At 56.2% G+C, this 67,622-nt stretch overlaps 6 protein-coding genes across 8 annotated transcripts; 4 read left to right on the top strand and 2 right to left on the bottom strand.

Annotated features, from left to right (window-relative positions):
* Positions 1 to 10,360: 10,360 nt before the first annotated feature.
* Positions 10,361 to 11,481, top strand: CDK2AP2 (cyclin dependent kinase 2 associated protein 2; the record flags this gene model as incomplete). Its single annotated transcript, XM_080696104.1, has 4 exons — positions 10,361 to 10,442; positions 10,740 to 10,840; positions 10,916 to 11,048; positions 11,414 to 11,481. The coding sequence occupies 4 exons, from the start codon at positions 10,361 to 10,363 to the stop codon at positions 11,479 to 11,481; spliced, it is 384 nt and encodes a 127-aa protein (XP_080552230.1).
* A 2,451-nt stretch (positions 11,482 to 13,932) lies between these two features.
* On the top strand, positions 13,933 to 25,104 carry PITPNM1 (phosphatidylinositol transfer protein membrane associated 1; the record flags this gene model as incomplete). The annotated part of the gene is made up of 23 exons (XM_080717310.1): positions 13,933 to 14,028; positions 15,211 to 15,425; positions 15,512 to 15,633; positions 15,806 to 16,030; positions 17,663 to 17,989; positions 18,080 to 18,175; positions 18,260 to 18,367; positions 19,374 to 19,435; positions 19,522 to 19,772; positions 20,053 to 20,242; positions 20,359 to 20,466; positions 20,701 to 20,858; positions 20,937 to 21,142; positions 21,537 to 21,707; positions 22,214 to 22,366; positions 22,565 to 22,713; positions 22,805 to 22,915; positions 23,115 to 23,231; positions 23,355 to 23,503; positions 23,580 to 23,729; positions 23,807 to 23,990; positions 24,219 to 24,347; positions 24,844 to 25,104. The coding sequence occupies exons 1-23, from the start codon at positions 13,951 to 13,953 to the stop codon at positions 25,102 to 25,104; spliced, it is 3,720 nt and encodes a 1,239-aa protein (XP_080573436.1). The 5' UTR covers positions 13,933 to 13,950.
* Positions 25,105 to 26,030: 926 nt separating this feature from the next.
* On the bottom strand, positions 26,031 to 34,188 carry AIP (AHR interacting HSP90 co-chaperone). Its single transcript, XM_080716735.1, has 6 exons — positions 34,057 to 34,188; positions 29,925 to 30,104; positions 27,019 to 27,207; positions 26,747 to 26,923; positions 26,533 to 26,674; positions 26,031 to 26,333 (listed from the first exon to the last, which is right to left on the bottom strand). Exons 1-6 carry the CDS (start codon positions 34,153 to 34,155, stop codon positions 26,128 to 26,130), a joined length of 993 nt encoding a protein of 330 aa, XP_080572861.1. The 5' UTR covers positions 34,156 to 34,188; the 3' UTR covers positions 26,031 to 26,127.
* Positions 34,189 to 44,721: 10,533 nt separating this feature from the next.
* TMEM134 (transmembrane protein 134) lies at positions 44,722 to 48,850 on the top strand (the record flags this gene model as incomplete). 3 transcript variants are annotated; one of them, XM_080701490.1, is made up of 7 exons in its annotated part: positions 44,722 to 44,895; positions 45,725 to 45,789; positions 46,268 to 46,327; positions 46,415 to 46,491; positions 48,507 to 48,551; positions 48,645 to 48,698; positions 48,768 to 48,850. In XM_080701490.1, 7 exons carry the CDS (start codon positions 44,722 to 44,724, stop codon positions 48,848 to 48,850), a joined length of 558 nt encoding a protein of 185 aa, XP_080557616.1. The 3 variants fall into 3 exon arrangements, with proteins under 3 accessions (XP_080557616.1, XP_080557614.1, XP_080557615.1); XM_080701488.1 differs by having other exon boundaries at positions 46,241 to 46,327; XM_080701489.1 differs by lacking the exon at positions 48,507 to 48,551 and having other exon boundaries at positions 46,241 to 46,327.
* Positions 48,851 to 53,219: 4,369 nt separating this feature from the next.
* Positions 53,220 to 58,959, bottom strand: LOC308261551 (calcium-binding protein 4-like; the record flags this gene model as incomplete). The annotated part of the gene is made up of 9 exons (XM_080693545.1): positions 53,220 to 53,248; positions 53,341 to 53,488; positions 53,735 to 53,844; positions 56,224 to 56,367; positions 56,451 to 56,481; positions 57,088 to 57,493; positions 57,839 to 58,077; positions 58,166 to 58,363; positions 58,867 to 58,959. The coding sequence occupies 9 exons, from the start codon at positions 58,957 to 58,959 to the stop codon at positions 53,220 to 53,222; spliced, it is 1,398 nt and encodes a 465-aa protein (XP_080549671.1).
* A 2,140-nt stretch (positions 58,960 to 61,099) lies between these two features.
* On the top strand, positions 61,100 to 62,935 carry GPR152 (G protein-coupled receptor 152; the record flags this gene model as incomplete). The annotated part of the gene is made up of 2 exons (XM_080693529.1): positions 61,100 to 62,203; positions 62,324 to 62,935. 2 exons carry the CDS (start codon positions 61,100 to 61,102, stop codon positions 62,933 to 62,935), a joined length of 1,716 nt encoding a protein of 571 aa, XP_080549655.1.
* Positions 62,936 to 67,622: the final 4,687 nt, after the last annotated feature.

The following is a 67,622-nucleotide window of genomic DNA, read 5'->3' as shown; positions in this document are numbered from 1 at the left end:
CTGGCCGCGGTAGCTCCAGCACCACTCGCCTGCAGATCCCAATTAATCCTTAATCCTCAATTAGGTGATTCCTTCCTGCCAAGCTGGCAGCCCGGGGGTGGGGGCTGGTTGTCCTGGCCCAGTGGCTCCTTGGGAAGCGCACAGCTGGTACGATGGCTGCCTGAGAAGCTGTCTCTGCAGGGGTACTGATGGGTGCGCCAGGGCAAGCAGCCTTGCTCCGCTCCCCAGCCCTCAGCCGGGCAGGCCCTGTGTGCGGGGTAGTGCAGGGGCTCTAGACTGTCCTGGTCTGCTAAGGTACGCCCTGCTGCACTACAGGCAGCCTCTCCCACAGGAATCTCACTCCCCCAGGCCCCTGAAGGGCTTTTCCTTTTCATTTTGTTGGGAGGGTGCTGGGAACCCAGAGACACTCTGCCGCCAAGCTACACCCCCAGCTCTTTTATTTATTTGTTTGTTTATTTATTTAGTGGTGCTGGGGATTAAATCCAGGGGCCTTCTACTTCCGGGCTACACTCCCAGACCTATTTTATATTTTATTTGGAAACAGGGTCTCACTAAGTTGCTGAGAGCCTCACTAATTATCTGAGGCTGACTTTGAACCTGTGCCATCCTCCTGTCTCAGCCTCCGAAGTACTGGGATTACAAGCGTGCGCCACCACACCCGGCTTTATTTTTTATTTTGAAACAGTGTCTTGCTCAGTTGCTAGGCTGGCCTCAAACCTGTGATCCTCCTGTCTCCACCTCCTAAGTTCTGGAATAACAGGCGTGCACCTTCATGCCCAGATCCCCTAAAGGGCTTTTAGTCCAGAAGATCCCAGCAGATAACAGGTACAGCATGGGTCAGGGTCAGGCAAGAAATGGCAGGCGGGCTGAGACCCGGGCGAGCCGGGAGCCGCTTCCCACCAATGGCTGCCAGCTGGAGCAGGCCCAGGCTATCAGGCCTTCTTCTTTTCTGAACCCCATACATCCAGTTTTACACGAAATCCACTGTAAGTATTCTGAGTTTAGCATGCATTCGGTAGGTTTATAAACGTTTAGGAGTGCAGCTTAAGCTGGGTGTGGTGGTGCACAACTATAATTCTTGGGAGGCTGAGATAGGAGGATCGCAGGTTTGAAGCAAGCCTGAGCAACTTAGTGAGGCCCTCTGCAGCCTACTGAGACGCTGTTTCTAAATTTTAAAAAATGATACTGGGGAGTCTAATTCAGAAGTAGAATGCCCCTGGGTTCTATCCCCAGCACCATCGAAAAAGCAACAAAGTGCAGCTCAGTAAATTTTTACACGTGTATGGACCCAGGAATAGTATTACATTCAATTATTTTATTTTAGAACAGTTTTGGGCTTGCAGAATTATTGTGAAGATAGTACAAGTTTTTTGTAGACTCCACTTTCAACATTCCCTGTGTTTTAGTCAGAATCCTTTAGAGAAACAGAGCCAATAGGATGGATGGATGGATGGATGGATGGATGGATGGATGGATGGATGGATAGGTGGGTGGGTGGATAGGTAGGTGGGTGGATGGATGGATGGACGGATGGATAGGTGGGTGGGTGGATGAATAGATGGATGGATTGATGGATGGATGGATGGATGGATGAATGGATAGGTAGGTGTGTGGATGGAGAGATGGATGGATGGATGGATGGATGGATGGATGGATGGATGGATATGTAGGTGGGTGGGTGGGTGGATGGATGAATGGATGGATGGATAGGTGGGTGGGTGGATGAATAGATGGATGGATTGATGGATGGATGGATGGATGGATGGATGGATGGATGGATGGATAGGTAGGTGGGTGGATGAATAGATGGATGGATGGATGGATAGATGGATGGATGGATGGATGGATGGATGGATGGATGGATATGTAGGTGGGTGGATAGATGGATGGATGGATGGATGGATGGATGAATGGATAGGTAGGTGTGTGGATGGAGAGATGGATGGATGGATGGATGGATGGATGGATGGATGGATGGATATGTAGGTGGGTGGGTGGATGGATGGATGAATGGATGGATGGATAAATGGATGGATGGATAGATGGATGGATGGATGGATGGATGAATGGATAGATGGATGAATGGATAGATGGGTAAGTGGGTGAATGGATGGATGGATGGATGGATGGCTGGATGGATGGATGGATAGGTGGGTGGATGGATGGATGGATGGATGGATGGATGGGTAGGTGGGTGAATGGGTAGATGGATGGATGGATGGATAGATGGATGGATGGATGGGTAGGTGGGTGGATGGATAGGTGGGTGGATGGATGGATGGATGGATGGATGGGTAGGTGGGTGAATGGGTAGATGGATGGATGGATGGATAGATGGATGGATGGATGGGTAGGTGGGTGAATGGATAGATGGATGGATGGATGGATGGATGGATGGATGGATGGATGGTAGATATGATATATAAATGATAGATAGATGATCAATATCTGGTGGGGAGTGGAGATACAGGGAGATCAGATCCTGGACACCAAACACAGATGGAATAATCTCTGATGTCCGGCAGCTCAGTGGTGCAGCTATAGCTCATGAAAACCTATTACAACCTATCATATAGTCTGCCACAGTCTGGAGAGAGATGCTCAAAGGATCCAAATATAAAGAAATGATCAAGAAGCAGGGCATGGTGGCACATTCCAAATACCTGGAATCCCAGTATCTGGGAGGCTGAGAGAGGAGGTTCAGAGTTCTGAGACCAGCCTCAGAAATTTATCAAGACCTTCTTAAGACCATCTCAAAATTTAAAATAATAATTTTAAAAGGGCTGGGGGCATAGCTCAGAGGTAAAACGCTTCTGGGTTCAATCCTCAGCACTCCCTCCAATTATTAATCCATCTCTTCATCAATTTTTTTGTGGTACCGGTGATGAAACCCAGGGGCATCTACCTCCAAGCTACACTCTCAGCCCTATTTTTTATTCTTTATTTTGAAACAGGGTCTCACTTGTTACCGACTAGCTCAGTTCTGTGGGGGGCAAGTCCACTAGCGGTCGGGGGCCTCAGAAAGATGGGACAAAAGGCAGGCGAAGTCCTGCAGATCCTTATCTGCAGCGGTCCTTTCCCCTCTATGAATTCTTTAAGTTTTTAGTCACGACGCTTTGGAAAAAAGGACCTGAGGTGGACAAAGGCTTCTTGAGCCAATGACACTTTATTATGAAAAACCCAAGAAATTTATACACTTCACCAGTAAAGTTAAGAGAAAGGGGGGCGGGGGTCCTTCAGCTGGCTGTTGGCCTTTGAAGAATTAACTTCTGTTTCTCTCCAAGGTCTTGCAGATAAGCAGTTGCAGGTGGTAGCCTCCCAGAGTAGACAGGAATAGCCAAGGCTTGGAAACTTCTTGGGGGAATCTTCTTTTAACCCTTCCTGGAACTTTCCATCTTTTGGGCTCAGTTCATATAACAAGTGTGAGGAGATTTGGTAATTCAGGTATTGGCATCTTATCTTCTGAATCTGAAAGCTTAAGCATACTCACAACACAGTTTGGCAGACAAAATACCACAAACAACACCACAAGTTTCCCAGTTCCAATTGTCAGATGCATTTCCTTAACTGCTGAGCATTCAACAAGCCTATTAAAAGAATCCACTTATCTTTAATAATTCACTTCCCTGTCACAAACTCTTTGCAACCTGCTTTTAACCTTTTAATTTCTTTCTTTTCCAGTTGGGACTTTCTTATGATAAGCTCTTTTTCATGCAAAAATGCTTTTCTTACTCTTACGGTATTTCCTTTTCTTCATACATATATATATATATTTAGAATGTCTGTCCTTTATTTTGTCATATTCATTTCTAACTATGCGGCCATTTTTTCTGTCTCCTGGAGTGCTCACACTGAGGTAAAAGTTAACAGTCTTTTTCTTTGGGTCTATTGTATTTGGGCAGCTAAGTTGTTTCTTTAAGGTCACACACAAAGTTTTTCTCTGTCTCTGGGCAGGATTTCAAGGGTAAACAAAGTTACCTTAAACTGAGCTACTTTATCGAAGTTAACGGTGAAGGTCGGAGGCCATTTGTGGTTGCTGCAGCTGGGGTGCTTATCACAGTACCCGAATTCTGGCCAGTTTCTCATTATTGTTGAGCAGAGCCAAGGACGCTTGGACAGATTATTAGAGTGTTCATCTTCACTGACTCAGTTTTATAAATCACATCACTGGAGCAATTCATATAGAAAGTTAAAAGGAATAAGAGTGAAGGGTATCTATAAGTTGGGGGGCTTTGGCCAGAGACGATACCTGCCTCTCGGGGCTTTCTTGCCGATTACTATGTGGAGTGGGGGTTCTCAACACATAGATGCCGAGGCAGCAGGATGTCTTGGCACTCACTGAGTTGCAAAGGGCCTCACTCAGTAGCTGAGGCTGTCCACGAACTGTGATCCTCCTGCCTCAGCCTCCCAAGCATGCGCCACCACGCCCGGTTCCCTTCATAAATTTAACAAGACCCTGCTTTAAAATAAAAAGGGGGCCGGGTGTGGTGGCGCACACTTGTAATCCCAGTACTTGGGAGGCTGAGACAGAAGGATTGAAGTTTCGCAGCCAGCCTCCGCAACTTTATGAGGCCCTCTGCAACTTAGTAAGACCCTATTTCAAAATAAAATAATAAAACCGGGCTGGGAGTGTAGCTCCAAGGTAAAAACTCCCAGGATTCCATCCTCAGTACCACACAAATTATCAGCCCGTCAATGGCTACGTCTATGATGAGGCTGAAGCCCTGCTTCAATTATTTCATCTGAACACTTTTTTAAAAAATAGGAACAAAGAGATTGAACCCAGGGGCATCCTCCTCCGAGCTACATATATATATATTATATATATATATATATATATATATATATATATATTTTTTTTTTTTTTAAGGGCACTAGGGAGTGGAATCCAGGGGCTTTCTACCTCCGGGTTACTCCCAGACCTATTTTATATTTTATTTGGAAACAGGGTCTCACTAAGTTGCTGAGAGCCTCACTAAGTAGCTGAGGCTGGCTTTGAACCTGTGCGATCCTCCTGTCTCAGCCTCCCAAGAGCTGGGATCACAAGCGTGTGCCACCACGCCCGGCTTTCCCATTCATATTTTTATTCTTTATTTTGAAATAGAGTCTCACTAAGTTGCAGAGGTCCTCAGTAAGTAGCTGAGGCTGGCCATGAACTTGTGATCCTCCCACCTCAGCCTCCCAAGCGCGGGGATTACAAGGGTGCACCACCACACCCAGCATCTCTGAACATTTTTTTTTTTTTTTTTTTTTGGTGGTACTGGGGTTCCTGGAAGCCCTTCTACCTCCGGGCCACACTCCCAGACCTATTTTTATTTTATTTTATTTTATTTTATTTTATTTTTTGGAAACAGGGTCTCTTAAACCAGCGCGGCTGGCTTCGAACCTGCGCGATCCTCCTGTCTCCGCCTCCCAAGCGCGGGGATTACAAGCGTGCGCCACCACGCCCGGCATCGCTGAACATTTTTGCATTGCCGATACTTGAACTTTTCTGGGAGACGTTCTGGGCGCAAACCATACCAAGTAACAAGCCCTCTAGCTGGTGGAGCGAGGAGACGTGTGTATATGTTTATACGTGTTTCTGTATGTAAGCAACTGGATCGACATTTAGCTGCACACATGTCCATACTGCCACCTCCATACTGGGCATGGTGGATTACACGCTTGTAATCTCAGTACTTGTGAGGCGGAGGCAGGAGGATCACAGGTTTGCGGCCAGCCTCAGTAGGCCGTCGGCAACTTAGTGAGACCCTGTTTCCAAATAAAAGAATGAAAAAGGTCTGGGGATATAGCTCGGAGGTAGAATGCCCCTAGGTTCCATCCCCAGTACCACCAAAAAATAAAAAATAAATAAAGTACTGCCATCTTCGACTCCAGTCCTTCGTGTGGGCCATTCCAGCCTCTCCCCTCGCTTATCTGTAAGGTCTCATCTTATACCAACAGCAAGAAACCTGACTCCCACCTCTACCTTTATTGCTGTGGACTGTTCAACTCCAGCACACAGGCACCGTCTTCAGAATTGCTAGCCCTTACTCACAGACTCCAGCCAGGCTCCAGAGTGAGGGCCAGTTCCTTTGGCCTCCAGTTGCTGAGGCTGGCCTCGAACCTGTGACCCTCTTGTTCCAGCCTCCCAAGTACCAGGATTATAGGCATGCACCAGCACACCCGGCTCTCTTGGCCTTTAGCCTAGAAATTCCACTCATTCTCAGCACCTGTTCCCGACTCCTTTCAGCGAGGTTGCCCCATTATTTGTTATACAGGTAGATTCTTCTGTCACACTTTCCACAGCATCCTGGGATGCACTGACTTTCTAGACGATTGTTTGAAATTTTATAGACATGAAGCCAGGGATGGGGGCTCCCATTATCCCAGTACTTGGGAGACTGAGACAGGAGGAACACAGGGTTGAGGCTAGCACGCAGTAACGTAGTGAGACCCTGCTTCAAGATAAATAAAAAGGAACTCGGCGTGGTGGCGCACGCTTGTAATCCCAGCATTTAGGAGGCTAAGACAGGAGCATCGCAGGTTCGCGGACAGCCTCAGCTACTTAGGCCCTGTTTCCAAATAAAATATAAAAAAATATAGGTCTGGGATTATAGCCCAGAGGTAGAAAGCCCCCAGGTTCCACCCTCAGTACCACAAAAAATAAATAAATAAGAAATAAAAAGAACTGGGAGTGTAGCTCCGAAGTAAAATTCCTAGCACCACAAACAAAAACACAAGGGCTGAGGGTGCATCTCAGAGATAGAAAGCTCCTGGGTTCAATCCTTAGTGTTACAAATACAATTTTCCTTTTTTACGTATAGTTCACTCATTGATGCCGTGTGTGTGTGTGTGTGTGTGTGTGTGTGTGTGTGTGTGTGTGTGTGTTTACTGGGGATTGAATACAGGGGCAGTCTACCTCTGAGCTATGCCCCCACTCTTATTATATTTTCTATTTTGAAGCAGGGTCTCACTCGGTTGCAGTTACAGTAGTTGACAGCTAGCCTGTGATCCTCCTCCAGGGTACTGGAATTACAGGCATCCTCTTTGTTTCTTTCTCTCTTTCTTTCTTTCCTTCCTTCCTTTCTTTCTTTCTTTCTTTCTTTCTTTCTTTCTTTCTTTCTTTCTTTCTTTCTGGTACTAGGGATGGAACCCAAGGGCATTGTACCTCTGAATTACACTCCCAGCCCCACTTTTTTTCTTTTTCTTTTTGAAACAGGGTCTCATTGAGTTGCAAAGGGCCTAAGTAGCTGAGGCTGTCTGCAAACCGCGGTCCTCCGACCCTCCGTTCTCAGCCTCCCAAATGCTGGGAGTACAAGTGTGCGCCACCACGCCCGGTGAAGGTCTTGTTAATTTGCTGAGGCTGGTCTTGAACCTTCAATCCTACTGCCTCAGCATCCCAAGTACCTGGGATCCCAGTACTACTTTTGTGTGGGGGGAGGTTGCTGGGTATTAAATCCAGAGGCATTCTTCCTACAGGCTTCATCTCTTGCCCGATTTTTTAAAAAATTTCTTATTTAGAAACCTCTCACTAGGTTGCCGAGAGCCTCACTAAATTGCTGCGGCTGGCTTCAAACCTGCGATCCTACTGTCTCAGCCTCCTAAGTACTGGGATTATAAGCATGTGCCACCGTGCTTGGCTCAGCGCCTTGCTTATTTGCAGTAGTAATTGGGTTTGACTGTGCATTAGAACTATAGTTTACTGAGCACCTGATTAAATGGCCATTACTGCTTTTCCTTTTATTTGAGTTTTAAGGAAATGAGTTGATTTAGCTGGGTGTGGTGGCGCACACCTGCAATCCTAGTGCTTGGGAGGCTGAGACAAGAGGACTGCAGGTTCCAGGCCAGCCTCAGCAAGTAGGAAGACTCACCGCAGCCTAGTGAGACCCTTTTTTTTTTTTTTTTTTTTTGTGGTACTGGGGTTCCTGGAAGCCCTTCTACCTCCGGGCTACACTCCCAGACCTATTTTTACATTTTTATTTGGAAACAGGGTCTCCTAAGCCAGCGCACGGGGCTAGCTTCGAACCTGCGCGATCCTCCTGTCTCTGCCTCCCAAGCGCGGGGATTACAAGCGTGCGCCACCACGCCCGGCTAGTGAGACCCTTTTTAAAAATAAAAATAGGAGCCAGGCGTGGTGGCGCACGCTTGTAATCCCCGCGCTTGGGAGGTGGAGACAGGAGGAGCGCGCTGGTTCGGAGCCAGCCGCGCTGGCTTAAGAGACCCTGTTTCCAAATGAAATATAAAATAGGTCTGGGAGTGTGACCCGGAAGTAGAAGGGCTTCCAGGAACCCCAGTACCACCAAAATAATAATAATAATAATAATAATAATAATAATAATAATAATAACAAAATAAAAATAAAAATAGGGTTGGGGTGTAACTCAAAGGTAAAATGTCTCTGGCTTCCATCTCTAGCACCACACACACAAAAATGAATTGCTTTAAAGGAAACGTCAGCTAGATAGCAAGACCTTTGAGGTAATGTGAGGAGTAGCAGTCGTGAAATGCTAGGTCCGCAGCTTCTCTGCCTCTACTGCTCTGAGCTTGTCCCTGCTAGCCCTCCAGGGGAAAATGACTCCAGTCCCTGGTGCACAACACTTCCCAGCGTTGCCACCTTCACTGGGAAGATCTGAGTTCCTATGACCCTGGCCAGGCCTCCACTGCGGCCAGCCCGACTGTAATGTATGCTTGTAGTTACTGGGCCCCCATCCTTTACCCTCTGTCCTGGAGGCTCGGAGCTCCAGGAGGGCAGAGGCCATGGCCACTTCATTTCATGGCCACTTCATGTGTCTGGGCTCAGCACATGGTCTGGGATGAAGGAGGGAGCCCGAAACCATCCACAGGATAGCTGGATGATTGCCATCCTGAGGAGGAAGCAGAGCTACACAGCTGTAGGTGAGGAGGAGGCCCAGGAGAGGACTGGGAGAGGAGGATGTCTTGGGGAGGAGCCTGAGTTGGTGGGTGGAGGAGGGTCTAAGACCTGGGCTTGGGAGGAGTAAGGCTTGAGGGGAAGGCACTGGCAGGGGGTAGGAGAGAGAAGAATCAAACAAGCACCTTATGAATATATATATATATATATATATATATATATATATATATATATATATATATATATTGGTACTGGGGATGGAACCCAGGGGCATTCTACCTCTGAGCTACACCCCCAGCCCTATTTTTTTTATTCTTTATTTTGAACCAGGGTCTCACTGAGTTGCAAAGGGCCTAAGTAGCTGTGGCTGTCCTTGAACCGCGATCCTCCTGTCTCAGCCTCCCGAATGCGGGGATTACAAGCGTGCACCACCACGCTCGGCTTTGGTATTCACTTAACCCAAACAGCCACTCCAAGGAGTTATGAGTTTCTCCACTTTACGGATGGAGAAGCCGAGGGACGTGTAGGAAACAAACTTTCCCAGGAAGAAGGTTACTATTGGAGGTGCTGAGATGGAACCCACCCCGCTGGCCTCAGGCGGTGTCCTTGCCCGTGACCCTTTGGGCCCAGGGTCCCGGCACACAGTAGGTGCGCAGTGAAGGTTAACTGCTGTGGTTTTGTCACTATCCGAGATAAAGGCGCGGGCCTTCGGGGTGCAGGTCCAGGGGTCTCTGAAGCCGCCCTTGGACCTAACACTAGCCTAGACCCGAGGACCAGCCAATCCGGAGAAGAGCCGCGGGTGGTGACGTTGGTGAGGGATCCGTTGCCATGGGGACAGTGGAAGGCCCGAGGCGGGCGCATGCGCAGACCGGGGAAAGGGTGTTGAACCGGTGAAAGGTGACGTAAAAGCGCTCGGGTGGGGCGCAGGGCTCCTCACGTCAAAGCCCCGCGTCCGGCGGCACCCGGAGCGGAGGGCCGGCGCGCCGCCGACAGCAGGGACGGCAGCAGACCCAACCGGACCGAGACTGGGCAGCGCGGAGCGGACGCCGGGACCGCGCGAGCGAGGCGAGAGGGCGGCGCCCGCGGCCGAGAAGACCCGTCGGCCCGCGCCGGGCCGCCGGGACCCAGGTCCTGGCTTCCGAGGCCCCGCCTACGGGCCTTGGGACTAATCGGATTGAGAGCGCGCCGGCCTGGGCCGCGAACTCGCCAATTGCGGAGGGCGCCCGTCACCGCCCAATCCGGAGCAGACAGGTGCGAGGTCCGGAAGGCGCAAGCCAATCGGCAGCGATTGCGACCTGCGGGGGCAGGTCTGGCCAATAAGGAGGCTCGAGTGACAGCTTTATGCACCAATCGGGAGTGAGGAAGCTATCTTGCCCGCCCACCCTTCCGGCCAGAGCTCTATTTACCAGGGGCGTGCAACCCGCTTGCCAATCAGAGCGCGGCTGAGCTGCCCGGCAGCCAACCCCCGAGGAGCGGCCGGCCGGCGTCCGCCGCACCTAGGAGTTGGGGATGTCCTACAAACCCATCGCCCCCGCCCCCAGCAGCACCCCCGGCTCCAGCACGCCTGGGCCAGGCACCCCGGTTCCTACAGGTGAGGATCCAGCTCCACCCCTGCTCGAGGTCTTCTCGTGGAGAAGACGGCCTCAGTTCTGCAGTACTGGGCTTGCCGCCTAGCCTCACCCAACCTCAGTTTGCTGGTCTGTGAGGTGGGCGTGGTCACGTAAGGGCTCGTAGGTGGAGCGCAGGGGCAGGGGCGTGTCTCTGAAGTTGATCGGCATGGAATGAAGCATCCCTTTGGAAGGATTCGGGCGAACCTGGTCGGGGGTCTTGGCAACCTGGGACAAGGGGTCCCTGCCCAGCGCTAACCTCTTATTCGTGCCTGTTGCAGCCGGAAGTGTCCCTTCGCCCTCGGGCTCGGTGCCAGGAGCCGCTGCCCCGTTCAGACCACTGTTTAACGACTTTGGGCCGCCCTCCATGGGCTATGTGCAGGTGAGTGTGGCCAAGGGTTTGCTATGCGGGCCCACTCGGGACCTGTGCTCACTGCCCTGTTTTCTTTTGACATAGGCGATGAAGCCACCCGGTGCCCAGGGCTCCCAGAGCACCTACACGGACCTGCTGTCAGTCATTGAGGAAATGGGCAAAGAGATTCGGCCTACCTACGCTGGAAGCAAGAGCGCCATGGAGCGCCTGAAGAGAGGTAAGTGAGGCCAGGCCCCCTGCCTCCAAGGATGGGCACCTGGAGTCAGTGCGGGGCACTTCAGCCAGCCTAGACTAGGGCCAGTGTCACTAACCAGAGAAGAGTTCGAATTGAATTGAAACCGAGTCAATGCCCAGGAAAGTGCCGGGGAAGTTATTTCAACAGGGCGACGCTGAGGATTGGCCAGGCGTCTGCCTAATGTCATCCAGCTCCTGACTGCAGCTTCTTCTGCTCAAGCAAAAGGGGGTGGGTAGAGTGGGATCTAAATCTGGAGGGTGGGAGGGCAGGGTCAGATGCTGGGGCGTGGGGGCTGTGGGGGCTGCTGAGACTCTGTACGCCACATTCCCGCCCTGTCCCCACCCCAGGCATCATCCATGCCCGGGCCCTGGTCAGAGAATGCCTGGCAGAAACAGAGAGAAACGCCCGCACGTAACAGGAAGCACCCTGGCCTCAGCGTCTGGACCTTTCCGGCCACTGCAGAGCACCTGCTTCTCCTTGGCCTGGCCCCGAATTGCACTTCCTTTCCTGGGCTTCCTGTCTCGTGCCCTGGTGGGTGCCCTCTAGGACCCAGGGAGCGGCTTTCACTCGGTGGCAGCACTGCTGGGCCCCTCCCCCGCAAGGGTCCGCAGCCAGGTCACTGTGAGCCCCACCCTGACCTGCCTGCAGTGCTGCCCTAGGGGAGGCCCCCACTACTCTGCACTTAGGACTTGCCTGTCCCGGGCCCCCTCCCAGCGGGGCCCAGAAAGCCTGCCGCCTCCCTGCCTCATCTCGGGCCATAGCCACTCTTTTCTCGGTACGTCTTTTGCTAAATATGCCCTTTTTATAGAAATAAAAAGATGATTTGGAGTCTTTCTCAGCTTTGAGCCTTTCTGGGTCTGGTTGCTCAGCTAAGCCTGGGTGGGCTAGGCAGGAGGAGGACCCGGGACGTGTGGGGAAGAGGAGGCTGAGGACCTGGCTTTGCCTGGCGTCTGCTGTCCACGGCCCTGGGTGGCCCTGCCCCTCTGCCTCCCCAGTTGTGAGGAGTCGAAGGGTCAGGCAGAGCTCTTGTAGCTGAGCGTGGCCTGCCTTTCTGCAGTGCCACCAGGGGGCAGCACAGGGTCCCCCCCGGGCCACAGCTGGAGGCCCTAGCCAGCCCAGACCTAGAGGGCTCTTCCTCTGGATTGGCAGTGATGCCTGGCAGGCTGGAAATGCCAGTTCACTTAAGCCACTCCCTCACACGCCTTCGTGCCCCACCACCACCGTCAACTCAGAATGGGCCCTGAAAGGCTCCCAGCGCAGCCCTGTCTGCAGCCAGGAGCAGAGGCCTGGCTAGGTGCCGTGCCACTGTCCCGCATCTTTCTTCAGGCTGGTGTGGTCTCATGGGCCTCGGTGGGGAAGGCCTGGGGTGCCATTTCAAGGGCTGGCCCAGAGATGTCGAGTAACAAAGGCCTCTGCCCGGGTGTGCAGCTGGAGGCCGGGGCCCTGGCGCCCCAGCCCTAGGCGGAGGCAAGGCAGAGCCACGAGCTCCTGGCCAGGCGTTGCTGGGGGCTGAGGGCGAGCAGAGCCCGACCCCGGGTCCCAGGTTCCGGGACTGCAGCGGGTGCGGAGCCGGGGAGGGCCCCCGGGGCTGGGGCAACCTCAGACTCCACCCTGCGCTGCACACAGTGGGGCGGGCCGCTGGGGGCACCCTGAGAGTCTTTCGGGACCCCATACAGCGCGGGGGGGGAATGAAAGCGCGCCCTCGGGGACGGCCACCTACCCCGCGGTCTCGGGGAGGAAGCCGGGCCTGCCCCCGCCGCGGCGCGGCTGCCGGGACCCCGCGGGGCCGGGGAGGGCCGCCGGGCCCAGGGAAGGGGCGGGGCGGCCGCAGTGACGCGGCGGGGAGGGGCCCAGGGGCGCCGGCGGGCGAACGGGGAAAGGTCGGGGCCATGGGCCGGCGCTTCACCGCCCGAGGGGCCGGCCCCGGCTGGGACGCCGCGCGGGGGCTGGCGGGGCGCCGGGCTCCGACCCGCGGGGCGGCCGCCCGTGGCCGGGCCGGGTGAGGGCGCCCGCCCTATGCCAGAGGTGAGCGCGGAGGCCTCGCCGGGCGCGAGGTGCGGGCGGAAGGGTGTCCGCCGGGAACGCGGCGCGCGTGGGGCCCGGGGCGGCCCGGGGTGCCGATGGGCCGCGCGGGCCCCGGCCCGGGAGGGGTCGGCCGCGGGGAGCGTCCGAGGGGGCTGCACAGACGAGCCGAGAGGCGGTGGGGACCGCGGGTCCGGGAAGATGGGGAGAGGCGGCGAGGGCCCCGCGGGCGGCCGAGGTGGGGAAGGCAGGTCCGGGTCAGAAGGTTTATCTGGCCCGGGAACGAGAGTTGGGGTGCAGGCTGCGGGGTACTGAAGAGATGCTGGGGCGCGCGGGGCCGCTCCGCGGAGAAACACCCGGGGGACCAGGTTCTGGGTGGACCTCCAGGGTGGGGGCCACAGGACCCAGCGCCCTCCGGGAAAGGGGCAGGGGGCGGGTCCCCCAGGGGCCGGCGGCGGGAGGCGGTCCGGAAGGAGGGGTCGGTTCCCAGGGGCGCGGCCCCGCGGGATGCAGGGGGGGGGGCTCGAGGAGCCGGCGCCGTGGAGATGCGGGGCCGGCCCGCGCCCGCCGCTCCGGGGGGCCCGCGTCAGCGCGCGGTTGCCATGGCGACGGGCGGGCGGGGGGCGGGGGCTGCGTGGAAAAGAGGTCAGCGCTCAGCCTCGCTGCGGCGCGGGCCGGGCGGCGCGGGCGGCTGCGCTGGGCTCGCCTCTGCCTCCCGGCGGCTCGCCGGGCATGGGGTCCCGCTCCAGCCCCTCGGCGGGCGCGCAGGGCTCGGGGCCGCGCGCCGTCGCCCCGCACTGACGGCCGCCGTGCCCTGCGCCAGGCGGAGCGGAGGCCGCGCGGCCGGCCCAGCGCCTTCAGGATGCTCATCAAGGAGTACCACATCCTGCTGCCCATGAGCCTGGACGAGTACCAGGTGGCCCAGCTGTACATGATCCAGGTGAGGGCGGCGGGGGCCAGGCTTCACGACGGGGCGGGAGTGCGCAGGCCGCGCCGGGACAGGGGTCCAGCCCAGCTGGATCCCCCCCAGTCCCTGCTCAGGGTCTGGGAAGGGTTCGGAGCCCCGGAGGAGAGCCCCCTCTCCGGATGCAGGCGGGGCAGAGGGGCTAAGGACTACAGGGGAAGGACAGAAGGCCGAGTGGTGCCTCCCACCCGAGTGCCCGGCCTGTCAGCCCACGTATGATCTCCTTTAATCCTCCTCAGAATCTGTAATCCGGGGTGGGGGGGTATGGCGGGGGTGTCTGGGTGGTAGAGAAGGCAGGAGGGGGCCGGGAGAGGACAGGGGCCTGGCAACCCCAGGAGGTCAGGGACAGGGCAGGCAGCTGGGCCGGGACCAGCTCTCACTCAGGGCTGGACAGGTTGGTGCAGGGCCTCAGGGGGTCTGTTCCAGATCTGTTCCCAGCACTGTGGGATCAGGTCAGGGTCTGAGCCAGCCAGAGGGCCAGAACCAGCCTCAGGGGATCGAGCAGGCCAAATTTGAGCTCTAGAGCTATGTAAGGTCAGGATCAGGGGGCTCTCAAGCTATGAGGGGTGTGGCAGGAGCTGGGATTTGGTCGCAGAGAGGGAGGGGACCAGGGTCAGGTCCCCTGCAAAGTGGAGGCCCCTTTTCAGCCGCCTGCCTCCTTGAGCGGTAGAGTGCATTCTGGCCTCTGCGGCTGGCCCTGGCTTCCCCGCTGCCTTGAACACTACACCCCATCCCACGGAGGCTGAGCCCCTCCCTCCCTCCTTAGTCACCATCATGTCAACACCGAAGTCCCCCCCTCTTGACCCCTGGTGCTCTTCCCCAGCCCCTATCACCATCTCATAGGCCACAGGACTCCTCTTTCCGTTTTCTGTCACCCTCCACTACAATGTCCGTCCCACACCAGCAAGGATCTTTGTTCTGTTTGCCTGTCAACCCCACTTAATATGTCCCAAACAATGAATGGCTGGATGGAGTGCGGGGTTGCAGAACCCTCTGGAGGCCTGGCACCTGGCCTGTGACCCAGACCCCGGAGAGCTGCAGGGGGCCAGGTCAGGGGGTCCGGAGTTGAAAAGGCCATGCAGGGGGCCGGGACGAGCTGGGGCTCCCCACCCAGGAGGTGAGCTGGGGCTGAGCTGCTCGCTCTGCCCTGGGCTGCAGAAGAAGAGCCGGGAGGAGTCCAGTGGCGAGGGCAGCGGTGTGGAGATCCTGGCCAACCGGCCCTACACGGATGGGCCTGGAGGCAGCGGGCAGTACACGCACAAGGTGTACCACGTGGGCTCCCATATCCCAGGCTGGTTCCGGGCACTGCTGCCCAAGGCCGCCCTGCAGGTGGAGGAGGAATCCTGGAATGCTTACCCCTACACCCGAACCCGGTGAGTGGGTAAGCTGGGCACAGATGGGGCCATCGGGGAGCAGCCCTGGTGGGCACGTAGTAACCTTCACCCCGGCTTCTGCCCAGGTACACCTGCCCCTTTGTGGAGAAATTCTCCATTGAGATAGAGACCTATTACCTACCTGACGGGGGGCAGCAGCCGAACGTCTTCAACCTGAGTGGGGCGGAGAGGAGACAGCGCATCCTGGGTGAGGCCTGTAGCTATTGGGGCCCCCCGCTGCTCCACAGGCAGCCTCTGTTGGTCTCAGATCTCCCCAGTCCTTGGCTCCCTGTCAAGGCTGTTCTCCCGATCCCTGCCGAGGGCCGAGGGGTGGGGCCTGAAGGAGCTGGCCGCGCTCAGAGCTCCCTGAAATCCCGCAGACACCATCGACATTGTGCGGGACGCAGTGGCCCCCGGCGAGTACAAAGCAGAAGAGGACCCCCGGCTGTACCGCTCAGTCAAAACGGGCCGAGGGCCCTTGGCCGATGACTGGGCGCGGACAGCAGCCCAGACCGGACCCCTCATGTGCGCCTATAAACTGTGCAAGGTGGAGTTCCGCTACTGGGGCATGCAGGCCAAGATTGAGCAGTTCATCCACGATGTCGGTGAGCCCATCCGAGGGAGGTCCTGCTTTCCCAGCATGCACAGGCCCCCTGTTTGGAGCCAGGGATAGTGTCATTTACTGGGATCCTATTTGTTGGGGTTTTTTGTGTGTGTATGTGGCGCTGGGAATGGAACCCAAAGGCTTTCTACCTCCGGGCATTACCCCCAGGCCTATTTTATATTTTTTTGGAAATAGGGTCTCACTAAGTTGCCAAGAGTCTCACTAATTAGCTGAGGCTGGCTTCGAACCTCTGCGGTCCTCCTGTCTGTCCTCCCGAGTACTGGGTTTACAAGCATGCGCCATGACACCCAGCTTAGGAATGCTGTCATTTGCTGGGGACACAGAAGCATGGACCTAGCATTTCCATTTGGGATGGGACCATGTGGGGGGGGGGGTCAGGCAGCACAGGCTAGCCAGGAGTCGGGGGAGCCTGCCTCGAATATCCAGAGTAGGAAGGCAAGAAGCTGGTAACACGATCTCTGGGGTCCACGCTGGTTCTGACATTCAAAGATGCTGCTGCTTTCCTGAAGATTCTGAGGTCCTCCATCATCCTCTTTAAGCTGAGTCAGACTTAGCAAGACCCTCTCAGGAGGGTCGCAGCACTAACAGGCAGCACATGCAGGCTAAGAGGCTGTAACTCCACTGTCATTCTCTTTGGGGTGTCCTCTACCCCCTTATTCCAGAATCCCAGCCCGTGGCCCCGGCACCCAGGAACCCCAGGTCCACACCTCCCTTAATCTCTCCCGGCTCTGGGGTGAGGCACCTGCATACAGGAGGGCCATCACTGGGTAGGGGTCCGGCTGCCTGGGTTCTGCTCTGCTACTGACCCCCCATGGCCACGCTGGCAAGCCAGTGGCCACCTCAGCGCCTTAATTTTTTCCTTCTATAAAAAAGGGTGAGCCAGACAAAACTAATTTACTGCACCATCACAACACCAGATGCCGTGGGTGCATGGTTCCCTTTAACTCCCGTGACCCCTTACAACCCAAGGACTATGGTTTCCGCTTTCCAGATGAGGGTATTGAGCTCAAGATTAATGCAGTCCTGTGCCGTACTTAGAAAAATACCAGAAAGCACAAATAAAATCACTCACATATAACCACTATTAAGGTTCTGATGTATTTCCTCCCAGACGTTTCTAATTCAACCATTATTGTTTTATTTCCTAGATATTTAAGAATTTCTAAGTTTATTCTTCTGCTTAAGATGAAAATATCCCAGAATGGGTATCATCTTTCACTAAAGCCTCCATGGAGTGCCAACACTTCCATTAACTATTAACACCTTCATTAACCATCAACAATTTCATTAACTGTTAACACCTTAATTAACTGTTAACTCCTCAGAAATCAGCAGGAAACCAGCAGAGCGGAAGCATTAGTCTGAGCTGCTGGAGTGATGGGCAGGTGGTCAGCATTCAGAATTAGGGTGTCCAAAGAGAGAGAGATGGACCAGACAGTGGGCAGGAAGACAAATGGCCTGGTTTCCACTCCTGTCCCCTGGATAGCAGGGCCCTACTCTGTGGCTTTTGGTGGGTGGTGCACCCAGGGGAGCTATTGCCCAACCTTAAGGGAGGGGCACGTAGGAAGCCGGGAAGACCAGAGGCACGGTTCTGACGCCTGAGCACTCGTAGGCCTGCGTCGGGTGATGCTGCGAGCCCACCGCCAGGCCTGGTGCTGGCAGGACGAATGGACGGAGCTGAGCATGGCTGACATCCGGGCACTGGAGGAGGAGACTGCCCGCATGCTGGCCCAGCGCATGGCCAAGTGCAGCACAGGCAGCGAAGGACCCGAGGCCCAGCCCCCTGGGAAGCCCAATACAGAGGCCCGGGCTGGGGCCAGCAACGCAGGCACCCCCGATGGTCCTGAGGCCCCCGCTGGCCCCGACGCCTCGCCCGATGCCAGCTTCGGGAAGCAGTGGTCCTCATCCTCCCGTTCCTCCTACTCATCCCAACACGGAGGTCCGGCTGGGACACAGGGACCAGGGATGGGGGATGGGAGCCACCCTGCTCAAGCTGGGCTCCCTGGCTGAGGCCGAGATGGCCCTTCAGGGGGCGTGTCTCCCCAGAGTTTGTCCGAGTGGCGCATGCAGAACATCGCGAGGGACTCCGAGAACAGCTCCGAGGAAGAGTTCTTTGATGCCCATGGTCAGCACTGAGGCCCTGCTGCCTGGGGAGGGGGGTCCCTGAGCAGCCCCTCCCAGCCCATGAAACAGCCCCCTTTCCTTGCAGAAGGTTTCTCGGACAGTGATGAGGTCTTTCCCAAAGAGATGACCAAGTGGAACTCCAATGACTTCATTGATGCCTTTGCCTCCCCAACTGAGGCAGAGGGGACACCAGGTAAAGACCCACCTCTGCGCACCTGCCGCCAAACTTCTATGCAGAGGGCGCTCGCTAATACTCAGCTGCAGAATGAGGTTGGCGGATGGATGGTAGAGGGCTGACAAGGTTCAGATGGCATGATGGGGGATTCACTGTGTGCCAGAAGGCTGCGAGTGGGAGCTGATGTAGACACTGCGTTTTGAAGGACCAGGCCAGCGCCATCCAATAGAACTTTCTGTGATGATGGATGGTTCCAGATCTGAGCTGGCCCAGATGCTAGCCGCTCGCCATAAGGGGCTGTCGAACATATGCGCTGCAACCACTGAGACAGAGGAACTGAAATTTTTCTTAGATTACATTTCAACTCATTTTAATGTGTGTAGCCACATGCGGCTAGTGGATGCCATGTTGGATGGAATTTAATTTTTTCCAGGCAGCCAGGCTTGGTGGCATATGCCTATAATGCTAGGACTTAAGAGACTGAGACAGGAGGATTCCAGGTTCAAGGCCAACCTCAGCAATTTAGTGAGACCCATGGCAATTTAGTCAGACTCTGTTTTTAAAAAATCTTTTTTGTAGTACTGGGGATGGAACCCAGGGACATTCTACCTCCAAGCTACACCCCCGGCCCTATTTTTTTTTTTTTTTTTGAAACAGGGTCTCACTGAGTTGCAGAGGCTGGCTTTGAACCTGCCATCCTCCTGTCTCAGCCTCCCAAGTTAAAAAAATTAATAAAAAATAGGCATGGGGTGTAGCTGAGAGGCAAAATGCCCTGGGTTCCATCGTCAGTAACACACACACACACACACACACACACACACACACACACACGCACACACAGTTTTCTAGACAAACAGGACCAGCATGAGGAAAAATCTGGAATATGAGATGGCCTTGGGGAGTCGGTGAGGGAAGATGGTAGCCACAGGCCTCAAGTCAGTCACCACAAGTAGGGAACCTGCAGGGTTAGATGACGGGGCCTCTGGTCCCTGGTGCCCTTCACTGGCTTCTCCTGTCCTTACAGACTCTGGAGTCGAGCCCGCTAAGGGCATAGAAGATGGAGCCCGAGTGCCCAGGGACTCAGAAGTGAGTACTGCCACCCACAGTGGCGCTCTTCCCAGCCGCTGGCTCAGCGCGGCTCTGACTGCCTGGCACCCCGCTGCATCCCGCAGGGCCCGGATGGAGCCGGGGACCTCGGGGCCGAGGCATGCGCAGTCCACGCCCTCTTCCTCATCCTGCACAGCGGCAACATCCTGGACTCGGGCCCCGGAGACACTAACTCCAAGCAGGCGGACTTGCAGACGCTCAGCTCCGCCTTCGAGGCTGTCACCCGCGTCCACTTCCCCGAGGCCCTGGGCCATGTGGCCCTGAGGCTGGTGCCCTGCCCGCCCATCTGTGCCGCCGCCTATGCCCTTGTCTCCAAGTACTGGCCTGGGGTGGAAGGGAGGGGCACACCCAGGGTCCCCAGGGACAGACAGCCACTGGGGGGGGGGGCAGGGGCAGGGTGGCCCCTCTGGGGGAAGAGACACCTGGGTCAGTCCTGGTCTTGGCTGGACCTGTTTTCCGATCAACAGCTACATCTTGGATGCCTCTTGAGCCTGTCACCCAGGGTGCCAGGACATGCCAGTAGGCCCCCGGGGGCTTGGGTGGCAGTGGTGGGCCCAGGGCCCCCTGCCCACCCCCGACATGCTCTCCTCCTGCAGCCTAAGCCCCTACAGCCACGATGGCGACAGCCTCTCGCGCTCCCAGGACCATATTCCACTGGCTGCCCTGCCGCTGCTGGCCACCTCGTCTTCCCGCTACCAGGGCGCCGTGAGCACCGTCATTGCCCGCACCAACCAGGCCTACGCAGCCTTCCTGCGCTCATCCGAGGGTGCTGGCTTCTGTGGGCAGGTCAGGTTGGGGCCTGTCCTGGGAAAGGAGCTCTCTGCTGCCTTCCGCTACGGTCCTGGTTGTGCCCCAGCCAGGACAGTGACCGGACCGCTCAGCGGGACCATCCTTTCATCCAGGTGGTGCTGATTGGAGATGGCGTTGGTGGCATCCTGGGCTTTGATGCGCTCTGCCACAGTGCCAGCGCGGGCACAGGGAGTCGGGGCAGCAGCCGCCGCGGAAGCATGGTCAGTGTGGCCAAACCCAGCCTCCTCTGGAGGCGGTGTCTCTCTCCGTCTCTAGGTCTGAGACCCCGGGATCTGACCTCTCTGCATGTGGGCAGGTTCCCAGCCGCCTCTTCAGCTTGTGTCTCTTCTGGAACTCTGCCCAACCCAACCCCAAGCCTCTCTCCTCACTTCCAAATTAAGTAGAAATCGGTTAGCCCCAGGCCTAAAGGTGGTTCTGTCCTCTGGTCCATCTAGAACAACGAGCTGCTGTCCCCAGAGGTTGGTCCAGTGCGGGACCCCCTGGCAGATGGGGCAGAGGCCCTGGGTCGAGCCAGCCCAGAACCCTCAGCCCTGCTCGCCCAGCGCACCCCCGGTGACACGGCCAGTACTGAGCCCGAGGGCTCTCAGAACAGGTGACATCCCTGCTGCCCCCCGCCCTGGGTGTGGGCTGGCCCTCAGAGGCAGCAGGGCTGAGCGCCCCTCCCCCACAGCCTGCAGGCCACCCCGGCCACCGCCGCCTCCGGGGAGCCCCGGCGGGCAAGCACAGCCTCCTGCCCACCTGCTGCTGGCCCTGAGGCTCCCGAAGGCCCCACCAGCATGGCCCGCCTGGACTTCAAGGTCTCTGGCTTCTTCCTCTTCGGCTCCCCGCTGGGCCTGGTGCTGGCTTTGCGCAAAACCGTGATGCCAGCCTTGGAGGGTGAGTCCCGGGGTGGGCGCGCCCCATCTTTCACCCACTCTTTCCCCATCGCCTCTGGCCTTGTGTCGTTCCTCCCCGGGCAAACCGCGTGGCCTGGCTAGAGACGGGAGGCCTAGGGACGAGTGAGGCCGTTTCCTCAAAGTGCCTCACAGCCCAGAGGATCCGCATGAGATGGGGTCCGCGGGCCTGAACCACCGCGGGACCTGGAGGCTGTCAGCTTGGCCAAGAGGCCCGTGCCACTTTAAGCCAGACCCTAGGGACTTCACAGGGAGGGCAGTTAGGGAACTGGCGACTCAGGGCTTCACAGCATTTCGGGGTGCCGCTTCCATGCCCCCCACTTCCCCCAGTGCCCAGTTGAACCCCCTCTCCACCTTCTCCATCTCTGGCCATTCAGTGGCCCAGATGCGCCCAGCCTGCGAGCAGATCTACAACCTCTTCCATGCGGCTGACCCCTGCGCCTCCCGCCTGGAGCCCTTGCTGGCCCCCAAGTTCCAGGCGATCGCCCCACTGGCCGTGCCCCGCTACCAGAAGTTCCCCCTGGGAGACGGCTCATCCCTGCTGCTGGGTATGCGCTCCACCAAGATGGGGGGAGGGGAGGCAGTCACAGGGAGAAAGTGGCAGGAGGCTGGGCGTTCTGCCTCGCGGAAACCCCTCCTGGGACCGGGCGCCCTCCCCTGGCCCCTTGTGTGTGTGGGTCCCCAGGACCTTCCGGCCTGTCGGGGGACAGTGGTGGTGGCTAAGCTAGAGAAGGAGGCAGTGGGACCCTGGTGTGCCTGGTGAGGATGGCCGGGGTGTGTGTGGCTTCCTGTGACGTGTATAAGTCAGCGTGCAGCTGGTACCCACGGGCCCCAGGAGACACGTGTAATGGCATGGGGGGCGTGAATGTTTGGGGCTGGGGAGACAGGCACTGTGGCAGGAGTGGGTACCCTAAGAGACAACACTCCCTTCCCACCAGACATGGGACAGTGCAGCCAGAGCGGGGAGGCCCGCCTGGGAACGCGGAGGGCAGTGGTGGGCTGTCCTGGGCGCAGACAGGAGGGCCTGCAGCCTAGGTGTCCCCTCTGCCCCCAGCCGACACCCTGCAGACCCATTCGGGCCTCTTTCTGGAGGAGCTGGAGATGATGGTGCCGTCCACGCCCACCTCGGCCAGTGGTGCCTTCTGGAAGGGCAACGAGCTGAACACAGAGCCCGCGGCCCCCAGCACCACCAGTGAGGTGGTTAAGAGTAAGTGCCGGCCACGTGGGCCCATACGGGAGGCTTTTAAATACCTTTGCCCCTCAGCACTTGCTCTAGACCCCCGCCCCCAGCCTGGGCTTGGCAAAGGGCAAGCTTGGCAGGAAGGAGGGCAGGAGAGCACCCAGGGGCGGGGCAGGTGGCACTGGGCAGCGGGCCCACCCTGACTCACTGCGTGCGGCCGCGCAGTCCTGGATCGCTGGTGGGGGACCAAGCGGATCGACTACTCGCTGTACTGCCCCGAGGCGCTCACCGCCTTCCCCACGGTCACGCTGCCCCACCTCTTCCATGCCAGCTACTGGGAGTCGGCAGATGTGGTGGCCTTCATCCTGCGCCAGGTGAGGGCCGGGGGATGGGAGGTGGTGGTGGGGAGGAGGGGAGCCCAGCCCCTGGGGAGGCTAGCCCGCCTCCGCTCTGCACGCCACGCAGGTCATTGAGAAGGAGCGGCCACAGCTGGCCGAGTGTGAGGAGCCCTCCATCTACAGTCCAGCCTTCCCCAGGGAGAAGTGGCAGCGCAAACGTACACAGGTCAAGATCCGGGTGAGTGCCCCACCCCACATCCTCCCAGCACATGCCCCAGCGGGCTGGCTCTCCTCCGCAGCATCCCAGCTGGGCTAAGCCCCGCCCCTTCCCAGTCCACAGATGTGCCTGGCAGAGGCACACACCCTACCCTGCCTCCCCCCACACCAGCGCCAGCCAGGCTTTCCCGCCACCGGCTCACACCGTCTCCTCCTGCTAGAACGTCACTTCCAACCACCGGGCCAGCGACACGGTGGTGTGCGAAGGCCGCCCTCAGGTGCTCAACGGGCGCTTCATGTACGGGCCGCTGGACGTGGTCACACTCACCGGAGAGAAGGTAGGCCCGGAGGCTCTGGCCCCTGGGGTCTCCGCCCCACCTTCTGTGATGGGGGCAGCCTCCCCTGCGCTCCACCCCAGGTCAGGGGGTCTGCCCACACCTGTCCCACCCCTCGCCCCCCAGGTGGATGTCTACGTCATGACACAGCCTCTGTCAGGCAAGTGGATCCACTTTGGCACGGAGGTCACCAACAGCTCCGGCCGCCTCGCCTTCCCCGTGCCTGCCGAGCGAGCCCTGGGCATCGGCGTGTACCCGGTGCGCATGGTGGTCAGGTGAGCGCCGGGTGGGCGGGCTCTGTGGGAGGCTGCCCGGCCAGGCCCGCACCGCTGACACCTTCCTGTGCCACAGGGGTGACCACACGTACGCCGAGTGCTGCCTGACGGTGGTGGCCCGGGGCACGGAGGCTGTGGTCTTCAGCATCGATGGCTCCTTCACCGCCAGTGTCTCCATCATGGGCAGCGACCCCAAGGTGCGCGCTGGAGCCGTGGACGTGGTCAGGTAGGAGCTGCCGCCCAGCTGTCCGCCAGCACGGACCCCTCACCCAGCCTGCGGAGCTGACCGGGCCCGCCCCGCAGGCACTGGCAGGACGCTGGCTACCTGATCGTGTATGTGACCGGCCGGCCTGACATGCAGAAGCACCGCGTGGTGGCCTGGCTGTCACAGCACAACTTCCCTCATGGCGTCGTCTCCTTCTGCGACGGCCTGACCCACGACCCTCTGCGCCAGAAGGCCATGTTTCTGCAGAGCCTCGTGCAAGAGGTGCATGGGGGAGGGTCCCAACCCCGCCCTATCCCCATGGGAAGAGCAGAGGCCCATCAGACTGGAGAGGCCTTTGCAGTTCTGGCCTCGTGGTCCTAGGGGTCAACTGGGGACATTCATGCCTCCGACAATGGGTCCCCGCCTCCTCCCAGACCTCGAGGTCCCTCAAGCCCCGCTCCCAGACACACAGCTCCACCCCCAAGGCGCTGACTCTCCCCCCCCCCACAGGTAGAACTGAACATAGTTGCTGGCTATGGGTCACCCAAAGATGTAGCTGTATACGCGGCACTGGGCCTGTCCCCGAGCCAGACCTACATCGTGGGCAGGGCTGTGCGGAAGCTGCAGGCACAGTGCCAGGTGAGGAGCAGGCGCACGGCCTCGGGGAGAGGGCCTCGGCAGCCTGGAATCCGGGTCCCTCCAGCCACAGGGGTCAGGAGCAGCTTGGAACCTCCTGGCCACCTGCCCATCGGGGCAGTAACCCCCGGGGTTGACAACCCAGCTGGAGTGTACCCAGGCCTCCAGCACTGGCTCCACCCACCCCGCCCTTGGGCTTGGCCCTTGACCTTCCTGAACACATTTCGGTTTCCTTCTTGTAAACTGGAAATGATATCAGAAGTGACCTTATCATGAAGATTATATCTTTACTACACGTGTAAACTGCCATACTCCTCCCAAGATACTACCTTCCAGATGAGACAGGCCCAGAGACGGGCAGAGGTGGGGTAAAGGTGCCCCAGCTGGGGGCCTCCCCAGCTCAGGCTTAGGGGTGCTGTCATCTGGAGCACTGCCCCTCCCCACCCTGTCATGGCCCCAGCCTGACTGTCCCCTCATCCCTGCCCAACTCTGCCCACAGTTCCTGTCGGATGGCTACGTGGCCCACCTGGGCCAGCTGGAGGCAGGGTCCCACTCCCATGCCCCCTCCGGGCCTCCGAGGACCACCCTGGCCAAGAGCAGCTACGGCGTGGCTGCCCCCGTGGACTTCCTCCGCAAGCAGAGCCAGCTGCTGCGCTCCAGGGGCCCCAGCCAGGCGGGCGAGGGCCCAGGCACGCCACCCACTGCCCTGGCCCGGGGCAAGGCCAGGAGCATCAGTCTCAAGTTGGACAGCGAGGAGTGAGGCCGCCTGTGGCCGGACCTGGGTTATTTATCGACACTCGCGGGGCCCGAGTGGCTGTGCCCACGTGGCAGGCTGGGGGCCTGGACTGTGGCCCCAGCCCCGGCCCCCCCAGCCCTGTCCCACATCTGTCTGCTCCTCCGTGTCACTGCCCTTTCATGGGGGGACCCAGCCCTGGGGGAGGGAGGAGGGGTGGCCAGGGCCCGGTGGGTTTTCCAGTGTGTGTAAATTCATGGAAATAAACACCCGCACCCCCTCTGACTGCGCACCACTGCAGCGCGGGCGGCCCAGCCCAGCACCCAAAGGCACGGGAGACACAAGAAGGGACCAGGACGGGGCGAGGACCTCTCGGCTTCTCACTGCCTCCTCCAAAGGAAGCCTCCGGTCTCCAGAGGCCAAGACCGGGGCACCGTGGAGCCAGGGCCTACCCTGGGACACCACCTCACTCAGGCACCAAGCTACCTGGCTATGTCTGTGTTTGTTTTTTTGATTTTTGTTTTTGCGGTACTGAGGATGGAACCCAGGGGCATCTACCTCCAAGCGCCACCCCCAGCCCTACATTTTATTCTTCATTTTGAGACAGGGTCTCACTGAGTTGCCGAGGGCCTCACTAAGTAGCTGAGGCTGTCTGTGAACCGTGATCCTCCTGTCTCAGCCTCCCGAATGCTGGGATTACATGCGTGCGCCACCACGCCTGGCTCTGGCTATGTCTGTTTTGTCTCCTCCTCCATCCTGGAGGCCCCTGGGGCTCCCCCGCCCTAGCCATCAAGAAACAGCCCCCCATTTCTCTATCGGGCACTGAGGCCCAGGAACAGAGTGGGCCACTGGGAAGCTAGAGTGACAACCCTGACCCTTGGCCTCCTGAGGGTCACCGACAACCAAGAACTTCCAGGTAATGACCACGCAACGGGTAGCCCAGCACACCCAGACAGAGATAAATAAGGCCTTTATATACAGAGAAGCACAATGTGGCGGTGGCGAGCGCTGGCGGTGGCAGCAGTGGGCCGGGCAAGGTCACTTGCCCGGTCAGTGGGAGAAGATGCCCCGGAAGCGAACCTTGTCCTCCTCGTCCTTCTGCCGGAGCCGAGCCTCCAGAGCCCTCAGCTCGCGGCTCACAGCGGGGGCCAGGGCGGGGTCCAGCTCTAGTACCTTGGCGAAGTCGGCCTGGGCCTCCTGGGCGTTCCACACGGCCGCGTGCGCCTTGCCTCGCTTGAAGTAGGCCTTGACGTTGTCTGCGGGGGACAGCGGCACCTGCGTCACGCGGGGCAGGGGCTGGCCAGCCCGCCCCGCCCATCACAGCCCTCACACTCCTGGCCCCGCCGCAGTGGGGGCCTAGCTAGCTTCCAGGGAGCCCAGACCGGGCGATGTCACGGCCAGGTGCTGAGGACGAGGGGAGGGTGGCCCTCCTGCCCGCCCAGCACCTGGGCTCACCGTCGTATTTGTTGAGGATGGAGGAGCAGTGGTCCAACACTTCGTAGTACTCCTTGGCCGCCAGCTTGCACTGGCAGTAGTTGAGCAGCAGCGGTGTGATCTGCTGGTCCAGCTGGATCCAGTCGGGGGACCCAGGCTGCTCCTGGGGGAGAGGGCAGAGGCTGAGACCTGGGCCCGGCCCGCTCCTCCCCCCGCCTACCGAGCCTCGGCGCACCTTCATCTGCAGGTTCTTGAGGCAGGCGATGGCGTCGTAGTACTTGGCGGCCGCCTCCTTCACCTGGCCCTCGCGGTACAACCGGTTGCCCTCCTGGTGGATGAGCGGCACTGCCTTGGCCTTTTCCTCGTCCGTCATGGCCCATGGGTCCTGCTGGTACGTGCCGGGGCTCTCCACCTACCGGGGCACCAGCCAAGTCAAGGCAGGTCCCCAGCGGCAGACCCGACCAGCGCTCAGCCGGCCAGGCCAGGCCAGGGCGCGCGAGGCCTCACCTTCAGCATCTCCATGTGGAAGATGAGGGGCTGGGGGCTCTGCTGCAGGGCGTCCAGGTCGGCGTGGCCCAGCGAGCTGTGCTCGTGCATCTGCGCGATGCCGCAGCAGTGCCGCTGGCCCTCCAGGGGGTCCTTGCCCGCGGCGATGTTGCGGAGGCTCCTGGCCACCAGCGGATACAGAACCACGTGCTACGGGAGGGCACACGCCGTCAGTGCGGCCCAGTGCTCGCCAGGTCTGGGAGGCCACTCGCCGCCACCCCTGAAGTGAGGACAGTTGGCCAGGTGCCAGCCCGGAGTGCAGGAGGGTCCCCTCCAGCCTCCTCTGGCCTCTCAGCTCAGCCTCTAGTTCTACCACACTCACGGGCCTCCAAACCTGTCTGCCTCCACCCCTGCCCCAACACATCCCCCTGCATCCACCTGTCTCCCTGGCTTTCTAGATTTGGACGAATTGTTTTTGTGGTACTGGGGATGGAACCCAGGGGCTTTCTACCTCCAGGCTACACTCCCAGACCTATTTTTATGTTTTATTTGGAAACAGGGTCTCACTAGATTCCTGGGAGCCTCACTAAGTAGCTGAGGCTGATTTTGAACCTTTGCAATCCTCCTGTCTCAGCCTCCCAAGTATGGGGAGTGCTGCCACACCTGGCATTATTTTTTACTTTGAAACAGGGTCTCGCTAAGTTGCTAAGTATATGCCACCATGCCTGGCTAGAGGAATTCTCTTTCTTTTCTTTTCTTTCTTTCTTTTTTCTTTTTTTCCAGTACTGGGAATTGAAACCAGGAGCATTCTATCTCCGATCTATGCTCCCAGCCCCATTTTTTTTTTTTAATTCTTTATTTTAAAACAGGGTCTTACTAAGTTGCAGAGGGCCTCACTAAGTAGCTGAGGCTGGCCGTGAATCTGCGATCCTCCTGTTTCATCCTCCCAAGTACGGGGATTACAAGCGTGTGTGACCATGCCCAGCTTGTTTGTTTGTTGTGGGGACTGAACTCAGGGGAATTCCACCTCTGAACTATACTCCCTGCCCTCTTTTATATTTATTTATTTATTTATTTATTCAATTTATTTAGTAGTACTGGGGATTGAACCCAGAGGCATTCTACCTTTGAGCTACACCCCAGTTCAATTTTATTTCTTATTTGGAAATACTGTCTTGCTAGGTTGACCATCACTACTTGCTGAGGCTGTTCTCGAACCTGCAGTTCTTCTCCTGGCTCAGCCTCCCAAGTACTAAGATTAAAGGCATGTAGCTCTATGTCTAGTTCCCATTTTATTTTTATTTTGAAACGGTCTCGCTAGGTTAATAAGAGTCTCACTATTTGCTGAAGCTGTCCTCAAACCTGCGATCCTCCTGTCTCGGCTTCCCAGGTGTGCACCACCATGCCCAGCTTGCGTGTGTGGGGAGGGAAATGGGATTGAAACCAGGGGTATTCTACCTCTGAGCTAAGTAGAGCCCATAGCCCCATTTTATGTTTTATTTTGAAACAGGTTCTCACTCATTGCTAAGAGCCTTGCTAAACTGGCCTCAAACCCACAATCCTCCTTTCTCAGCCTCTCAAGGACTGGGGCTGCAGGTGTGCCCCACCACACCTGGCATTATTTTTTACTTTGAAACAGGGTCTCACTAAGTTGCTAAGGACCTCCATAAGTTGTTGAGGCTGGCCTCGAACTTGTGATCCTCCTATCTCAACCTCTCACGGACTGGAATTGCAGGAGTATGCCACCACGCCCGGCAGTCCAGTGGAATTTTTGCACCCTTCTCTCCCTCCTACCAGCTGGACCCCCCACCACATTCTGATCCTAGCACCTCTTCCTCTCCCACTCCACCCTTACCCCAGCCAGGGCCAATCTCAGGGCTGGAGCCAGGCCGGCAACTTTAACACCATGGATGGATACAAGGGACCTAATCTCTAACTTCCCCTTAGAAGGCTGCAGGGCAAAGCCAGCCTCAGCAACTTAGAAAGGCTGCAGGCCAGGCGTGGTGGCACACGCTTGTCATCCCAGCATTTGGGAGGCTAAGACAGGAGGACCACAGTTCACGGCCAGCCTCAGCTACTTAGTGAGGTCCTCTGCAACTCAGTGAGACCCTGTTTCAAAATAAAGAATAAAAAATAGGGCTGGGGGTGTAGCTTGGAGGTAGAATGCCCCTGGGTTCCATCCCCAGTATGAAAGAAAGACTGAAAGAAAGGAAAGAGGAAAGAAAGAAAGAAAGAAAGAAAAGAGGAAAGGGAGGGAGAAAAGAAAGAAAAAAAGAGGAAAGGAAGAAAAGAAAAAAGAAAGGAAAGGAAAGGAAGAAAGAAAGAAAGAAAAGGAAGGCAGAAAAGAATGGCTGCAGAGACTATGGGAATGGGTCTAACTCCCCACTGCCCCCTGCTGGCTGCAGGACTGCTAGGTTACCATCACACTTCCTGAGTCTGGGCTCTGGATTGGCTTCCATTTGCAAGCCAGAAGAAAATGGGCCAGATCTCTGCCCTGCTTAACTTGGAACTGGCAGAAGCCCAGATCCTGGCTGTGCAGGGCCGGAGGGCTGCAGAACCCAGAGGGGCTGAAGCCAACCACTGGCAATGAGGGAGGGGAGGGCTGGGGGGCAGTGGCCCGGGAATCTGGGCTTTGGAGTAGGAGGGAGGGTCTGGGCAAGGGAATACAAAGGGCAAGGGGGGGGGAGCCATCAGCAGAGGCAGACCCAGAAGGGCGGCGTGAGCTCCATCCTGAGAGTGACCAGGAACCACAGAGGTTTATGCGAGGGTCACCCCGGTCACTTGTGTTTGAGAACAGGTCCCTGGCTGCAGTCTGGCTCGTGGAGAGATTGCAGAGCAGAGTCCTGGCTGCTGCTCAGGAGGCTGGGGTGTCCTGGAGAGCGCTGCAGGAGGCTGGGCCGGGGAAGCGGACCTGGCGGGACGGGTACCTTGACGTCACAGAGGAACTCGGCGATCTCGCCCTCGCGCATGGTGCACACGATGGTCTCCCACACCGGCAGCTTGAACTTCTTGCCAATGATGAGCTCCATGGGCTTGCCGCGCGGCCGGCTGTCGTCCAGCACGGAGCCCTCGGCGTCGCTGAGCAGCGTCCGGTAGTGGAAGGTGGCCTGCAGGACGCACGGAGAGGAGATGAGGGCGCCCACCTCACCCGGCCAAGGGCAGGCCCGGCCCCTGGCCTTCAGATGGCAAAGGGACGAGATGCACCTGGCGGTGAGTCAGCCAGGGAGGAAGCCAAGGCCCGTGCTGGCGCGACCCGGGCCGAGAAGAGAGCCTGAGCTCTGTTCCAGAACTCAGCAGTCAAGAGCTGGGCAAAGCCCAGACCCCCAGGGGCCTCTAGAGGAAGGAGACAGGCAGGCGAAGCTCTGTGCTTTCGTTCAGGGTAAGCCGGGCGTGGTGGCGCACGCTTGTAATCCCAGTACTTGGGAGGCTGAGACAGGAGGATCGCGGTTCGAGGACAGCCTCAGTTACTTAATGAGGCCCTTTGGAACTCAGTGAGACCCTGCTTCAAAATAAAAAGTAAAAAATAGGGCTGGGGGTGTAGCTTGGAGGTAGAATGCCCCTGGGTTCCATCCCCAGTATGGCAGAAAGAAAGAAAGAAAGAAAGAGGAAGAAGGAAGGAAGAGAAAGAGAAAGAAAAAAAAGGAAGGAAGGAAGGAAAGGAGGGAGGGAGGGTGAGCAGCAGGGTAAGGAGCACTAGAGCCAGGATGGGGCCCCGTGAGGGCACATTTAAGCAGAGATCTGAAAAGGGGCAGGAAGAAACCAGGCCGGACAGCGACTGGGGTGGGAACGTTTTAGGCCAAAGGAACAGTAGGCGCAGAAGCTTCGCAGCTGTGTAGCGTGTGGTATATTCAAAAGCAGCAGGAACAGTGTGACGGACACGTGAAGGGGGTGGGGGCCTCGGGGTCACGGCTGGCAGGATGGACACACACGGCCTGTAGCATGTGGTGAGGGCTTTGGCAATTCTTTTTTTTTTTGTGGTCCTGGGGGTGGAACCCAGGGGCTTTCTACCTCCGGGCTATGCTCCCAGATCTATTTTATATTTTATTTGGAAACAGGGTCTCAGTAAGTTGTTGAGAGCCTCACTCAGTAGCTGAGGCTGGCTTCGAACCTGTGCGATCCTCCTGTCTCAGCCTCCCAAGCGCGGGGATTACGAGGGTGCACCACCATGCCCGGCAGCAATTCTTTTGATGGTGGTACTGGGGTTTAACCTAGGAATGTCTACTCTGAGCTATATCCCCAGCTGTGTCTGAGAGGGGGGGGCGGGCAAGGTATCCTGGGGATTGAACCCAGGGGTGTTCTACCACTGAGCTACACCCCCAGCCATATTTTTTTTTTTTCCAGTACTAGGGATTGAACCTAAGGGCGTTCTACCTCTGAGCTACACCTCCAGCCCTATTTTATTCTTTACTTTGAAACAGGTCTCAGTAATTTGGGATGACCTCACTAAGTAGCTGAGTCTGGCTATGAGCCTGTGAACCTCCTGTCTCAGCCTCCCAAGTACGGAGATTACAAGTGTGCACTACCCTGTCCAACTTTATTTTTTTTTTTTAATTTTTTTGCAGTACTGGGGATTCTACCTCCGAGCTACACCCTCAGCCCTTTTATTCATTGTTTTGAAACAGGGTCTCAATAAGTTGCAAAGGGTCTACAAAAGTAGCTGGGGCTGTCCACGAACCACGATCCTCCTGTCTCAGCCTCCCAAATGCTGGGATTACAAGCATGTGCCACCAGACCCAGCTTGTTTTTTTGTTTTGAAACAGGGTCTTGCTAGATTGCTGACAGTCTCACTATGTTACTGTCCTCAAAGCTGCAATCCTAGCCAGGTACGGTGGCGCACGCTTGTAATCCCAGTACTGGGGAGGCTGAGACAGGAGGATAGGGGTTCGCAGACAGCCTCTGCTACTTAATGAGGCCCTCTGCAACTTAGTGAGACCCTGTTTCAAAATAAAGAATTAAAAATATAGCTGGGGGTGTAACTCGGAGGTAGAATGCGCCTGGGTTCTATCTCTAGTACCTAAAAAAACAAAAACAAAAACAAAAACAAAAACTTGCAATCCTGTCTCAGTCTCCAGGTACTGGGATTACAGGTGTCTGCCACTATGCCCAGCTTTGTGGAGACTGTGTGTGTGTGTGTGTGTGTGTGTGTGTGTGTGTGTGTGTGGTATTGGGAATGGAACCCAGGGGCATTCTACCTCTGAGCTCCACCCCCAACCCTATTTTTTTTCTTTATTTTGAAACAGGGTCTCACTGAGTTGCAAAGGGCCTCACTAAGTAGCTGAGGCTGTCCACGAACCTCGATCCTCCAGTCTCAGTCTCCTAAAAGCTGGGATTCCAAGCGTGCGCCACCACGCCCGGCTTGTGGAGACTTTTGAAAGCCACGAGACTGAGCAAGCTCGTGTCAGGGCGCATGCAGAGAGAAGAGGGCTACAAACGGAACCCCGGGCAGGATATGGTTAGAGGAACCCACGCTCAGAACAGCTGCCCGCTCCCGCTCCTCTGCGCTTGGTTTCCGCACCGGTGACACTGAATCAACAATAAGATCTCAAAATTGTGAGAAACAAAGGAAATAAACTCACAGAGCCAGTAGCACACTGGCAGCACACTGGGTGCTCAATCAAGGCCGGCAGCTGGCTTTGTTTCGGCAGTGCTGGGGAAGAGATACAAGGGTCTCCCGCATCCTGGGCAAGCGCTCTACCACTGGGCTACCACCCGGCCTTGATGATGGAGGGGGGGGGGTGCTATATTTTTTCTGCTTTTAATTTTCTTTTCTGTGACCAATTTTTGGGGGGTATTGGGGATTGAACTCAGGGGTATTCTACTGTGGAACTCCACCCCACCCTGTGTATGTGTTTAGTATTGGGGTTGAACCCAGGGGTATTCTACAACCAAGCTACACCACCAGCGCTAAAAATAGTTTTCTTTCTTTTTTCTTCTTTATAAAGCAGAATCGAAGTTGTTGAGGGCCTCATTAAATGCTGAGGTTGGTCTCGACCCTGCCATCGATCTCAGACACCCAAGTCTGGGATTCCAAGCGATTGCCAACCCCCTCTCCCAGCCCAGGAAACATCACCCACCACATACCTATCCTTTGGAGAATATCCTTTTTCAGTAGTGGGGATGGAACCCTGGGGCATTCGACCTCTGGGCTATACCCCCCCAGCCCTATTTTTTATTCTTTATTTTGAAACCGGGTCTCACTAGTTGCGGAGGGCCTCACTAAGTAGCTGAGGCTGTCCGCGAACCGCGATCCTCCGGTCTCAGCCTCCAAATGCTGGGATTATAAGTGTGCGCCCCCACGTCCAGCTAAGAACATCCCTTTTAATACAGCTGAACACTAGGGCCGCGCAGCTCCCCTCCGCTCTCAGAGCGTTCACGCTGCATGGGGGGGGGGGGGTCCTCGACCTTCCTGACTTGGCCCAGCGCTGGGTTTACCCGCGGTGGCCCTCCCTTGGGCTTCCTTGGCACCTGCCAGGCCCTTCAATCACTCGCTCACTCTGCCTGCCCCGCATAACTGCTGTGCGGGCATGGAGGGGCTGCCCTAGGCGGCTCCCTGCTCCACAGAATGGCGCAGGGCAAGGCGGGGGTGGGCTGGACCTGGAGTTCTCTGTGTAGAGGAGGAAGGCGGGTGGCGTTTTACTTCCCATTCCTCATTTATCCATGCGAGACTAGAGCCCTCAGGAAGCTACCAAGGGCCTCAGTCTTCCCATCTGAACAATGGGAGTTAGCCTACGCGGCTTCAGAAGGTGCTGTCTTCTAGCAAAGAAGGAGCGCTTTGAGAGACTGGCCATCCCACCCCAATCCCTGCGACCTGCCTGTGATGGATGAAGGCCTGCCGGACCAAGGCGGCCACTAGGCTAAACCAGGGGCGGAGCAGACGCGCCCGAATTCGCCCCCTCCTTAAATCCAGACCAATCAGCGTCGAGCTCCGCACGTGAGCAGTAGAGTCACTGGCCGCTATCCTCTGGGCATGCGCAACCTCTCGCCTAAGGCCTCCTCCCGCCTCGCATGCGCACGGCGCCGCAGAAGGGAGACGGGAAAGGGGAGGGGGTGGTCTCGAACCTTGGTTCCATCCTGAAAGCCAGGGAGCTCTCCGCGACCCTCCTGTATCACACGCTTTTGGATCCCGTCCTCTCGGAGTCTTGCGATGATATCCGCCATCCTCCTTCCCCGCTGCTCTCTTTCGGCAACTTCCGGACTCGCTCGGTAACTTCCGGACCGGCTTCGGCAACTTCTAGGGCCTCGGCAACTTCCGAGCCGGCGCCATCTTGGCTGAGGGCAGAAGCCAGAAATAGACGGAACGTGGAGGCGCACAGCGATTGGCTGGCTGTGCGGCCTTGGGCGCGGACACGCCCCGGGGGCGGGGCCTGGCGCTGTCGGGGAAGGGACCGCGCCCACGGGGAGGCGGGGCCTCCGGCGGGTGGGGGAGGGGCGGCGCGTCATCACTGCAGCCCGCCCCTGCTTCCGTGCCGCCCCGCAATATAAATGCAGCTCACCCACAGCACCACACCCTAAAACTACTGTTGTCCTTATGTAAGTCCTCTGACATTTTGTGTGTGTGTGTGTGTGTGTGTGTGTGTGTGTGTGCGTCGCTGGGGATCGAACCCAGGGCATTCTGCCGCCAAATTACACCCATTAGGTTGCTGACGCTGTCCTCGGATTTGCGATCCTCCTTATCTTATTCTCCTAAATACTGGGATTAGAGGCCTGCGCTACTACACCAGGCTTAATTTTGACCTTTACATCATGGATTTTCCTTTTCAAAGAAAAAAAGGGGCGGGATTGAGGTTGCCGACCTCTGTGATCTCAGTACTCCGGGAAATGAAACAGGAGGATCCTGTACCACAAGATTAATTACTTAAAACAATAAAGCCAGCCGGGCATGGTGGCACGTACTTGTAATCTCAGGACCTGGGAGGCTGAGACAGGAGGATCACACAAGTTTGAAGCCAGCCTCAGCTACTTAGTGAGACCCTGTTTCCAAATAAAATATACAATAGGTCTGGGAGTATAGTCCAGAGGTAAAAAAAAAAAAAAAAAAAAAAAAAAAAAAAAAAAAAGCCCCTGGGTTCCACCCCTAGTAGCACAAAAAATAAAAATAAAATAAAATAAAGCCAGTCATGGTAGAGTATGTTTGTGATCCCAGTACTTGGGAGGCTGAGCCAGGAAGATAGCTGATTTGTGCCCAGCCTCAGCTACTTAGTGAGGCCCTCTGCAACTTAGTGAAACCTTGTTTCAAAATAAGGAATGGAAATCAGGCGTGGTGGCGGTGCACACTTGTAATCCCAGCACTTGGGAGGCTGAGACAGGAGGATTGCACAGGATAGAAGCCAGCCTCAGCTATTTAGTGAGGCTCTCAGCAACTTAGTGAGACCCTGTTTCCTAGTATAGTATAAAATAGGTCTGAGAGTATAGCCTGGAGGTAGAAAAGCTCCTGGGTTCGACCCCCAGTACCACAAAAAAAAAAAAAGGAAAAATAGGGCTGGGGGTGTAGCTTGGAGGTAGGAATGCCCTTGGGTTCAATCCCCAGTACTGAAAAAAAATAAATAAAAAGAGCTGGGATGTAGCTTGGAGGTAGAATACCCCCTGGGTTCATCCATGCTACCAAAAAAATGTATTTGGCAGGCTGAGACCAAAGGATCATGGGCTCAAGGCCAATGAGGGTAACTCAGCAAGACCCTGTTTCAATATAAAATAGAGCTGGGGGTATAACCGAGAGGTAGAACACCATGGATTAGATCCCCAGTACCACCGAAAGAAAGAAAAGGTCAAGGAGGTGCTGGGTGCAGGTCAGTGCTAGAGCACTTGCCTAGCCCGTGTGAGACACTGGGTTCCATCCCCACCACCAAAAGAAGAAGGAGAGCCCGTCGTGGTGGCGCACCCTTGTAATCCCAGCATCTGGGAGGCTTAGAAGAGAGGATCGTGGTTCTCGGCCAGCCTCAGCTACTTAGTGAGGCCTCTGCAACACTGCTTCAAAATAAAGGAAAAAAGTAAGGGGTATAGCTCAGAGGTAGAATGCTCTGGGTTCCATCCCCAGTACCCCCCCCCAAAAAAAAGAGGGAGGTAAGTTTCCACTAGAAGCTTCCCTCGAGGCTGAGGGGGTCCCTTGCGGGGTCAGGGTGAGTCTGTGGTCAGCTCTGAATCCAGGCTGCGGGCACAGAGTAAGTACCCAATAAACGGTAGGGGGAGGCGGAGGAGGGAGGCATGAGTCGCTCTGGGGAGAGCCCGGTGTTCCTGCGTCTGGAGCCTGGTGGACGCTGCTGTCAGCAACAGCTCTAGGAGGTCGCCTTCCCACTTTCGCTGTCCAGGTAACCGGGGAAGGACAGTGACTTGGGGCCTCGTCGCCCTCTCCACGCCCTCACCCTGACTGCAAAGGATTATGGGCTTTCCCCAGAGCCCCGGGTGCCAAGAGCCGCACACACTCAGGCAGGCTCGTTTTTTAGCAAGAAGTCTCTGGAGAGGGCAAGACTTCTAAGGGAAAGGCAAAATGTACTTTTTTAAATTTTTTGGTACTAGGGATTGAACCCAGGGGCATTCTCCCTCGAAGCTGCACTCCCAGCCCTTTTTATTTTTTATTTGTATTGTATTTATTCGTTTTAATTCTTTTTTGTGATACCTGGAATTGAACACAGGGGCATTCTACCTCCAAGCTACACCATCAGCCCTAATTTTTATTCTTTTTTTTTTTTTTTATTCTTTTTTTTTTTTTTTTTTTTGGTGGTACTGGGGTTCCTGGAAGCCCATCTACCTCCGGGCTACACTCCCAGACCTATTTTTACTTTTTTTTTTTTTTTTTTTGAAACAGGGTCTCCTAAGCCAGCGTGCGCGGCTGGCTTCGAACCTGCGCGATCCTCCTGTCTCTGCCTCCCAAGCGCGGGGATTACAAGCGTGCGCCACCACGCCCGGCCTAATTTTTATTCTTAATTTTTAAATAGAGTCTCACTGAGTTACAACGGGCATCACTAAGTAGCTGAGGCTGTTTGCGAACCGCGATCCTCCCGTCTCAGCTTCCCAAATGCTGGGATTACAGGCGTGCACCACCACGCCTGGCTACTTTCTTTTCTTAAAAGAAAAAAAAAAAAGCAAGGAAGAAAGTGATGCCTTATTTTCATGGAGCCTCTGAGGACAGGAGTTTTCCACGCGCTTAGCATTGGGCTTCCTTCTGTAAATTGCCGGCTTCTATCTTTGTCTTGTGCTTTTCCTTTGGGGCCTCTGGACTTTTTCTGCTGATTTGCATATCTGTTCATGTCTAATTATTAATCTTTTTCTGGGGTGTGTGTGGGGGAGTGCTGGGGATTGAACCCAGGGGCCTTCTACCTATTTTTAAACATTTTTTAGTTATTATTATTATTATTAAATTTTTTTTGTAGTACTGGGATTGAACCCGGAGCATTCTACCTCTGAGCTACACCCCCAGCCCTATTTTTTTTTTTTTTTTTTTTTGCGGGTCTGGGGATGGAACCCAGGGGCATTCGACCTCCGAGCTACACCCCCTATCCTATTTTTTATTCTTTATTTTGAAACCGGGTCTCACTGAGTTGCAGAGGGCCTCACTAAGTAGCTGAGGCTGTCCGCGAACCGCGATCCTCCGATCTCAGCCTCCCGAATGCTGGGGTTACAAGCGTGCGCCACCATGCCCGGCTTATTCTTTATTTTGAATCAGGGTCTCACTAAGTTGCGAAGGGCCTCACTAAGTAGCTGAGGCTATGAAACTGTGATCCTCCTGTCTCAGCCTCTCAAGTACTAGGATTACAAGCGTGCGCCACCATGCCCACTGGTCTTCTAATGATACCTGCAGCCCTTTTTATTATTTATTTGGAAATCGGGTCTCACCAAGTTGCTAAAGTCTAAGTTGCTGAGACTGGCTTTGGGTTTTTTGTTTGTTTGTTTGTTTGTTTGTTTGTTTGTTGTGGTACTAGGGGTGGAACCCAGGGGCTTTCTACCTCTGGCTATCCTCCCAGACCTATTTTATACTTTATTTGGAAGGGTCTCACTAAGTTGCTGAGAGCCTCACTCAGTAGCTGAGGCTGGCTTCGAACCTGTACCATCCTCCTGTCTCAGCCTCCCAAGCTGGGATTACAAGCGTGCGCCACCACGCCCGCTTCCTGAGACTGGCATTGGCCCAGTGATCCTTCTGTCTCAGCCTCTAGGTCCTGGGATCACAGGCGTGCTCTACACCCAGCGTCCTTTCTGGGTGCTTTTTTTCTCCTCCCTTCAGTCTTGTCTATATTTCCTCCACATCTCTGTCTTCTTACCCCTCCTGTCAAATTTCAGGTCTGTGTTTCAGGTCTAGCTTCAAGTGTTTCCTGTGTTGGGAATTGAACCCAGGGCCTTGTCCATGCAGGTGGAGAGGCACACAGCCGGCATCTCTGCCACTCAGGAGGCTGAGGCAGGAGGATGGCTTGAGCCCAGGAGTTCAGCTCAGCCAGGGCAACCTAGCAAGACCCCATCTCAAACAAAACAAAACAAAACAAAAGGAGGGAGGGGGGAAAACCTACAACCCAGAAAGGATGCTGGGTGTAGTGGCACGCCTGTAATCCCAGTACCCTAGAGGCTGAGACAGAAGGATCACTGGGCCAAAGCCAGCCTCAGCAACTTAGGCTTCAGCACCTTAGTGAGACCGTGTTTCCAAATAAAAAAAAGGGCTGCAGGTATAGTTTGTAGGTAGAAGACCAGCCAGGCGTGGTGGTGCACGCTTGTAATCCCAATACTTGGGAGGCTGAGACAGGAGGATCACGAGTTCGCGGCCAGCCTCGGCTACTTAGTGAGGCCCTACACAACTTAGTGAGACCTTGTTCCAAAATAAAGAATAAAAAAATAGGGCTGGGGGTGTAGCTCAGAGGTAGAATGCTCCGGGTTCAATCCCAGTACTACAAAAAAAAAATTTAATAATAATAATAATAACTAAAAAATGTTTAAAAATAGGTAGAAGGCCCCTGGGTTCAATCCCCAGCACTCCCCCACACACACCCCAGAAAAGGATTAATAATTAGACATGAACAGATATGCAGATCAGCAAAAAAAAGTCCAGAGGCCCCAAAGGAAAAACACAAGACAAAGATAGAAGCCGGCAATTTACAGAAGGAAGCCCAATGCTAAGCGCGTGGAAAACTCCTGTCCTCAGAGGCTCCATGAAAATAAAGCATCACTTTCTTCCTCGTTTTTTTTTTGTTTGTTTTTTTGTTTTGTTTTCTTTTCTTTTCTTTTCTTTTAAGAAAAGAAAGTAGCCAGATGTGGTGGCACACACCTGTAATCTCAGCATTTGGGAGGCTGAGACAGGAGGATCAGGATTCGCAGACAGCCTCAGCTACTTAGTGAGGCCCTTTGCAACTCAGTGAGACCCTATTTGAGAAAAAAACTAAAAGATTAGAGCCGGGCCAGGCGTGGTGGCACACGCTTGTAATCCCCGCGCTTGGGAGGCGGAGACAGGAGGATCACGAAGGTTCGAAGCCAGCCTCAGCTGGCTTAAGAGACCCTGTTTCCAAATAAAATATATTTTTATTTTTTATTATTTATTTATTTATTTATTTTGGTGGTACTGGGGTTCCTGGAAGCCCTTCTACCTCCGGGCTACACTCCCAGACCTATTTTTACATTTTTATTTGGAAACAGGGTCTCCTAAGCCAGCGCGTGCGGCTGGCTTCGAACCTGCGCGATCCTCCTGTCTCTGCCTCCCAAGCGTGGGGATTACAAGCGTGCGCCACCACGCCCGGCTTAAAATAATATTTTTTAAAAAATAGGTCTGGGAGTGCAGCCCGGAGGTAGAAGTCCCCTGGGTTCCATCCCCAGTACCAAATTAATTAATTAATTAAAAAATGGGGTTGGGGGTGTAGCTTGGAGATAGAATGCCACTGGGTTCCATCCTCAGGACCGCCAAAAAAGAGAAAAAAGAAAAGAATGTAAGGAAAGAGAGAGAAGAAGGAGGAGGATGAGGAAGGGAGAGAGGGAAGAAAGGAGGGAAGGAAAGAACAAGGAAGCAGAGAAGGTAGACGGAAGGGGACCAGTAGGCGGCGCCCCAGTGGGTGGGCCATGGGCAGCAGGTGGAGAGCGGCGGAAACCCGGGTGGCAAGGGCTGCGCCAGCCACGCAGAGCCACAGGCTCGCGCTGTGCCACCAGCCCTCCAGGGAGAGGCCTCCGCTGCCACACGGAGACAGAGGAAGACCTTGGTGCCGACCGTGTGTGACGGGTGCCGGGCCCACCTGAGTGTGGCGCTGTGGAGGGACGGGGATAATAAAAGCCCTGGGAGTTCAACGTGTCTGACACATGCCACACCCGAGAGGCCCGTGGGCATCATTAAGGTTGAGGGATTGAGGCAAAACGTAAACAGAATGCGCTTGATAGCTGACGCCAGGTTTGTAAATTGCAAACACAGCCACGCAGGAGACTTGCCGCGGGGGGGGGGGGGGGCACAGGTCACGCACTGTGATGGTGTCATAGGCTGCGTAGGACTGAGTCGACTCTGTAGGTGAGACCCCAAAGTTAGAGGGCTGGTGGGGGTGAAGGGCGAGTGCTGGGGTGACTACAGGACACGGCTCCAAATCCCAGCTCTACTATGGACGTCCAGTGCCAGGCACTGTTCTGGGTACTGTAGACACGGTGGGGAACTGAACCGTGGGAAATAAGACCCTCTCAGGGAAGCTCACTGTGCTGGGAAACTGACTTTCTAATTATTTTTATTTATTTTGTGATACTGGGGGTGGAACCCAGGGCCTTTTCTACCTCTGGGCTATACTTCCAGACCTATTTTTTATTTTTATTTTTTTAAGATTTAAAGAAGTTTATTAGAAAGATAGAAATACAGAAAATAGAAATACAGCCCCATGCCATAAATGGCATGGGGGGTGACTCGAAATGAATACACCCCCAGACCTATTTTTTTATATTTTATTTGGAAACAGGGTCTCACTAAGTCACCAAAACCCTCACTCAGTAGCTGAGGCTGGCTTTGAACCCGTGCGATCCTCCTGTCTCAGCCTCCCAAGAGCGGGGATTACAAGCGTGCGCCCCCACGCCCGGCTCCGAAACTGACTTTACATCACAGGGTCAGGGACGGCTCTGCGAGGTGATGGGCAGGGACACAGATGATGCGGGAGCCCGCTGGGAGGGGAGCAAGGTGGGGTGCTCGCTGGCTTTGGGAAGCCTGAGGTGATGCCGGGCTGAGTCCTCGGCTCAGGACCTTGGGATCCGCAGGGTCCTTGGCTAATGCGACAGAAAAGAATTTCAGCACACGCCAGTCAGAGACACGAACAGAGGTTTATTTGGGGGTAAGGGAAGAAATATATGTTCAAAAGAAAGGAAAAAGATATGTTTTCTTCATCACTTCAATGGAGGAAGGCATCTTGGGGAGTGCAGGGCTCTTAGAAGGGACTGTGGTGAGGCCGGGCTGGAGGGGGGGTGTGAGGATGACTCTGTCCGGTCATCCCCAAGGCACTTCCTGGTGGTCTGGTCAGCTTCAGAGTGGATGATCTCAGTCCAGCAGTCCTGAGGCACTTCCTGGTAGTCTGGTGGCCTAGTGGTCTGCCAACCTCAGGTTCCTCAGGCTGCTTGGGGTCCTCATTAGCTGATTGACAGATAAGCTGGCGTGTTCTAAATTATAGGTATCTTCAAATATCATATCTATCTTATCATCAATGCACAGGAAATTCTAGTTTCTTTTTGTTAACTCTAGATCTACAGAGTTCCCAGAATTTGGGAGAGTTAGGCCTGGAAAAAACTGGTTTGTGGAGTAGAGGCTGAAGCTTCTACTACTAAGGCTTTTTTATTAAGTTCTAGTTTTCTCTTTCTTTCTTTCTTTCTTTCTTTCTTTCTTTCTTTCTTCTTTCTTTCTTCTTTCTTTCTTTTTTTTATGGTACTAGGGTTCCTGGAAACCTTTCTACATCCGGGCTACACTCCCAGACCTATTTTTTATTTTTTTAATTTGGAAATAGGGTCTCTTAAACCAGCAAGGCTGGCTTCAAACCTGCGCCATCCTGCTGTCTCCGCCTCCCAAGTGCGGGGATTACAAGCATGTGCCACCACACTCAGCACTCATATTTCCCTTTTTTTTTTTTTTTTTTTTTTTTTTTTTTTTTTTTTTTTTTTTGGTGGTACTGGGGTTCCTGGAAGCCCTTCTACCTCTGGGCTACACTCCCAGACCTATTTTATATTTTTATTTGGAAACGGTCTCCTAAGCCAGCGCACACGGCTGGCTTCGAACCTGAGTGATCCTCCTGTCTCTGCCTCCCAAGCACAGAGATTACAAGCGTGCGCCACCACGCCCGGCTATATTTATTTCTTCTTTCTTTCTTTCTTTCTTTCTTTCTTTCTTTCTTTCTTTCTTTCTTTCTTGGTAGTATTAAGAGTGGATCCCGGGGGCATTCTACCTCCCAGCTACACCCCCAGCCCTATTTTTTTTTTTTTTTTGGCAGGTCTAGGGATGGAACCCAGGGGCATTCAACCTCTGAGCTACACCTCCTGCCCTATTTTTTAATTATTTATTTATTTATTTATTTATTTATTTATTTTTTTGGTGGTACTGGGGTTCCTGGAAGCCCTTCTACCTCCGCGCTACACTCCCAGACCTATTTTTACATTTTTAATTGGAAACAGGGTCTCCTAAGCCAGTGCACGCGGCTGGCTTCGAACCTGCGCAATCCTGTCTCTGCCTCCCAAGCGCGGGGATTACAAGCGTGCCCACCACGCCCGGCATTTAATTCTTTATTTTGAAACCGGGTCTCACTGAGTTGCAGAGGGCCTCACTAACTAGCTGAGGCTGTCTGCGAACCGTGATTCTCCGGTCTCAGCTTCCCAAATGCTGGGATTACAACCATGGCCACCACGCCCGACCTACCTATTCTGTCCTACATCAGTGAGAAGAGATTTTCTATGCAGGAAGACTGTAAGCCAGCCAGCCTCAACAACTGAGTGAGCCCCTGTTTCAAAAGAAAAAATAATAAAGCTGGGCATGGTGGCACATGCTTGTAATTCCAGGATTTGGGAGGCTGAAACACGAGGTTTGCAGGTTTATGGCCAGCCTCAGCTACTCAGCTACTTAGTGAGGCCCTCTGCAACTCAATGAGACTGTTTCAAAATAAAGAATAAAAAATAGTGCTGGGTTGTAGCTCGGAGGTAGAATGCCCCTGGGTTCCATCCCCAGTACCAAAATAATAATAATAATAAAATTAAATTAAAATAGGGCTGGAGGTGTAGCTCAGATGTACAATGCCTCTATGTGTAATCCCCAGTACAGAAGGAGGAGGAAAAAGAAGAGAAGCAGGAAAAGGAGGAGAAAGAGGAGGAGGGAAGGAGGGGGTCACTGTGACTGAGTGGGTGGGGCAGGACAGGGACACTGAGGAGTTGAGAGTGGGGAGAAGGAAACTGCACCAGAGATTAAAGAGTTGTGTGGGCCCTGGCCAAGCACTCAGATTTTATTCTAACTGCAATGGAAAACCTAGGGAAGTTTTAAGCACGGGAGAAGTTTATCAGCATACTTTAAGAAAGGGTTTTGTTGTTGTTGTTTTTGTTTGGTGTTTGGGATTGAACCCCTGACTTTCACTGAGATACATGCTCAACCCCTTTAAAATTTTTATTTAAAGTTGGGCATGGTGGCACACACTTGTAATCCCAGTACTTGGGAGGCTGAGACAGGAGGATGGCAGGTTCCAGGACAGCCTCAGCAACTTAGTGAGACCTTGTTTCCAATTAAGAAATAAAATCGGACTGGGAGTATAGCTTGGAGGTAGAATGCCTCTGGGTTCAATCCTCAAGTACCAAAAAAAAAAAAAAAAAGTTTTAAAATTGATTTAAGAGTAACATACCAAGCCAGGCGTGGTGGCGCATGCTTGTAATCCCCGGGTTTGGGAGGCTGAGACCGGAGGATTGCGGTATGCGGACAGCCTCAGCTACTTAGTGAGGCTCTCTGCAACTCAGTGAGACCCGGTTTCAAAATAAAGAATAAAAAATAGGGCTGTGGGTGTAGCTCAGAGGTCGAATGCCCCTGGGTTCCATCCCCAGACCCGCAAAAAAAAAAAAAAAAGAATAACATACCAAGCCGGGAGTGGTGGCACACGTTTGTAGTCCCCGCGCTTGGGAGGCTGAGACAGGAGGATCGCGCAGGTTAGAAGCGAGCCTCACTGGCTTAAGAGACCCTGTTTCCAAATAAAATATAAAATAGGTCTGGGAGTGTAACGCGGAGGTAGAAGGCCCCTGGGTTCCATCCCCAGTACCACCACCAAAAAAAAAAAAAAGTAACATACCAGCCAAGCATGATGGCACATGTCTGTAATCCCAGTATTTGCGATTTACAGGAAGATCAAGAGACTGGAGGACCCTGGAGCTGTCCCTGTCAGGTTCAAGACCAGCCTCTCAATTTAGGGAGACACTCTGCAACCTAGTGAGATCCTGTTTTGTTGCTGTTGCTGCGGAGAGCCTCACTGAGGGCTTCCGGGGGGGGTCTCCCTGGCCCTGGGGGGTCCAGCTGGGACGCAAACAGGCCCCAGGACTCGCGCAGAGACCAGCTGCCATCCTCCGAGTCTGCCGCTGGGTGGCGCCGCGGGCCCACCGTGCACGGGCAAGGCGCGGCCCACCGCCAGTCCGCTCGGCGCTCGGCAGCTCTGGCCTGCGGAGGGGAGGGGCGGGGCGGGGTCTGCGCCCGGAGGGGCGGGGCCTCGCTGGGGGGCGGGGCCTCGGCGGCGCGGGGCTGGCGGACGCAGATGGCGGCGGCGCAGGGCTCCTGAGCGGGCGGCGGCCATGAGCGCCGCCCGGCCCCAGTTCAGCATCGATGACGCCTTCGAGCTGTCCCTGGAGGACGCGGGTCCTGGGCCCGAGCCCGGCGGGGTCGCCCGCTTCGGGCCGCTGCACTTTGAGCGCCGGGCCCGCTTCGAGGTGGCTGACGAGGACAAGCAGTCCCGGCTGCGCTACCAGGTGAACGGCCCGGCCCACCGCGCCCCTGTCCCCGGCCGAGCGGGAGGCCGGCCCCCGGAGTGGCCCCAGATCCGCGCCCAGCCCAGACCTTCTCAGCTCCGATCCCGGTGCCCAGCCCGGAGAGCCGGAGCCGGGCCGGGAGCTCTGCCCTCAGCCGCAGTGGAGAGCCCACCACCCCGGGGACTGACCTCTCCCCCCGCTGGGTTCGGGGAGCCCTTCAGTATCAGAACCAGACCTTGTCCACACAAGGTGGAGAAGCCCTGAGCCCTAGGCCAGACGATATAAAGGAAACCCGCGGCCCCTTCTCTTTTTAAAGCCCCCACCCCATTTTACCGCTTCCCAAGGCTGGAGGCTCCCATTCACCCGAATCCTTGCTCACCCCTTGACTGCTACTGAACCAGAAAGCCTCATTTTCCCAGATAACCTCTACCAAGCCTAGGATCCTTTCCTTGGGGCTCTGAATCAGATTCCTATGCCCCAAACCTGGGAAACCTGGGCTGGTCCCCCCTACCACCCCAAATCAAGACACACCATGCCCCTGGAGTATCATCCCGAAAGCTTCACCCTGTCTCCAAAACTTGAGAGATCCTGGCCCCGTGCCGTGAGCACTCAGCAGACCCCTGCGGGCTCCTGTGCCCCCAAGCCCCGGCACCCACCCACTGCCTACCTGGTTTCAGTTTCTGTGAGTCATCAAACCCGTTCTGCTGGGAGGGCCAAGGGCCAGGTGAGCAGCTGCCATGCGGCAGGTGGTGTGGGCTGCTCTCCTCTCCTGAGGGGGAGGTGAGGAGCCCGAGCCCAGCAACCCTCTGAACCCTGTGTTCTGGAACAGAATCTGGAAAATGATGAGGATGGCGCCCAGGCCCCTCCGGAACCAGATGGGGGATCCAGCACCAGGTCAGGGCCAGGTGGGGACCCACCCTAACCCCAAGCCCACATCTCTGGCTCCTGCCCTCAGGGTCTCCCCACCCTACTCCATTCAGCTCTCCCACATCTGTCCCAGGAGGATCCCTAGTTCTGCTCCCTCACGGGGTCCCCTGTCCAACAGGGTTGCCTTCCGAGTGCCTAGTTTCTTTTACCTTGTCCCACCGGGCTCTTCATCCTGTACCCACCCCCAGCCTAGTCTGGCCCCACCTTCCCACGGCCTTGCCGGAACTCCTACCTCTCGTCCCATCCTCCCCACCCCAAGTCCTGCAGAAAACCCCAGCCCTTAATCTTGTCCCCTGTCCCCTCTCAGGGCCCAGTCCAGGTACCTGCACGCAGGCACGTGCATACCTCATCTGGACCCCTGCCCCAAAGGGATCCCTTTCCGGCTTCCCCTACCCCTCACTGGGCCTCTGTTCTTCAGGGACTCTGGCCGAACATCCATCCGCAGCTCCCAGTGGTCCTTCAGCACGGTGAGCAGCTCTCAGCGCTCCTACAGCGCCTGCTGCAGGTGAGACCCTCCTCACCCAGCCCTGAGCTCCAGCCCTGCCCCACCCACCCTTCATCTCTCACGCCCACCCTGCTCTCCACCACCCAGCTGGATCCAGCACCCCCTGATCCAGAAGAACCTCCGGGTTGTGCTGGCCTCCTTCCTGCTCCTGCTGCTGGGGCTGGGTGAGTGCCCCTCAGGGCCCTGGCCTCTCTGCTTCCCCTTGGTCCACTCCTCAGCCTGATCCAGACACCTCCTCTGAGTTGGAGAGGTGACCAGGACCTCTCCACCACATTGCTCAGATGGGGGAAACGGAGGCCTGGAAAAAGCAGATCTCACAGACCAACGTTGCTGACTACCAGGCTCCTTATTCTATGGGGCTGAGGAGGACTGGATCAAGAGGGGTCCGTAAGGAGAACCAGCTTTGGGTGCCATCCTGGATCTCTCTCCCTTCCTTCTCCAGGAAAGTCTAGCCCCCTACACACCCCAGGCCCCCAGACAGAAAGCCTGGCCCAGCTCCGGTCAAGTGCAGGGAATAGCCCCTGCCCTGCTTCACGCTGGCCGCTGGCGCTCACCCCACTACCCAGCAAGGGAAGCCTTGTTATCACCTCAGCTTTAGAAATGAGAACATGGGCTCAGGCAGAAGAAGGGGCTCCTTCAGGTTGCAGCTGGGAGGAAGATGAGCTGGGGTTTGAACCCACATCTGCGACTGCCAGGCCTGGGGCCATAAGGCTCATAAAGGGAGCTTGTAGGACTTAGAAGAGGCCTCATATGGGAGCACAGAGCGCACCGCTGTCCTGAGTCAGGGCAGGGGGGGCTGGGGCCCCTTCTTGAGATGCTCTGGGCAGTACACAAAGCACACAACAGTCTGTGGTGGCCCCTCGAGTAACAGGCGGTGCCACCCCCCTTGCAGTACCCCCCACCGCTCCTCTAAGTGGAGATCTAGGACTCTGGGTCTGAAAAAGGGATCTACCGCCACGAAAGCCCACATCCCTCCCTGGGCCCGCAGGCCCATCCTCCCCAGCCGTGCCAGACACAAGCAGCATTAGAAAGCCCTAAGTTCAGCCAGGTGCTGTGGTCATGCCTGTAATCCTAGTTCTTGGAAGACTGAGACAGGAGGATGGCAGGTTTGAGGCCAACGCACAATAACTTAGAAAATATAAAATAAGCCGGGCGTGGTGGCGCACGCTTGTAATCCCGCACTTGGGAGGCAGAGACAGGAGGATCGCGCAGGTTCGAAGCTAGCCGCGCGCGCTGGCTTAGGAGACCCTGTTTCCAAATAAAAATTATAAAAATAGGTCTGGGAGTGTAGCCCGGAGGTAGAAGGGCTTCCAGGAACCCCAGTACCACCAAAAAATAAAAAAAAAAGAAAATATAAAATAAGCCTGGAGTGATGGCACACACTTGTAATCTCAGACTTGGGAGGATGAGACAGGAGGATAGCAGTTCAAGGCCAGCCTCAGCTACTTAGTGGGACTCTTAGCTCAGTGAGACCCTGTTTCAAAATAAAGAATAAAAAAATAGGGCTGGGAGTGGAGCTCAGAGGTAGATGCCCCTGGGTTCCATCCTCAGTACCACAAAAAGAAAGAAAGAAAGAAAGAAAGAAAGAAAGAAAGAAAGAATGAAAGAGAAGGAGCGAGCCCCGAGTTTCCTCCAGACTCGTGTCTGGAATCTGTCCGCTCTGCCTGACTGATGCCTACAGAAATCCTCTAGAGTCAGCCAGCCTCTATCGTCCACCTAAACCCTCTGAGTTGGTCAAGGTGACAGGCAGTGCTGTGACCAGCTGAGCCTGGTGGCTGGCCGGCCTGGTAAGGGTCCCTGAGTTAAGTGGGATCGCTGCTGCTGCTGCCCTGCTCAGCGTCCTGTCACTGCCTCCAGGGAGCCTCTCAGGGGCCCCAGGCTGACCTGGAGGCTCCTCTTGGCTCCCTGCTGTCCTGACCACCTGGGGCAGAGCCGCCACTGAATCCCCCCCGCACCAGGCTGGCAGGTGTTCTGTGTTTGTTCAATGACTGAAAGGCCCCACGAAGGAGCAGACAAAACCCTGTCATTTCACAGACACTTTCCGGGCCGGCCTGCTCTAGAGAGCTTGGGGAGCTGCCTGGGGAGGGCCTCGCCCCTGGCCCCGCTCAGGCCCCAGCAGGTCGGGGGTGGAATACCCCGCCCTCCGCCCTCACCCCTCCCGCGGCCCCTCTGTGTGCAGTGCTGATCCTGGTCGGCGTGGGACTGGAGGTGGCCCCCTCGCCAGGTGAGCGCCCCCCGGGGCCCATGGGCCCGTGGCAAGCCCTCCCAGCGCCCAGCAGGATGTTCCAGCTCGGAGCTCACCCGCCTCCCCCCGCAGGTGTCTCCAGCGCCATCTTCTTCGTGCCCGGCTTCCTGCTGCTGGTCCCTGGAGGTGCGAGCGGGCGGCGGGCGGGCGGGGCGGGGCGGGGCGGGGCTCGAGCTGACCGGCCCCGCCCCGCAGTCTACCACGTGATCTTCATCTACTGCGCCGTCAAGGGCCACCGGGGCTTCCAGTTCTTCTACCTGCCCTACTTCGAGAAGTGAGCCGGCCGCGGGACGTCGGGACGCCTGGGACCGAGGCCCGGCCCCGGGCCGCCCCGCGGAGGGCGCGCCCCCCGGCCTCCAGCCCGGGCCGCAGGAGTGCTCCGAAGCCTGGGCCGCGGGCCTGACCAGGGAGTGTCGCCCCTCGCCGACTGTGCCTTCACTTATCCTTGGGTCCAGGGGCGGCTGGGTTGATGTTATTTTGTGCTAATAAAAGGATAGTTAATTCCAGCGGGGACAGTTACTCCTTCCTGGCCCAGCCCACCAACCTGCCCGCAGCCCCTTCCAAACAGCTGAGAAAGGGCCAGAGCCTGGGCCGAAGGGCATCAAGGAACAGCGGCCTCTCTCGGTGTACGGGACAGCTCTGATGCGCTGGGATTGCCCAAGGTCCCAGTAGGTTGAGGGGCAGAGCTGGGCCCCCAAGAGGCAGGTCTAGCCTCCCCCACCTCCGGCCGCCCTGTCTGCTGATAGAGGCAGCCCCAGGATCTGTCCCGCCCGCGATGGCGGCCTGGGGCCTGGAGGCTGCTTGCCTGGCTCCAGCTTGGCTCTGGGGCCCCAGGCTCCCACAGCCAGCCCTGAATGTGGGCCACCAGGAGGCAGTGGCCCGGCCCCCTGGGCTCCTCGTCCTACTTCCCAGCCCAGAGGTTGGGAGAACCAGGGGCCAGAGGGCGTGGGAAGCGGGCGTCATGACAGCGAGGCTCAGCCGTCGAAGGCCCCAAGAGCCACGGAACATTAGAAACAGACCATCTCAGGGTTTGGGGAAATCAGAGCATCTTGGGATCTTAGGAACCAAGGAACAAACCAGAGTCCTTGAGAACGCTGAAGGCCGGGCTCAGAACAGCGACGTGCGTCGGGCTCTCAAGAGGCTACGGCACATGCTCCGCGCCAAGCGCTTAACCCAGCCTCTGACTTGGCATCAGCCTGTTTTACAGATGAGGAGCCTGAGGCCTGAGAATGGGTCCATTTTACAGAGGGGAGCCAGCTGGGGATTGTGAGAGAAACACAAGCCAAGTTCCCAGCACCCTTTCCCTCCCCGAGGGGGAGAGGAGAACTGGGCTGGAGTCCCCTGCCTGCCAACCAAAGGACAAACCTAAGGAGAGTGGGCGCTCTCACAAACAGAGTGCACCTAGGACTGCGCGCCAAGGCTGCAGCATCGGGGTAGTGGGCACCCCGAGAGCCCTGAACCCTCTGCGAGAGCACCCAGGCCTGCCGCTCCTGCTCACCCCTCCCAGGCCTCCGCCCTCCGCACCCCCTGAGGCACTTTCAGGAGCTCCCTTCCAATGCAGACTCCTCAAACAGCGCTTCCCAAACCAGCTGTGGGCAAGGACCCCTTTACATTTCTTTTTTTTCTTTCTTTCTTTTCTTTTCTTTTTTTTTTTTTTTTTTTTGTGGTACTGGGTTCCTGGAAGCCCTTCTACCCCGAGGCTACACTCCCAGACCTGTTTTATATTTTTGAAACAGGGTCTCTTATACCAGCGCGGCTGGCTTCGAACCTGCGCGATCCTCCTGTCTCCGCCTCCCAAGCACGGGGATGACAAGCGTGCGCCACCATGCCCAGCCCGTTTACATTTCTAATTTGTCACTGATCAGTACTCTTAATTAGATAAAAACTGGGAAAAGAAAAAATAATGCAGAACCCAAGCCGAAAATTTGTAGTATGAGATTATCACAGACTTACATTTCAAGTCGGGTATGGTGGCTCATGCCTATAATCTCAGTACTTGGGAGGCTGAGACTGCAGGTTCAAGATGAGCCTCAGCAATCCAGCAAGACCCTGCTTCAAAACAAAAATAAAATATGGCTGGGGCAGGGTGTCGTGGTGCACAGTTGTAATCTCAGCATTTGGAAGACTGAGACAAGAGGACTGCAGTTCAAAGACAGTCTCAGCCACTACTTAATGAGACCCTTTGCAACTCAGCGAGGCCCTGTTTCAAAATAAAGAATAAATAATCAGGCTGGAGATGTAGCTCAGAGGTAGAATGTCCCTGAGTTCAACCCCCAGTACTACAAAAAAAAAAAAAAGAAAGAAAAAAAAGGGCTTCACTAAGTAGTAGCTGAAGCTGTCCTCAAACCGTGATCCTCTTGTCTCAGCCTCCCAAATGCTGGGATTACAAGTGTGCGCCACCACACCCGGCTCTTTGTGTGTGTGTGTGTGTGTGTGTGTGTGTGTGTGTGTGTGTGGTATTGGGGATGGAACCCAGGGGCTTTCTACCTCTGGGCTACATTCCCAGACCTATTTTTTAATATTTTATTTGAAAACAGGGTCTCACTAAGTTGCTGAGAGCCTCGCTAAGTAGCTGAGGCTGGCTTTGAACCTGTGTGATCCTCCTGTTTCAGCCTCCCAAGCACTGGGATTACAAGTGCGTGCCACCACGCCCGGCTTTTTTTTTTTATAAACAGGGTCTCACTAAGTTGCTGAGAGCCTTGCTAAGTTGCTGAGGCTGGCTTTGAACCTTTTTTTATTTTTATTTTTATTTATTTATTTATTTATTTTTATTCTTTATTTTGAAACCGGGTCTCACTGAGTTGCAGAGGGCCTCACTAAGTAGCTGAGGCTGTCCGCGAACCGTGATCCTCCAGGTCTCAGCCTCCCGAATGCTGGGATTACAAGTGTGCGCCACCACGCCTGGCGTTATTTTTTTTATTTTGAAACAGATTCTCCCTAAGTTGCTGATGCCAGCCTCAACCCAGTGAGGGATCCTCCTGTCTCAGCCTCCCAAGGACTGAGATTGCAGGTGTGCACCACCACACCTGGCTTCTTCCATTGTGCTTTTGTCTCTAGAACGGCTGGCTGCCACTCAAGTCTCTACACAGCTGCACCCTTGACGCTGTCTCAGGCCGGTTGGTGGACATCGATTTGTAGTCTTCCTTTCAGGGACAGGGCAGCCCTTTGGGACCTTGGAATGTATCCAGGAGATTCATTTCCTGTCCCTTTTCTCAGACCCACATGGACCTGTCACATGGATGTGAGAGCCCAGGCCTGGAAGCCTCTATCCAGGTCTGAAACCCTGTGGGGTCAGCGTCCCCAAACCCCACCATAAACCCAGCTTGATTTCTTTTTGTCTTTGGTCTCTTTTTTGGGGGGAGGAGTATACTGGGGATTGAACCCAGGGGTATTCTACCTCTGAGTTACACACACCCCCAGCTCCTTTTTTTTTTTTTTTTTTTGGAAACAGTGTCTCACTAATTGCTGAGGGCCTCTCTAAATTGTTGAAGCTGACCTTGAACTTGTGATCCTCTTGTCTCGGCCTCCCAAGTACTGGGATTAAAAGCGTGCTCGAAGCCGGGGCGTGGTGGCGCACGCTTATAATCCCAGCGTTCAGGAGGCTGAGACGAGAGGATCGTGGTTTGGGGACAGCTTCAGCTACTTAGTGAGGCCCAGTTTCAAAATAAATAATAAAAAATAGGGCAGGAGGTGTAGCTTGGAGGTCGAATTCCCCTGGGTTCCATCCCCAGATCTGCAAAAGCATGTTCGACCACAGCAGGCAATCAAGTTTGTTTATTTATTTATTTATTTATTTTGCAGTCCTGGGGATTGAACCCAGGGGCATTCTACCTCTGAACTACACCTCCAGCCTTATTTTTTATTCTTTATTTTGAAACAGAGTCTCACTAAGTTGCAGAGGGCCTCACTAAGCAGCTGAGGCTGTCTGCAAACTGTGATCTTCCTGTCTTAGCCTCTCAGGTACAGGGATTACAAGTATGCACCACCACACCTGGCTCAAATTCACTTTTTTTTTCTTTTTTTCTTTTTCTTTTTTCTTTTTTTTTTTTTTTTTTTTTTTGCAGTACTGGGGATGGAACCCAGGGGCATTCTACCTCTGAGCTATACCCCCTGCCCTATATTTATTCTTTATTTTGAAACAGGGTCTCACTGAGTTGCAGAGGGCCTCACTGAGTAGCTGAGGCTGTCCGCAAACCGCGATCCTCCTGTCTTGGCCTCCCAAATAATGGTATTACAAGCGTGCATCACCACGCTCAGCTTCAAGTTCACTTTAAAACAAAAACATTTTGTACCCACAGTGGATATAAGGAGCAGGCGGGGTCTGGCCACGTTCTCAACTCATCATGTTATGGGGATTCCTTAACACTGCCCCTTATTTGAAAACTGCCAGTTCTAGGGAACCCCCTACTGGCGGCGGGGGGGGGGGGGGGGGGGGTCTGAATCTTGCTCCTGGTGGGCCTGGAGTCGGGAGCCCAGGGTGTTGCAGGTGGCACTCTCCAAGCAGCCGCTTGAACAGGTATTGCCAAGGAAAGGAACAGTCTGGGGCCGGGAGTCCCTGGCATCCCGGGGTCTCTCCGGGGGTGGGGGTGCAGCCTTGGTCCAGCTGGTGTCTGGGGCCCCAGCAACAGGCCGTCCCCTGCTGGCACCTCAGTGGGCAGACAACATCATCACAAACTCTGCGTGAGAGAAGGAAGGGATTCCAGGATGTTCGGGGCTCCGGCCACGTGGGTGCTGGCGGGGTGGAGGAGCGTCCGGGCGGGAGGCTCACCGTCGAAGTCTATGGTGCCGTCCCCATTGAGGTCCATTTCGCGGAGCATCTCGTCCAGTTCGGTACCCTCCAGCGGCTCCCCCAGCAGAGCGGGCGCTGCCTGCCGCAGCTCGGCCACCGTGATCAATCCGTCCCTGTCCCTGTCAAACTAGGGTGGAGGAGGGCTCAGCGCCTCGCACGCAGAGCTGCTCCTGCGGGCGACACCCAGCCTTCGCCATCCTGGCGCCTCCTGCTTCCCGAGGCTGCCTGCTGGCCAGCCCCGCTGGGAAGGAGACAGACCCTCTCATCTCTAGGCCCCAGCCCCTCCACCTGCAGGGCTCTGGACCTCCGGGGCTGGCTCCGCCCCCTGGTCTCCTAACAGGGATGCCCTCGGCCCTCGCTGCCACCTGCGCACCTCTCGGAAGGCGATCCGCAGCTCTCGAACCCCGAGCATGTGCGCCGTCTCCTCCGTCAGCTTTGGGCCGATGAGCTCCACGAACTCCTCAAAGTCCACACAGCCGCCCACTGCGGACCCAGCAGAGCGTCACCACGTGGCTCAGGAAGGGGCACTGCAGTGGACGGCGCGCCCTGCCCAGGCGCCTGCGCAGGAAGGCCTGCGCCGTTCCCAGGGCCCGGGGGCCGGGGGCGGGCTGCCTGTGCTCTCAGCAAAGCGCCCAAGTCGGGGAGAGAGACACCAGGCTTTGGAGCCCGCAGCCGGGGTCCAAACCCTGGCTCTAACTCTCCCTCTCCCTCCTGAGACCAGTCTGACAGGACCTAGCCACGAGAGCGCATCGTCAGGGTTGAAGTTCATGGCCATCCTGGGCTGCAGCCCAGCCTAGCAGGTGGCCATGAGTGACCCTTCAGAAGCACCGCCATGCCCCAGCCCCTCAGTTCTAACACACACACACACACACACACACACACACACACACACACACGATTGAACCCAGGGGCAATTGTAGCCCTTTTTATTTTTACTTATTTATTTATTTTTGGTGGTACTGGGGTACCTGGAAACCCTTCTACCTCTGGGCTACACTCCCAGACCTATTTTATACTTTTTTTTTTTTTTAACGGTTTCTTAAGCCAGCGCGGCTGGCTTCGAACCTGCGCGATCCTCCTGTCTCCACCTCCCAAGCGCGGGGATTACAAGATGCGCCACCAAGCCCAGCATATATTTTAAATTTTGAAACAGTGTCTTGCTAAGTTGCTGACGGTCTTGCTACTTGCTGAGGCTGGCCCTGAGTCTGCAATCCTCCTGCCTCCGCCTCCCAAGTGCTGGGATTCCGGGGAATGCAGCACTGAGCCCTAGAAAGAAGGCTTTAGTCCTAGATACACCGTTGGTCAAATAACAGCTTTGGGGGGGGGGGGAAGCGCAGCTCTCAATGTGCACGTCAGTGATAAATCACATGCCCATTGTGGAAACTACAAGAAAAACCCCATGGGAAGCTAGGCATAGTGGTGCACACACTTGTAATCTCAGTACTTGGGAGGCTGAAACAGGAAGATTGCAGATTCGTGGTCAGTCTCAGCAACTTAGTGAGACCCTCTGCAACTTAGTGAGACCCTGTTTCAAAATTTAAAAAGCATAAAATAGGGCTGGGGGTGTAGCTCGGAGGTAGAACGTCTCTGAGTTCAATTCCTAGCTAAAAAAAAAAAAAAAAAAAGCCAGGTGTGGTGCCTCACACTTATAATCACAGTACTTGGGAGGCTGAGACAGGAGGATCGCAGGTTTGCGGCCAGCCTCAGCTACTTAGTGAGGCCCTTTGCAACTTAGTGAGACTCTGTTTCCAATAAAAAATAAAAAATAGGGCTGGAGGGTGTAGTTTGGAGATAGGATATCTCTAAATTCAATCCTCAGTACCATGAAACAAAACAGACAAACAAAAAACTCACAGCTGAGTGTAGTGGTGCACACTCGTAACCCCAATACTCGGAGGCTGAGAAAGGAGAATCGTAGGTTCGAAGCCAGCCTCTGGTACTTAGTGAGGTTTTCACAACTTAGTGAGACCCTGTTTCAAAACAAAAAATAAAAGAGGGCTGGGGGTATTGCTCAGAGGTAGAATGTTCCTGGGTTCAACCCTCAGTATCAAAACCAAACACAAACCAAAGCCGGGCGTGGTGGCACACGCTTGTAATCCCCACGCTTGGGAGGCGGAGACAGGAGGATCGCGCAGGTTCGAAGCCAGCCCCGCTGGCTTAGGAGACCCTGTTTCCAAAATGAAAATGTAAAAAATAGGTCTGGGAGTGTAGCCCGGAGGTAGAAGGGCTTCCAGGAACCCCAGTACCACCAAAAAAAAAAAAAAAAAAAAAAAAGAGACCCTGTTTCCAAATAAAAAAGTATAAAAATAGGGGTCTGGGAGTGTAGCCCGGAGTTAGAAGGGTTTCCAGGAACCCCAGTACCACCAAAAAAACAAACAAACAAACAAACAAAAAAACTCAGAATGAAGGGAATACCAGTGTTTGCCTCAGCACCAGGGCTGCCCAGCCCACGGTGACAGGGCAGCCAGGGTCTTGTCACTCGGGGCTCCCTGAGCCTCCGGAGACCGTATTCCAGGTGAGAGACAGAGGGCGAGCCAGGTGGCTCTTCCCTGCGGAGAGCACTTGATCACTAAGTCAGAGGCACCCGGCCAGCGAGGCAAGACAAGCTTGGCTTGAAGGGGTCAAGGTGTACGGAGGCCACCTTGGCCCAAGTCCCAAGGGGCTGGGATCACCCGGCTGCCATCCCTGGCCCCCTGCCACACCAAGAGGCTGGGGCTTGGACCTGGCGTCCAGCATCTGGCAGGTCGAAGTCCGCTCCTTCCTCCCATCACCCCCCTGGACTCTCACAAGTCACCTGCCCACCCCTTGTGACCTCCCTGAACCCCGAGGCAGGGAGAGGCCCAGGGCCCGCCCCACGCTCACTGCGCATCTTCACGTGCTGTGAGACCTCCAGCAGCTCCATCTCCGTGGGCATGTAGCCCAGGGTGCGCATGCAGTCGCCCAGGTCCCTGTAGCCGATGTAGCCGTCCCTGTCCGTGTCGAACTCCTCGAACGCGGCCTGCAGCTCTGCGGGGAAGGGAGGTGAGGCCAGGTGGCCAGGCCCGGGGACGCCTCCTGCACCCGCCCCGGCAATCAGGAGGGCCACTCACCCTCCAGCTCTTCCGGGGCCAGCTCGCGGTCCTGTGGGGAGAAGCCAGCATGTCCCAGGCCAGCCATGGCTCTGTCTGCCCGCCTGCCTAGAGCCCCTGCCTCTATGGGCCTGACCAGGGCTAACCACAGTGGGCAAAAGCAGCTAGAGTCCTGTGGGTCAGCCGGGCGTGGCGGCGCACACTTCTAATCCCCGCGCTTGGGAGGCTGAGGCAGGAGGACCGCACAGGTTCGAAGCCAGCCTCAGCTACTGAGTGAGGCTCTCAGCAACTTAGTGAGACCCTGTTTCCAAATAAAGTATAAAATAGGTCTGGGAGTATAGCCCAGAGGTAGAAAAGGTCCCTGGGCTCCATCCCCAGTACCACTAAATAAATAAATAAAGTCCTGTGGGTCCCAGGAACAAAGAGCCCCCTAAGTGGGGCCTGAGTGGGCTCCTGCAGGGCCCCAGCCTGAGATCCACTTCTGCCCGCTGCACTTGCAGCCCAACCCGCCCAGCCAGAAGAGCATAAAAACAAAACAAAACAAATAAAAACCCAGCCTGGGGCCAGGAGACCTGGCTCCTCAGGGGCAGGGAGGGCTGACCTGCACAAGAGGAACTTCCACCCTCAGGCCCCCAGCCCTGCCCGGGCTCCCCTTCACCTTCCCGAAGACGCGGTTGAGGAGGGACCCATAGGCCCTCTGAGCAGCTTCCTGCTGGGAATCAGGACGATGCCGGTGGGACTGGCGGCGGGGTGCGGGCCCAGGGGCTGGGGGGGATGCCCCTCCCGGCTCCTCTCCGGTCCTTGGAGGGTCCTTGCTGCTTGCTGGGGCCTCGGGACCCTGGACAGGGGTCTTTTCCCCAGGGGTGCCCTTCCGGGACCCTCGAAGTCCCCTGTCCCTCTTGCTCCTCCTCCTAGTCAAGGGGGGGTCTTCGGCACCACTCCCGGGAGTCACGACCCCCACAGGGGGATTCTGGGGGCTGGGGGCCGCATCTGGGCTGTGCTCTGTGGCCATGTGGGGAGGGAAAGAAGGCTCAGAGACACCGCTCCCCTGGACACCCTTGGCTCTGGGGACCCATAAAGCTGCTTATGCACCCCCAGTCTTAGAGCCGATCGCCTGGGTGGGGCCATGAGGGGGATTAGGGAGAGCAAGGCAGGCACGCAGGACCTAATCCCTGCCCTCTGCTCCAGGGTGGCCAGGGCAGCGCCAGATGGGTCAGGAGGACTGTCCTCAGACTCAGAACAAGGGCCAGAACACGGTGACTTCCATGAGCTTCAGAGCCCAGCTCGGCGGCTTCTAACCCGGGAGATCCACCAGTTCAGCACACCCAGCCTCAGTTTCCCCATCTGTGAAATGAGGGAGATATCACTGAAAAATGAGCACTCAGCCCAGGACACCGCCAGGATCTCACCCAGCAGACAAGACCAGGGAAGGCACCTCAGGCCGGAGGAAGGGAGTGGGCAAAGGCTGGGGTGGGATGAGTGGTCCCCGAGGCCCCAGCGGGTTGCCTCTCGGCTGGAGTGAAGAGCAGGTCACATTGGCAAGAACAGCCTGGGCCATGAGAATGCCACCTGAGGGCAGGGGTGTGACGTCGGGGGAGGGGGGACCTTGCAGGGGGCCACCACGGGGGCCCTGGCTGGTCACTTGGCCCTACCGGGCAGGCCGGGGTTAGGGTTTCCCGGAGAGCAGCCCCATGAATGATTGATGTCCTCTCAGCTTGGGTTTCCTGCCCGCCCGCCTTCCTGTCGCAGGTGCCATGCAGCAGGCCCCGGTGTGCGGCCGGGTGGGCGGCTGGGCCCCGCGCAGGCAGCATGCCCTGCTCCTTCTGGCCGTTGGCCTGAGCCTCACAGGTAAGCCAGACACTGTGGGCCAGAGCCTGGCGGAGGGGTACCCAAGGGCTCTGATCCAGCAGGGGCTGGAGCTTGCAGGAGGGGACCTGCCTGAGGAAGAGCCCCGAGGGTGGGGAAGGGCCGGGCAAGACCTGGTCCTGCTGGGATGTCTAGTCCCTCCCCTAACTGGGCCGCCAGAGCCTTTCTACCCTCCAGGAATGCTCTCTCCCCCTGCCAGCTGCAAGAGGTGGGTGGATCCCAGAACTGGGTGCCCCCCCAGTCCAGTTCACCCTTGTCACCCCACAGAGCTCCCTGCTCCACCCCCTCTTTTTTGTGGTTCTGGGGATGGAACCCAGGGCCATTCTACCTCTGAATGACACCCCCTGCCCTATTTTTTATTCTTTATTTTGAAACCGGGTCTCACTGAGTTGCAGAGGGCCTCACTAAGTAGCTGAGGCTGTCCGCGAACCGCGATCCTTCGGTCTCAGCCTCCTGAGTGCTGGCTTCTCCCCTCTTGATTTAGTAGTTCCGGGGGATAATGCAGTCATCTGTGCCTGAGCTCTGGGAAGCAGGAAGGGGTGTAGGGGAGCCAAGGATCCCGGAGACACACAGGCTGGCTGTTCCCAGGACCATCCCCCTGGCCGCGGCCTGCCAGGGCACTCAGGCTCAGATTCACCCATATTCCAAACAGCACCCTTGGCATGGGGTCACCCTCAGACTCCTATGGGTCCAGGAAACCAAGAGCCCTTCCTTCCCTCTTGGGATTTTCTACACTTGAACTCCAGAATATCAGGCCTTGAGGGGCGTTCTTGGGAAGAGCTGGCCAAGTGGTTCACAAACTGTGTTCCCTGGAACCCTAGGATGCTCTCCCACCTTTAATCTGGGGATTGAACCCAGTGGCATTCTACCTCTGAGCTACACTCTCAGCTCATTTTGTTACTTGTTTTGAGAGAGAGAGAGAGAGAGAGAGAGAGAGAGACACGGGATTGAACCCAGTGTTGTTCCAGCTCTGAGCTATAACCCCAGGCCTATTTTTTATTTTTATTTATTTATTTTTGTGGTTCTGGGAGTTGAATCCAAAGACATTCTACCTTTGAGCTACACTTCCAGCCCCATTATATTTTTTAGCTTTTGAAACAGGGTCTAAGTTGTGGAGGCCATCCTCAAACCTGTGGTCATCTTCTCTTAGCCCCCAAAGTACAGGGATTACTGGCGTATGCCACCACACCCAGCTACCCCCAGCCCTTTTTATTTTTCATTTTGAAACAGTCTCACCAAGTTACTGAGTGGCTGGCTAAGTTGCTGAGGCTGGCCTCGAGCCTGCAATCTTCCTGTCTCAGCCACACATTATTGGGTTATAGGCATGTGCCACTATACTTGACTGGATTCCACTCCTAGTTCATATAGAAATTTTACATTTGTTTATTTGTTTATTAACTGTACTAAGGATTGAATCCAGGGCCATTCTATCTTCAAGCTACACACTCAGCCTTTTTATATATATTTTTTTATTTCTTATTTTTTGTGGTACTAGGGATGGAACCCAGGGACATTCTATCTCTAAGCTACATCCCCAGATCTATTTTATTTTATTTATTTACTTTTGTGATACTGGAAATTGAACTCCTAGCTACACCCCAGCCCTATTTTTTTCTTTTTATTTATTAATTTATTTTTGGCGAGTCTGGGGATGGAACCCAGGGGCATTTCACCTCCAAGCTATACCTCCACCCCTATTTTTTTATTCTTTATTTTGAAACAGGGTCTCACTGAGTTGTGAAGGGCCTCACTAAGTAGCTGAGGCTGACTACCACAAACCATAATCTTCCTGTCTCAGCCTCCCGAATGCTGGGATTACAAGCATGCCCCACCATGTCTGGCTACTTTTTATTTTGAAACAGGATCTCACTAAGTTGCCGAGGCCTCACTCAGTAGTGGCTAAGGCTGGCCGTGAACCAGCAATCCTCCTGTCTCAGCCTCTCAAGTGGTGTGCACCACCAAACCCAGCTACAATAATTTACTTGAACCTGATTCAACAGGTTCCATGTTTGAAAGACTCCATATTTGTCTACACGGACAAATAGATTGATTCCCTGTGTCAAAATGCTTATGAAAAGCTGGGCGTGGTGGCGCACGCTTGTAATCTCAGCATTTGGGAGGTTGAGACCCGAGGATCGTGGTTCGCGGACAGCCTCAGCTACTTAGTGAGGCCCTCTGCAACTCAGTGAGACCCGGTTTCAAAATAAAGAATAAAAGCCGGGCGTGGTGGCGCACGCTTGTAATTCCCGCGCTTGGGAGGCTGAGACAGGAGGATCGCACGGGTTCGAAGCCAGCCTCAGCTACTTAGTGAGGCTTTCAGCAACTTAGTGAGACCCTGTTTCCAAATAAAATATAAAATAGGTCTGGGAGTGTAGCCCGGAGGTAGAAAGCCTCTGGGTTCTACCCCCAGTACCACCAAAAAAATAAAAAATAAAAAAAAGAATAAAAAATAGGGCAGGGGGTGTAGCTCAGAGGTCGAATGCCCCTGGATTCCATCCCCAGACCTGAAAAAAAAAAAAAATGCTTATGAATGGCTTGAGCCCTGGCACCTCCCTTCCTGCCCATGATTTTGGGTCACTGATCAATGAACCTTGCCGTCCCCTATGAAACAGATAGTAGAAGGACTTCACGAGGTCATCTATTTAAAGTTCCTGGCACAAGCTAACTACCCCCAAAGGCAGCTGCAGGGAGAGACAGTGGTTTCCATAGAGACACAGCACTCTCTCATACCCAGTCATTCACACATTCATTGATTCATTCAGCAGATGCCCAGTCTGTGTCCATCAGTACATGGGGGACCCCAGATGGACCTTGCTATGGAAGCCAACGTAGGCGCTGCTGGCCGTGGGCCTCGCACAGAGTTCGATGATGAGGACTACTACCCCCAGGGCGGCTGGGACACCGTCTTCCTGGTGGCCTTGCTGCTCCTGGGGCTGCCGGCCAATGGGCTGATGGCATGGCTGGCGGGCTCGCAGGCCCGGCATGGGGCGGGCACGAGGCTGGCGCTGCTCCTGCTCAGCCTGGCCCTCTCCGACTTTTTGTTCCTGGCGGCTGCGGCCTTCCAGATCCTGGAGATCCAACATGGAGGGCACTGGCCGCTGGGGACCGCCGCCTGCCGCTTCTACTACTTCCTGTGGGGCGTGTCCTACTCTTCGGGCCTCTTCCTCCTGGCGGCCCTCAGCCTGGACCGCTGCCTGCTGGCGCTGTGCCCACGCTGGTACCCTAGGCGCCGCCCGGCCCGTCTGCCCCTCTGGGTCTGCGCGGGGGTCTGGGTGCTGGCCACGCTCTTCAGCGTGCCGTGGCTGGTCTTCCCCGAGGCCATCGTCTGGTGGTATGACCTCGTCATCTGCTTGGACTTCTGGGACAGCGAGGAGCTGCCCCTGAGGATACTTGAGGTCCTGGGGGGCTTCCTGCCGTTCCTCCTGCTGCTGGCCTGCCACGTGCTTACCCAGGCCACCACCTGCCGGACCTGCTGCCGCCATCAGCCACGGCCCGCGGCCTGCCACGGCTTCGCCCGCGTGGCCAGGACCATCCTGTCGGCCTACGTGGTCCTGCGGCTGCCCTACCAGCTGGCACAGCTGCTCTACCTGGCCTTCCTGTGGGACGTCTACCCTGGCTACCTGCTCTGGGAGGCCCTGGTCTACTCCGACTACCTGATCCTGCTCAACAGCTGCCTAAGCCCCTTCCTCTGCCTCATGGCCAGCACTGACCTCCGGGCCCTGCTGCGCGCCGTGTTCTCCTCCTTCGTGGCCGCCCTCTGCGAGGAGCAGCCAGTCAGCTTCACGCCAGCCCAGCCGCAGACCCCGGTGGCCACCGAGGGTCTGGTTCTGCCAGGACCAATGGCTGAGGCCCAGCCACGGTCGGATTCTGGGGCCCAGCCTCAGGTGAGCCCCACAGTCCAGCCACGGTTGAATCCTGTGAGTCAGCCTCAGATGAGCCCCATGGTTCAGACACTATCAGATTCTGGGGCCCAGCCTCACGCAAACCCCATGGCCCAGCCACCGTCGGATCCCGTGACCCAGCCTCAGGAGAACCCCACGGCCCAGCCACCGTCAGATCCCACAGCCCAGCCTCAGGAGAACCCCACGGCCCAGCCACCGTCGGATCCCCTGACCCAGCCTCAGGAGAACCCCGCGGCCCAGCCACCGTCGGATCCCCTGACCCAGCCTCAGGAGAACCCCGCGGCCCAGCCACCGTCGGATCCCCTGACCCAGCCTCAGGAGAACCCCGCGGCCCAGCCACCGTCGGATCCCCTGACCCAGCCTCAGGAGAACCCCGCGGCCCAGCCACCGTCGGATCCCCTGACCCAGCCTCAGGAGAACCCCGCGGCCCAGCCACCGTCGGATCCCGTGACCCAGCCTCAGGAGAACCCCACGGCCCAGCTACCGTCGGATCCCCTGACCCAGCCTCAGGAGAACCCCGCGGCCCAGCCACCGTCGTATCCCGTGGCTCAGGCACAGTTGGGTGCTGAGGCCCAGACCCCTGCCTCTGCCACCAGCTCCTGTGACGAAGCTTCCCCCAGCCCACCCCCAGATCCCACCCCTGCTTCTCCTGAGAACACAGCGACCGAGGCTGTTCCCGAAGGAGAAGGCGCCAGCAGTGCCCCCCCAGAGGAGGCCCCCAGTGCAGGCCCCACCTGAGGGCCGTGAAGCCAGAGAACCAGCCAGTCAAACAGGCAGGAGCCTTGGAGGACGGCATCAGCATCATCGTTGAAAACCCCGCCAAGTCCTCGGGCCTAGAAGCAGGCCTGGGGGAAGTGAAGGGAGGCTCCGAAAGTCCCCGACAGCTCGTCACGTGTCTCCTGCATGGTCCCTCCAAGCTCTTCCATGGTGTCCCCAGAACATACTCTCGCCCGCAGCCCTCCTGAGCTGCTGCGGTGTACCACTGGGTTCTGTCCTCCAACATCCCCAGACACCTGCTTCCTCCGACATCTCCATCCTACTGAGCGAGACCCCAGGAGAGGATTCCCAAGCAGGAACCCAAGGCTCTCCTGGCCCACCGGCTAGTCTGGCACGGCCAAAGCCTCTCCACCAATCCGGAGCCTCCAGCAGGCGGCGAGGCTGAGGCAGGGCGTCCTCTGCCAGGCAGCCGAAGGAGGCAAGAGCCATCAGGCCTGGGTTCAAATGTGGCCCTGCCACACCCTAGCTGGGTGGCCTGGACAAGCTGTTCCTTCTCTTTCTGAGCTCCTGTTTCATCTGCTGTTGTGAGGCTTAAATGAGAAAGGGGCCCCACAGGAGCCTCGCACATGGCGGCGCTCAGCGAACAGCTGCCCGTGTCCTTCACTGGAATGCAGGCCCAGGGGACAGGAGGAGGCAGGTGGAGAGCCACCACCAGCTGGAGCCCGGAATCCTGTGGTGGCCTGGGTGCAGACTGTCAGGTAGCTGAAAAGCCGGAGCCACCTCTGCGCCTGGGCGTGCTCTGAGGGACTCCAGGTCCCACTCCGTTCCAGGGTCAAAGTAGCATCCCATGGGGGGAGCGCTGCGGGGACAGGGCCCCCTGGCTCCAACCTCCCCCTATCCAAGCCCAAGGACACACACAGACAGGACGCTGTCCAGGAGCAGACAGCTCTGGGCACCCAGGGTCCCAGAAGTCACTGGGGCTTCTCGGGCCGAGCCAGGGCTTCCTCTCTAGCTGCAGACTCGGCAAAAAACAAGGGATGCTGACGCCGCTCCTCCTGCTGGCTTCCCTTCCCACGCAGCCTCCTGCCCGCCGCCGCTGGCAGCTGCCTCCCAGCCCTCGGGTTCAGAGATCAGCCTCAGCTCTTTCCCCTCTGACAGTGAGCGCCGCCCTCCCTGGGCCTGCTTCCTGGTAAAGAGGTGCTGAGCGGCACAGCCATCTGAGAGCGATGCAGTCAGGTCTGGGTTCTGGTTCCTGGGTGGTTCTCAGCCTCGGTTTCCTCTTCTGCAAAATGGGGCTGGGGGATAGTGTTGTCCTTGCAGGACTGCTGGTGGGGGGGAGTCACGGTGGTGATAACAGAGATATGATCCTGGTAGCACGTCTTAGTGGTGGGATCATAGGCACCAGAGCCGGCAGCGGAGGATTTCTGGCCAGGCATGAATTTATTGAATTCATCACACAAGTCTTTGCTGAGCACTTGCCAGATGCATTCCTCGCCTGCGCTCTGCTCTGGAGACACATGGGTGGGGTCCAGGCTGTGGCTTCTGATGCCCCTCAGGGTTGTTTGCACCCTGGCTCCTCGTATGCCCCAAGAGTGTGGACTTCAGCCAAGCTCCTGGCCTCTCTGGGACTCGGTTTGCCCATCTGCAAAATGGAGATCACAGTAACGAGTGATTTCTACCAAGCGTTTGGATCTTTGCCTGGCACCGAATTCAGTGCTCTTAAAAATCGTGAGAGCCGGGCGTGGTGGCGCACGCTTGTAATCCCAGCATTCGGGAGGCTGAGACAGGAGGATCGTGGTTCCTGGCCAGCCTCAGCCACTTAGTGAAGCCCCTTGCAACTCAGCAAGACCCTGTTTCAAAATAAAGAATTAAAAATAGGGCTGGGGAGTGCAGCTCAGAGGTAGAATGCCCCTGGGTTCCATCCCCAGTACCACACACAAAAAAATAAACTGTCAGCTGTTAATCTGATTATACCAGTGGGCAAGCCCAGGCCTTGGCCACGCCTGAGAGCAATACTGAACCGATGGCCAGAGGCTTGGTGGTAGGTGGCCTGCCCGCTGCCACGTGTCCCCACTCTCTGCCACAGTCTCCTCCTCCACACGATAAGCATTGGCCTTCCTGCATTGGGCTACCGGAGCACACACAGCCAGAGAGCAGGGCCTGGGCTCCTGTCCCTCTGCGGTGCCCCTCCTTGCCCCTGGTAGGGGTCCTCACACTTTTTCTATTCTCGGTGCTGGGGACTGAACCCAGGGATGCTCTAACACTGAGCTACACCTCCAACCCTCTTTATTTTGATTGTGAGAACAGGGTCTCTCTAAGTTGTTGAGGGTCTCAATAAGTTGCCTCAAACCTGTCACCCCGATACCTCTGCCTCCCAAGGTGTTGGGATTACAGATGTGCGACACTGCACGCAGCTCCCCAAAGTTATGGCCAGCAGCTCAGGGAACAAATCCCCAGTACCAGCCACCTGCTTTCGACTCTGGTCTACACTCCAAACCTAACCTCTGGGGGCATGGTCCCGCCTCACCTCCAAAGGGGAATCTCACCCATGATGGGTAATTACTATCTAAGCAGCGACCTGAAGGGTTTTGCAGGGTAAAGAGGAGTTCTCCTAATGGCCCCCAGAGGAGGCTTGTGTTGGAGGAAACAGGACCATGAAGGGAGGGCTCACCCCCAAGGCATCCCACAGTCCCCACTTCACCCCAACACACCCCATTGGGTCAGGCTCCTATTGCCTTCTGGGAAAATCCCTTCTCTAGGGTGAAAGATGGCCTGCTCCCTCCTGCCGAGATCAGACGTGGATTCTGAGAACTGTGAACATGAATATTTTTCAACTGAGCATTCCGGGCTGTAGACCTCTCACTCACTCGGCTGACACCCTGTTCACAGACAGGGTGCTGGGTCTCTTGGGAGCTGGAGAAACAAAACCAAATCCCTGCCCTCCTTTTGCTGACATCCTGGGGGTGGGGGCAGAGCAGACACAAAGCAAATACACAAATAATAATATAACGTTGCATCTGGTATCAATTAGGAACTAACGCAATGGGACCAAGTAAGGGCCAAAAAGGGGAGGGCGGGGGTGGCACTTGAGTGGAGACCTGGTGTAAGCCAGGGACGGAGGCTTTTCAAGAGCTGGGGCGCTGGGTGTGGCAGTGCACGCCTGTAATCCGATATGTGGGAGGCTGAGACAGAAGGATCATAGGTTTGAGGCCAGCCTCAGCAACTTAGCAATACCCTCAGCAACTTAGGGGCACTCTGTTTCAAGATAAAAAATAAGCCAGGTGTGGTGGCATGCTGTAATCCCAGCACTCGGGAGGCTGAGACAGGAGGATCGCGGTTCATGGACAGCCTCGGCTACTTAGTGAGGCCCTCTGCAACGTAGTGAGACCCTGTTTCAAAATAAAGAATAAAAAATCAGACCCTGGGGGCGGGGGGGGGCGTGTAGCTAGGAGGTAGAATGCCCCTGGGTTCCATCCCCAGTACTGCAAAAATAAATAAATTATTAATTAAAAATAAAACAGGGCTAGGGAGTATGGCTCAGTGGTAGAGTACCCCTGGATTCTTTGAAATACTAAAAATAAACAAATAAACAAATAAATGACCCGGGGAAGTACTTGAGATGCAAATAGGGCAGCCGGGGCCCTGGGGTGGCGTGCAGGTGGTGTGCTGTTTGGGGGCCAGGAGGTCGGTATCTCTGGGCCACGCACAGGGAGAGGGCAGCAGCGGGTGGCAGGTGCTCCGAGGGGTAAGACAGGTGGGAGTGGGTAACAGGAGCAGGGTGATGAGGATTCGGAGGCTTAGAGAGCAGGCTACAGGGGCTGGCGGGCACAGATCCAGCCTGTTGCCTGAGTCAAGCACCCTTCCTGCTTTGCAGTCCCCACCGCTGGCCTGGGCAGTAAGAAACAGGACTCCACGCCAAGCAGATGGGGCTGAACCCGGGCTGAGTGACCCTGGGCAGGGCATGGTAAGGGAGGGTGATGGGCACAGGCCCTGGCCCGTCCTCCAGCACACAAGGGGGCTTCGTGCAGCCCAAGACAGGCCTCCTTTAGCCTCTGCCTCTTCTCCTCCTTCCCTCGCCCCCTTCTCTTCCTGGGAAAGGGATTCTGCTGTCATTCCTTGGTCACCCAGGGCAGTGGACATTCAAGGAAGGAAGGAGGGAGGTGCCCAGGGCCCGGGGCTACAGACCTGAGGGAGGAGGGGCAGCGCTGCCTGTGGGGCCCTCAGGGTGAGACAGACAGGGTGGGTCTGAGGAGGCCTGTCTGGGCGCCTTGTCACTGGAGGGGGAGGCCTGGGGACCGACTCCGGGCCTCTATGGAGATGACAAGGAAGATAGACCTGCATTTCCACTATTCAGTAAGAAGCCAGCTCTTTGGAGCTGGGCGTGGGGGTAATAAACCTCAGGGTAGTAAACCTGGATATAAATAAATAAACAAACAAACACAGTGTTCACCCTTGTTCAGTGAAAGTCTAAAAAAATTAAAACAACCAGGCAGTGAAACTGTGTACACCGCACTTGGGGGCGGGGCGTTAGGGCTAAGAGGCGTCCCGGCTCGGCCCTCTTCGGCTCGCCCCCCGCCCCGGGGCTGCGGGGAGCCTTCCCGCGACCGAGGTTCTGCAGCTCCCGCCGGCTGCGGCGGGGCGGAGCTTCCCGGCCGCGCCCCGCCCCCCGCGCGTGACCGCGGCCCCGCCCCGCCCCCCGCCCCCTGTC

This window comes from Muscardinus avellanarius (assembly GCF_963383645.1).
Source record: "Muscardinus avellanarius genome assembly, chromosome: 1".
NCBI classification, from domain to species: Eukaryota; Metazoa; Chordata; class Mammalia; order Rodentia; family Gliridae; genus Muscardinus; species Muscardinus avellanarius.
This window is presented reverse-complemented; position numbering and strand designations above follow the sequence as displayed.

Coding starts and splice junctions, on each gene's coding strand:
- AIP (XM_080716735.1), bottom strand. CDS start 34,155: ATGGCGGATATCATCGCAAGACTCCGAGAGGACGGGATCCAAAAGCGT. Junction 27,208..29,924: donor AGTTCCTCTGTGACGTCAAG/GTACCCGTCCCG, acceptor GCCCTCCCGTAG/CACGTGGTTCTGTATCCGCT. Junction 26,675..26,746: donor TCAAGAACCTGCAGATGAAG/GTGCGCCGAGGC, acceptor CCTCTCCCCCAG/GAGCAGCCTGGGTCCCCCGA.